Consider the following 72,089-nt stretch of genomic DNA (forward strand, 5'->3'; position numbering starts at 1 on the left):
CTTTCTCTCACTCACTCACTCACACACACACACACACACACACACACACACACACACACATATCTACTTATTCACACACACTCTTGTTTACTTATAAATACTAACATTAGTGTTTTTTAAACCCTAACCTAGTGCTTATACTTACCTTTTTATACCATCTCTCTCCTAGCTTATTAACCATTGTTTAATGGTTCAAAGAGATGAAGTTTTTACTATAATGAGAGATAGAAGCACAACACTCAAAGTGGATTGATATAATGAGTGAAGTACAAGTGAAGTGACATGATAAGGTCACTCACACACACTCATAAGAGTGCATACATCTGATGAGGGAAAAACCCTCTTAAATAGGAAAAAATTACCTAGTCCCATTATTAGCCTACATCCACACATCACTACCTACAAATACTCCCTATAGAGTGATGATGTGAGCATGTACAGGGATCCTATGGTGGTTGATCAATCCCGAAATGATAATTAGTCCAAAGCTTCACAAAAAGCTTCAAACTTCTCTCACATGAGAGAGCCTTTGTGAACATGAACATATTTGCCACATTGTCGTGTGTAGAGACATAAGCCAGGTTAATCTCTTGCAATATTCTCTCCCTGACATAATAATAATGCACCTCAATGTGCTTTGTGTGAGCATGAAACACTAGGTTCTTTGTAAACGGCTAATGTACTCTAGCTGTCAGTGAAGATAGAGGTGGGGGACTGCTATTCAACAACAACCCCAAGACCTCCCAAAAGGTGTCTTAGCCATACACACTCCATGATTGCTGTAAAATCTACCATGTACTTACCTACTACTACATAGCTCAAAGTGTCCATTGTTAGAGCTTCTTCTTGCTGAGCTATGATATACATGAATCACCAAGGTGAAAGCAAAATCCACTAGTGGACCCTCGCATGTCATAACACCCAACCCAATCAGAATCACTGAAAGCATATAGCTAAATATCACCCCCTTAGCATAGAATAAGCCAAGGGAACGAGTGCCTTGTAAGTATCTGAATACTCGCTTGGTAGCCTACCAATGCTTAACCTACTCAAATAGGAGACCCTAAACTAAATGTTTGGCCTCGTATTACATAGATAAATGAGACATCACCATTCAAGAAGGTGATCTTGATATCCAAGTGATTTACATTCCAACCATGATGTGCTGCCAATGCAATAATACCTAATCATAATCATACGAGATGTGGGTGCAAAGGTCTTGTCATAATCTATACCTAATCATAATCATAATCATACGAGATGTGGGTGCAAAGGTCTTGTCATAATCTATACCCTTCTCTTGAGAATAACCCTTTCCAACAAGCCTTGCCTTGTTGTAAATCAATGCTACCATTAGCGTTATGCTTAAGATTATAAACACTTCGTACTAATGGTCTTTTTTACCATAAGGCAAATCTACTAAATACCAAGTGTCATTTTTAAGGATTGAGTCTTGTATGGCTTGCATCCAATGATCATTTTCTGGTGCTTCCTCAAAGAAAACAGGTTTCTCTTCATTGCATATACTGGCAATGAAAGCATGATCCATAAAAGAATAAGATGCATGATGAGAATATGTATGTGTCCTGCTAGGTAAAGGAGTAGCTAATTTGCTATCTCATAATGTCTGCACCAGCAATTTTCGCTCAACAGCCTCATTAGGAAGCTCCCGTCCAATTTGGTATTCAGCAACGAGATCAATGAACCAAATCGCTTTCGAAACAAAGAGGCATTAACCTACTCACAAGGATCATCAACTGTAACTTTGTTATGCCAAGTCCTGGAAAACTGTTGAAGACCACTCAAGGCCTTCGAAAACCTGTAAACCACCCCCTCTGAATTTGGAACCACAAAGCTTGGAGAATTTGCAACATCCACCTCCTCCTATAAGTAATCAACTACCACCTGCCTGGCCTTCCAATAGGTCCCCGCGGAAAGAGCTTCCTCAACTATAGGAATTTCTTTGTCCCGAATGCTACGAGACATCAGAGCATAGGTTACTTGTAAAGTTTCCTCTGTGAGACTGATGAACACAAGAACTACCAACATCTGTACTGGAAAGTTCCTGTCAATTGCTGCCATCCTCTGGCAAGTTAACCACCATCTGGTCCGGGAAAGCCTGCACCTACAGCGTATCCACACTTAAGTGGCCATGATGAGACTGTCACTCTTCACTCACAAACTGAGGACCTGAGAGAGAGAGTGTTGAAAGTTTGTAAACTCCATTCTCCACTCCGCCTTCCCAAACTACATGGCCTGTTGCTTTGTCCCAGAGAGCAACAAAATGCTCATTAAACTCCACCCGTATGCTAGTCTTGCAAACATGATGCACTGACAATAGATGAAGACCAAGTGATGGAACATACAACACTTGGGAAGAGGAATGCTTCCCCTCTTTGCCCATCGGGAACTATCTCCAACCTACCCTCACTATAAACTAGGATAGTGGATGTATCCCCAATAAGGATGTGACCAGAATACCTGCAGAGATCCTGTAAAGCCGTACGAGAAGGAGTCATGTGCCTGGAAGCACCATTGTCTAGAATCCACTCCCGAGTATCCATAGCGGAGAGTCCTCCAACCTCCTCCCTACACGAAGAAGATGAAACACCGGTGTTCATAACCTCCAGGTGCACAAAAGCTGGAGTCTTCACGATTGTTGCTGAGGATCCTGCACCCTTCTCGGTGCTCCGCTTAGGACACTACCTCCAATAGTGGTCCTTCTCGCCACCACGATCATTACAAGTCCTCTCTACCTTTAGTTTCTCTCAATCTGAGTCGAGCTTCTTCTTAGAAGACTTCTCTGATGAAGCCTTCCCTTTGCCCTTGTTATTACGGCCTTTAGACCCTTGGCTAGTTAAGGCCTCATAACCTCCGCCCTGTGGAGGGTTTGTAAATCTTTCCTCCTGGTCCAAGACCATGGGCACAAGCTCTTCCCATATGATGGTGTTGAGCCTGCCCCACTGGTAATCAATGAAGAGTAAAATGCTGAGTACTGAGAGGGCAAATGTGACAGCAACGTTATGGCCATATCCTCCGATGATATCTTTTTCCCAGCCTGGAGAACTTCATGCTGAAGAGCCTGCAGCTTGTTGATATGCTCTCGCATCGTCTGGACGACTTTGCAGGATTCATCACCCGCATCTAAACTTCCAAGGAGATCCTCTTCATGGGCGATACCTTGTTGTAGAGAGAAGCCAAATGCTGCCAAATACCTCTGGCCATAGTGTCATATGATTTATGTGGTTGATCACCTGTAGTGTGCAATTGAGGAAAATGAAAGAACGGACTCTGGCATTGACACGATCCCATAATTGTGCATGTGCCCATGTTCCTTCCGAATAGAGGGTAACTCCCCTTCTTCCTCTAACTAGCCGTGGAACCCCAATAACAATGAAATCAGCAAGGTCGTAAGACTCCAAAATAGATTCCATCAATGCCTTGCATATGACATAGTTGTTCCTGTACAACTTACGGTCCACTGGGAACGTGGGGAGTGTCGGGATCTTCACGTGCTTCTCAGCCATCTCAAGTAAATCTGCCATTGCGGGGGTGTAACTGAAAAGGGAGGCTGGGTGGGAAAAATGAAGAACTAAACCTGCAAGTGGCTGTCCAGCAAATCAACCCGCCTTCCGCTTGCTTCTCCTCTTCCCATACGACCCAAAACAGTCCTCCAATCAGTAACACAAACAGCCCCCCTCTTGCTCACACAGTTCCCAAGATCTTCCAAGAGAGCCAAGAGCTCTAATACCATGTCAGAATATGCAATGGAGATGAAGATAAGATCTAAAACCACTAGAGCAAGTGCACAATAGAAAAATGCAGAGAAGAGAGAGAGAAGCGTATAACTCTGCTATATATACAAGAAATCTCGAATACAAAGATACAATGTGTGGGGGGGCAAGGGGCCATTTTATATGGCCCCCAATAGCCAGTCAGCCTGCTGAAAAGCAGCCGACAGCCATCAGAAAGCCCACGACCTACTCCTTCCTCTAGTCGGCCAGCACATAGGGAAAGTTGGGGCAGCCAGTGACCACTCGCCAGCATCTGGTACAGTCGACAGGTCCAATACAGTTTCCCACACTTGGAAAAATAGGGAAAAATATGGAGAGTGGGGAAAAATGAGAACACCTAAATCAGGCGGGCACACCCACAACAAAGGCCCTGGAATAAAAATACAGACAAGAGATGACTGCTAACAGACTCAAGTGAGGAAAATAAATCATGTTGAGAAATAATGTGCTTGCACCACTATCAAAGTACCAGACATGTTGAGTCAGCACTAACATGCATACATCATGGGCAAAAGGATCATAACTGCAGTGCACAATGAATGCCGAATCATCATTTGCATCGTTCATTGACTCCTTCTTTTTCAGCACTTGATAGTGTTGATGCATCAGCATAGCTATGCCCGACTCTTTCTTCTTCTCCTCCTTCTCTAGCCTATTTTTACATTCATTGATGTAATGGCCTGGCTTTTGACAATAATTGCATTTTCCTTTCTTCTTAGGCATGTCACCCCCCTTCCCGGCATCCTTGCCAGAAGATTGGTTTAATTCTGCCTTTACCTTATAGCCACCTTGAGAAAAGGCTTTGCCTTTACCTTTTTGATTTGGTAGTAAATGCCTGATCTCCCACATGCGTACTGGTTCGTTTTGCTAAGATTTCTCTTCTTGCAAGAGCATTGCAACCAAATCATCAAAAGTAAGGGCATTGCGGATACCCTTCATTATGAGCTGAAGTGCAGATGTAAAACCCCGGTATAAATTGTATGAATCCAGTAGAGCTGTAAAGAACAATAGACACTAAAGAAATGTCTAGATAGGCCTTATCAATACATGCGAGCTGCTCCTTGAGATATTTAATCCTTGTGTGAGGAACTCATCCATTAAATCTCCCTCAGTCATATTCTTGGACTCTAACTACTTGTCTAAGTAGGCCACTCATGCCTCATTACACATGTGGTAAAGTGTATCGCAAGCGTGCTTTGCATTTTTACATGAAGAATAATGCTCCTTTTCACTAAAAGTGCCACTAATACATGTGCCTATGCATCCACAATTACGCCAGAACTCGTATCACCCTCCAAAGAACTATGTGATTGTGCGAACGAGATAGGGCATGCCTTAATGCCAATAACAACATTCCAAATCCATTTGGTGACCAATACATGGCGCATCATATAGGACCATAATGGGTAGTTGGTTCTGTCTCAAGCTTATCCTCAGTGGATACCAGATATATCACTTGCCGTTCAACTTGTAAATAACAAATTTCTAACATAGAATACAAATATCCCAACTACCTGCAGATACTGTCAATGCCCATGGAATGCAACCTGCTTAGTAGATCACATGAGGAGGTTTATGTATCTCAGTCTCATGGTTTTGTAGCTTATGTGGCCTTAAGTAGGCTCCTAAAGCATGGTATGAAAAGGTAAATGCATACTTATTAGTTGTTTGCAAATGGTTTTTGCAACAGCCCAATTGAGAGTGCCCTCTATGTGAAGAGAAGTAAAGATGATTTTTTGGTCATTGTTTTATACGTCGATGACATGCTGCTCACAGGTCCTAATGAGGAGATGATTTTAGCCTTAGGTTGAATTACATGTGTCATTTGAGATGACAAAGTTGGGCATATTACATTATTATTTGGGCATATAGTTTATGTAGCATGATGATGGTATTGTGATGTTGTAGCAGTCAATGTACATATAGACGCTCCTTCCACGATTTTCTCTTGAAGACTGTAAGCATGTTTCTATACCAGTATAAATAGGTGCTAGGCTTAGTCTCCCGGATGCAGGTGAACCATTTGATGCATCACTTTATCAAATGATACAAGAAGCTTGTAAACTGTATGAGTGTGGAAATGATACTTAGCAGGAATGTAGAAATCGATGATAATGTTAATGATGGTATTGAAGATGAGCTTGAAGATGCGATCTTGAAGATGGTGATGGCCGTATCTTGACACTAAATGCTATTGCTGTTATGAAACCCAAAATCAAACAAAACTAATTCAAATTGAGAGTCTCTCGGGATGCCTACGAAAATCTTATAGCATGTGAATGATCCTCAAAACGTACTCCAAATGCTTCGAAACACGTAAAAACCTTGGTAACATAGTTAACAAACACTATATAGTATACCTTCTCTACCCAAGAGGATAGCTTAATCTAAGATAATAAAAAGAGCAACTCGAGGAGAAGATGAAAAGATGAAAAGGAGCCAAGAGAATTTGCTCTTATACCAATTGTTGGAGTGGAGATCAAAGTAGCAACACACACATAAATGCAACAACAAGCAAGGAGAGAGAGATAGAAGCACAGCACATTAATGAGAATGAGTGAAGTATAAGTGTAGTAAGATGTTATGGTCACTTACATAGAGTGCATGAAGAAAACCTCCTAAAGAGGGAAAAAGTACTTGGCCCCCATTATTAGCCTATGTCCACACAACACTACCATATAAATGGCTACAGGCACTATGTCAAGACTTTCCCTTTGAAGTTTAATTTTCATTCCACTCTTTGAGTTAGAATGCCCCTAATAATTGAAGACTTTCATTTTCCATATCTTATGCAATCTTTTTAAGGTTCATTAGCTTAGCGACTAGAGTCAATGATATGATTTCATTTTCCATATCTTATGCAATCTTTTTAAGGTTCATTAGCTTAGCGACTAGAGTCAATGATATGATTTTATAAACAACCCTCCTCATTTTGTAGTTTACATAGTTTTACCTTATCCTGGATTATTTTAAACTCTATATGCTAAGCTTTAGTGGCATTAATCATTGACACTCACCTTCATACATTTCTTTGTTTAGTGTCAGATGGTGGTAGGTATAGAAACTCTACTTTGGTGCATGATCGTTGGAGTTGCCTTCCGTGCACTTCTATCTTGTCTCAAATATTTTTTGCTAGATATAATATACACTTTTTAATCATGAACAATGTATCTCTAATTTGACTCAATAATCCTCTTCCTTATCTTTCTCTCATTATGTTTTCATAACTACTAGTGGGATGCTCTTCACCCTTGAAACTAGGCAAGCCTCTGATTTTGACATGCGTTGGTCTGTTTAGCTTCCTAAGAGAGAGACAGAGAGAGATGCAATAGAGCTCAAGTGAGAGTGAGATTGCACATGAACACAATGATTGTATTAGGTGATACGTCCATGCACAAAACCTATGTATGTGCATGTGTACGTGCATATATTTGAACATGTGTGTATGCATGGATGCATACATATCTATACACGTATGTACATGTGTGTACATACTTATGTAGATGTGTATACATATGTATATATGTATGCATATGCGTACATATGTATATGTGTACATGCATGTATACATATATACATATGTTAACACACATGTATATACATATGTATGTAAGAAAGTACATACATATATATGTATGTATGACAAACTACTACGTAGAAAAGCTAAAGAGGAATTTAATAATTCCCATCAATTGACTGGGAATTTAATAATTCCCAGTCAATTGATGGAGGAAAACAATTTTGTTCGATTCATGCTCATAGCTTGAAACTCTATCATATATACACTCTTATGTATAGGCTCTTTTAGGTTATAGCTAAAGTTGTCAATGTTAAAGCAACCCCATATTCAAGCTCATTATAAGGAGCACATTACTTATTTACAAGATGCAAGTTCCCATCCTTCATGATTACTTAGATTAGCATTTTTAATAAATCTTGCTCCTAAGACACTTATGTCAAGAACACATCTATAGTTCAAAATATGAACACCAGTTACCAAAGTTAACCAGATGTCGATGTCCTCAAGAATAATACAAAGCTCAAAATTCAAAACATTACAAAGCCAAAACATTATATCAAGCTCCAAATTCTACTCTAACAATTACATTCTTTGAATTAATTTCTTGAACATTATAAAAATATTATAAATTAACATGATGGTTTATATTGTCACACATTTAAAAGAGGCTATTCTAAACCTTCTAGATAAGAATCTATTCTAAACCTTCTAGATACTACATCCTCATCACATTCTAGAGATAATACTTGATCCTAAATCTTCCTCTAGATACTACGCTATCACATTCAAAAAATTATATTTAAGACGAAAATTTGCAAATTAATGCACAATGGAGAGAACTTCGTGGAAGATGTGTAAATTACCGCACCCAAGGACTAGGCTACTAGTTCACAATCAAGAGCTAGGGAGGATTAAAGATACATATCAAGTCTATGATTAATATTAATTACAATGAGCAAGTCTATGATTAATATTAATTACAATGAGCAAGATAATCTATGAAACCTATAATCATGATCTCATTGCAAATCGCACACCAAAGTAAGGTAGGAGTATAACTTTAATTAGCTCTAAGAGCATTAATGACTTACACTTTTTGCACTTGAATAAGTTGGCCATGTGGCACAGGTTGGGGTGCCAAAGAGCTTGGCTAGCAACAACCGTTACCAATATCAAGTAGCTAAAGATGGTCAATAAGGCACGTTGTTTTTGCTACATCGTGTCTCCTAAGTGGTCTACTTGTTAAAGGAGCACATTAGCTATTATGTGAATGGGCTAAAAGAATCCAAGGATTAGGTGAGCTTCTCGAAAACCAAGAGTTGCCACACTGCCAAAGGTGTGTCATGATACCACACCACGAATAACATGATGGATGTGGGCAGATTCAAACTCACCAGCTACTTTGGGAGATGAGGCCAAGAGCCATCTATTGTTGCTAGCACATCATTTGTTAAAGGACGTTTCACCTTGTACCTAAAATATTAAAGTGCATTGTTTTTTATGCTTGACTAGGCTCTTGAGAGGTAGCTCTTGAGAGCTACATCCAATCAGAGATCATCTTTAGCCTTAGAGATGTAGCTCTTCAAATTTACATCCAACAAGAGATCATCGTTAGACTTAGAGATGTAGCTTTTGAGAGCTACATCCACCAAGAGATCATCTTTAGCTTAGAGATGTAGCTCTTCAGAGCTACATTCATGAAGAGCTACATTCAACAGGAGATCCTCTTTAGCATTAGAGGTTTCTCCCACACTCTATGTGGTGGGTAATTTAGAGATCACTTAGCTAGTTCATTGTCCAACATCGAGTCACCTTTAGTTGCCTCCCCATAAGCCTAAGTGTGTAACTCAAAAGCTATTCCCATGCCATGTGTGATGGGTAACACCTCACATTTGATGGTTGTCACCTCCATTCGCCTCCTAAAAATCCAATTGCACATCTTGACGTGGGGATGGTAGAGTTAACATTAGGCTCTCATTTTAAAATGGGATGGTGTTACTCGCTCCAAGAGGTTTTTATGTTCTCTTACCAAGAGGAACTATCCATGTCCCCTCCCAATCTTGGGAGCTTATAAAAAACATGGATTGCAAGTGGGTTGTGAAGATCCTTCTCACATGATGATGCAGGTGGATCTTGTTGGTGGCTCGAGTGAATTGAGAATGACGAGGTGGTGGGCCACCTAGCTACTGGTCATTTTGATCTTGAGAACAAGCTCTTAGATTCTTAAACATTTCACTTTTTTTCCAATTGTAGTAATATTGGGAGGCGGTGTGTGGGAAGGATGGCCTGGTGCAATGCTTGAAAAAAACATATTTTTCAACCAATCAAAATAAGGACAACTCTTAAATCTATCCGGTTTTTGTTTTCGAAATCTCTACAATATGCAAGCTTAATAACTAAAATATATGAAAATCATTCCTGAAAATAAGGGCTACTTAAAATCTCAGCCTGATTTTCTTAGTTCTGGCCGGTGCACTTACTACAAATACACTAGAATGCCGTTTTTTTTTCGAGCACTGGCCTGGGGGGTAAGGCGATGACCTTGCCCCCCGGGACAAGGTCAACCCACCCCCTCGCCCTCACTCCACAAGATTAAAAAGTGTGTGTTTTGCTCTGCTAGATTATTTATTTATTTATTGTAATATCGAGATTGATCATTGGCTAAGAAATTTCTTCATTTGGGTTGACTTTGTTTTGCAGTTTAATCATCACGATTTGGACTCTTTGTCAACGACCTGGCAAATTTGGGTCGTATTCACATAATGGATGATTTTAATATTAGTTTTTATTTTTAGTGGAGTGAGTGACAAGTGTGAAAACTTCAAAGCTCCAGCAGGCTATAGTCCAGCTCGACTCTCATGAACTGCGTGACACGTGCCGGTACACCACATGACTGGCTGGCCAATTGGCATGGAGCAATGAGCATGCGGCCAAAATAATACCATTTATGATCTGACATAGCGTGTCAACCCACGCTCACACACGTGCGTACTGCCCGCTCTCATGGGTCAAAAATTTCAAAGGCTAGCCTCTCGTGACAAGCCAGGCTTTTTCGATTTTCAAAAAAAATAAAATAAAAAATTATAACCTTTACCTTACCTTTCAACATTAGTACACTTTAGGTCATGGTCAAGGCCAAAGGATTCCCAACTTCCACGGTCCACCCCATGGGCCATCCCCATCACTCCTAGAAACGAACCCTTTTTTTAAAAAAAACCAGTGAAAAAAAGGATGACCTTCATTCAAGATCAGCTGGTTTTTATTGCAAAAATGCATCGATTTACCCGGTCTTATAACCAAAGGATGACCTTCATTCAAGATCAGCTGGTTTTTATTGCAAAAATGCATCGATTTACCCGGTCTTATAACCAAGGTGTTATAACTTTGAATCTTTAAATTCAAGGCTAGGCAACCTTGCAGCCGGTTTTTCTCAATTTGAGCCGTGAAAATTATACTAAAGCACGGTTTTTTTTGGACACCTAGAGTCTCCTTTCACATGCTTGGAACTTTGAGCTTGTTCACACTATACTCTTCAAAACTTGGAGCCTTTTCTTGTGTGAACCTATCAAAGGGGTCTAATACAAATATCAAGTATACACATCCCAAGGTCAAGAGTACACTGTTAAGCCAATAATGACTGATTCCTTAGTATTTTAAAACACCATTAAAGTCTCATATGATGTGGGTGCCTATTATTGTTCAATTGAAGTTCCTAGTGGCATGACCCATCTCCCTAATTGGCAAGAGTATTCTTGCATGCATAAAAACAAAAGGCTCGTCCATTAGGGTGGCTGAGTAGAGTTATATACATTTTAAAATAATTTCACCAAAAATAAAAAAACTCTCTTTCAAACACACACATACACACACGGCACATACATTAAAAATACTTAAACATTTTTTTAAAAAAAAAAACTCTCTCAAAACACACACACACACACACACACACACACACACACACACACACACACACAAACACACATAGCCCGTGCACATTAAAAAACACTTTCACCAAAAATAAAAAAACTCTCTCTCAAACACACACACACGGCAACATGTATGTACTCTCTCTCTCTCTCTCTCTCTCTCTCTCTCTCTCTCTCACACACACACACACACACACACACACACACACACACACATACACACACGGCGTGCACACACATAAATTTATTTTAATAATAATTAGTAATCATTACTAAAACATTTTAAAATACTTTCACCAAAAATTAAAAAACTCTCTCTCAAACACACACACACACACACACACACACACACACACTGTGCACACATTAGAAATACTTAAACATTTAAAAAAATTTAAAAAACTATCTCTCAAACAAACACACACACACACACGGCCCATGCACATTAAAAAATACTTTCACTAAAAATAAAAAATATCTCTTTCAAACACACACACACACACGGCGCGCACATCAAAATACTTAAACATTTTAAAAAACTTAAAAAACTTTCTCTCAAACAAACAAACAAACACACACACACACACGGCCTGTGCACATTAAAAAATACTTAAACATTTTAAAAAGCTCTCTCTCAAACACACACACACACACACACACACACACACGATGTACATTAAAAATACTTAAACGTTTTAAAAAACTTAAAAAACTTTCACATTATATTAATATTAAAAAAAACTTTCAGCGTTGCAGGCTTACGATGAGGAAGTTGGGAGGACAATGATAAAGGTGGGACGATGCAGGTGACCACCCCAGGGAGGAGCGAACACCGACGGCGGCGGGCGACACCTGCATACAGAGAGAGAGAGAGAGAGAGAGAGAGAGAGAGAGAGAGAGAGAGAGAGAGAGAGAGAGAGAGAGAGAGAGAGAGAGAGAGAGAGAGAGAGAGAGAGAGAGAGAGAGAGAGAGAGAGAGAGCAAACCTCCACTTGCACAACCACACTTAGATGAGATGAGAGAGAGAGAGAGAGAGAGAGAGAGAGAGAGAGAGAGAGAGAGAGAGAGCAAACCTCCACTTGCACAACCACACTTAGATGAGATGAGAGAGAGAGAGAGAGAGAGAGAGAGAGAGAGAGAGAGAGAGAGAGAGAGAGAGAGCGAACCTTCCATAGGGCGAGGGGAGCAAACACAAATGACGACGTGGAAGAACGAACGCAGAGAGGGAGGGGAGCAAACAGCAATGGCGGAAGAGGCAAGGCCTTTTTCAGCGTCTCTAGTGAGAGAGGAATGGAGGGTGACGAGACAATAAAATGACCTCAAGGGCATTGACCAGCATGGTTAATGTGGGCGGGTGCATGGCGGCACATCTAGCACGAACACGCCGGGTGCCTGTTGTGCCAGTTGCATGGTTAATGTGGGTGGGTGCACGATGGTGTCAGGTGGCACATCTAGCATGAACACGCCGGTTGCATGGTTAATATGTGCGGCGCAGCGTTAGGCGGCACATCCTACATGGGGTTGACACACCTAAAGCCTCTAAAAAATGGCACCACATGGAGGGAGGGCGTTAGCCCGGTTAAATATAGTAAGACGTGTCCTCTTTTATATATAGTAAGAAGTGGCATGCCCCATCTCCGATGAAAAGTAGCCATCTAATGAAACATAAAATAAAAAATAGACTCCTAAGCTTCCACCAAATCTATTTAAATATAACCTCATAAGGATTCCCCCGAAGCAATGGAGCAAACAGAATGTATCAGTGATCTTGTAGAAAGGACCATGCTGCCATTATGAATAATCTGTGGCTCTCTCTCTCTCTCTCTCTCTCTCTCTCTCTCTCTCTCTCTCTCTCACACACACACACACACACACACACACACACACACACATACGAACATGCATAGTAGCAAAATTACATAGCTCTCCCTCCCTCTTTCTTTGTTTGATCTCTATTTGTCTTCTCCACATACATAGACAGACCAACACATTCTCTTTGCATTTTCTATGTAAAGAGAGAGTGAGGGACAGAGAGATAAAGCGTAAGGGGAGAGAGAGAGAGAGAGAGAGAGAGAGAGAGAGAGAGAGAGAGAGTTCATTTGTTTTGAAAGAGCTTCTCTCTCTCTCTCTCTCTCTCTCTCTCTCTGCATTTTCTATGTATGCTTATGTTTGACAAAGTAAGGACATATAGATTTTCATAAATATCTTTATAATATGAATAATATATGTGTTAAAAACATAATACTCTCTCTCACTTATATACTCATGTTGGAAAAAGTAATGACATGGAGATTTTTATAACTATCTTTGTAACATGAAAAATGTATATTTTAAAAAAATTACTTTGTATTAGTAAGCCTTAGTATTAGTTATTTTTTAAAAATTTTGGCATAAAAATTTTACTTTTACATGTTTGTCTAGATATTGATCTCTTTTATGGTAGGGTTTGGATAGGATTGATATGTTCTTTTGTAATTTACTAACTCTATATGTAATACGTGATTTTTTATAAACGTGAAGGAAGAGAAGGATAAGCAAAATCAAAACACCTAATAGTATAGATATTTAGCAGATGAGTGACAACGCCTACTTGGGCATGAGGGTGCAAATGCTGATGTGAACATGAGGTGCTTGTATGGTGTGATGATGTGTAGTCAATGAAGCTTTTAGATACCTTTGTGTATGGAAGGATGTAACCTATGCTGGTGTGCCATAGAGAAGACTTTATGGCTATGTTGGGTAATCATTCACCTTGTTTGTCCCATAGAGAAGATTGTTATGGATCTATCATTTGTTTTGTGTGAAGGCCAAGTCCTTAGCATGCCTAGCTTCTTGTAATAGTACAACATTCTAGGAGGTCCTTGAAATGCATATATTGTGTGTATGGTACAACATCCTAGGAGGTCCTTGAAATGCATGTATTGTATAATTATTTCTATGGGTTCACGTTTCATTTTTGATGCATGTTTAGCAAGGTTACTTCCTTACCCTTGCAGGTCAACTAAAGGGGACTTTGCTAGAGCTTAATGGGGGGAGGTCTGTCCATCTCTAGCTCTAGTACATCCCACAAATCTAAATTCACATCATTTTGAAATGGAAGTTATGTGTGTATGTGGATTTCAATAAGGATCTCTGCTTGCCTCTATCATAGCTTCAATCAACATGGTGTATGGAATGTACTAACACCTGTTTCTCTGTTGACCCCTCATTACATGTAGAGGGACATGCCTAATGTGCCCCTTTGAATGGACCATATCATTTAGGATCTTCTCTTTCCTTTAGGAGGCCTCTCATCTCAGGGGGCCATCTCCCCCAATGAAGGGAGGCCTCTGTCACGCGCTGAAATTCATAATGCAAAACAGCCCTCCTCTCACCCTTCTGCAGACACTCTCATAGTGGTTGTTTCCTCTGTACAGTCCTCAACTTGGGCTACTCAGATGTAATATCTTGCACCTCCAATGTGCTGCCTCTGTCTCCACCACTGCAGAAGCAATTTCCCCTCCTTCATGGGGCTTAGCCAAGCTGCAATTGGCTTTCTATTAGACCAGCCCACTTGAGAGCCAAGAAGAGAGGAGAAAAGATAGGTGTTCTCTAGCATAGTTCTTTCATGGGAGAGGAGAAAAGAATAGTTCACTTGGGCACCCAAATTCCCTCTCTCCTCCGCATGTGTTATACAGGGTTTTGATTTTAATTAGTAAATAAGGGAACTAGGAAAGGGCTCGCACTAACAAACACAATCAAGGACCCATGGGAAAAATGCCAAATAGCCATGAGAATAAAGTGAATTATTGATCCCAAAAAAAGTGGATTATACCTAGAACATCAAATCAAGCCTATGTAGTGGCCATTAACCCCATAGCCTTTGGTGTCATAGACTCAATGGTGTGGTAACATGGACCATAATATGAAATAGACAAACACAAGGAAAGGAGTCGTCAAAATAATTGCATTAGCAACACTCAAAATAATCAGTAAAACTTGCATTTAAGACACTAAAGTCTTAGAGCATGAAAATTCATTGAGTCAAGGATATCATACATCATAACTTGCAAGTGAGGCCACACAAGAACTAGGATAAGAAGGCAAGCTGACAAAATTAGACAACGCATGATAAAAATATATTCTACCAAATATCCAAAGGTAGAAAGGCACATTAATGTATCAAGGCATGTAAGTGCATGTAGGGGATAATCATTTTCTCCTCATCCCATTTTGCCACAAAACTTATTTTTTGTTAAAGGCTTCTTTCAATTACTTCATCTAATTATTTCACCACATCTCTACCCCTCATCCCCTATCCTTGATCCTTTGACCACTCTCCCTCGTGGTGGTGGTTAGTCTCTACCTCATCCAATTTTTTCTTCTCTTCCATTTATCTCTTTTCTTGTTCTTGTCCTTTCCTTTATCTCTTTTCTTGTTCTTTGTCCCTTCCTCTCTTTTCTTATGTCTATGTTCTTACCCACCTCAAGGATCAAATAGTTACCAAGAAACCAAGTCCTTTGGAAATAAATAATTACTTAATGAGGGAACTAGGAAAGCGTTAGCACTAAAAAAACACAATCAAGGACACATAGGAAAATGCCAAATAGCAATGAGAATAAAGTGAATTATACCTAGATCATTCAATCAAGCCTATGGAGCAGCCATAAACCCCATAGCCTTTGGTGTCATCATAGACTCAATGGTGTGGTGACATGGGCCATAATATGAAATAGACAAACACAAGGAAAGGAGTCATTAAAAGAATTGCATTAACACTCAAAATCATCACTACAACTTGCACTAAAGGCACTAAAGTCTTAACAAGAAATTTTAGAGCATGAAAATTCATTGAGTCAAGGAGATCATACATTATAGCTTACGAGTGAGGCCACACAAGAACTAGGATAAGAAGGCAAGATGACAAAATTAGATGACACATGATCAAAATATTTTCTACCTAATATCTAAAGATAGAAAGGAATAGCATACTAATACATTATAGCTTACAAGTGAGGCCACATAAGAACTAGGATAAGAAGGCAAGACAAAATTAGACAATACATGATCAAAATATATTCTACCTAATATCCAAAGATAGAAAGGCATGCTAATGTGTAGGGGATAGTCATTTTCTCATAAAACTTTAGCTCATCCCATTTTGCCATAAAACTTATTTTTTGTTAAAGGCTTCTTTCAATTACCTCATTTGATACAGCTCTACCCCTCATCCCTTATCCTCGACCATGTGACCACACTCCTCATGGATACCCTCAAGGTTAGCCTCTACCCCATCCAATTTTTTCTTCCCTTTCCTTTATCTCTTTTCTTATTCTTTCTCCCTTCCTCTCTTTTCTTAGGTCTATGTTCATATCCATCTTGAACATACCCTCTTACCTAGCCCCCCCAACAATGACACATACCTCTATTGAAGCAATCCTACATTCATGATGTTTATGTACATATACTCATCTTGAACATACCCTATTATGTTGAAATATTGAGCTCAACTAGTGTTGCGGACATTGATGACCCACGTGGGTGATAGTTTCCGTACTTATGCCACTAGCATGGTCAGTGAGGTTATGGTGGATATGCCGCCCATGGATGACATACTGTGTGATAGCCATGTTTAGATTACTAGAGTATGGCACAGTTATAGCACCAACTCATATAGTCGAGTTCACAATATGGACAGATCATTATATGTTACAGTAGGAGAGTACTTTCCCTTATAGTATATACTCTTATCTCTTTCTTTTTATAGTTGTAGAGAAGAGAATAGGATATAATAAATTTTAGCCATCCATCTCTCTCTTGTGTCTTACTCTCTATTGTGTGTGTGTGTGTTTTCTTTGCAAGAAACTTAAACTCTCCCTCTCCCCCGCATTCTTTATGGTATCAGAGCTCTGGTTTGTGTGAGAGATAAGGAGGCAAGCAAAGGCAAAGCAAGAAAGCAGTACATTCCATCTCTTTTTCTTTTTGATTTTGGAGTAACACCTTTGGTAGCTATGAGAGCTACAGACTAGACATGGAAGTCATTGTCTCAGATTGAGTCATCCTCTTGGGTGGAGGAAGAAGACTATATTATGTGTAGTTAACTACGATAATTACACTTTTGTGTGTTTTGACATGATTTAAGAGTGTTTCGAGCCTCGTTTAAGCTCTGCAAGTTTTTCAAGGCACTCTGTGAAGTGTTAATTTTGAATATGTATGCCCAATTTCTAGTTTGGTACAAAGCTATAGCAAAAATTTGATTACAAGATAGTATGTGCAGAGAATCTAAGTGTTACAGGTGTTGGTGGATGTATGCTTATGTGTTTGGTTAGTATAATAGGTTTGAAGTACCACTATTGTTTAAGAATAAATTCCAAGGTATTATGAGTGAGAAGATGGACAAGAATAACTTCCAAGTGTCGAAGTTTAGGATGACTAATTTCCTTATAGGAAAAGGATATTGGGAGTTCATTATAGGTAATGAAAAGGAGCCAGAGATTGGTAATTGAAATCCCACCCTTATGCAGGCATATAAAGCATGGCATGAAAGAGATAGAAAGGTGTATAACTGGTTTTCTATCAGTGTGATAGATTCTATGATTATGTATATATAGGATGTACAAACACTTAAGGAGGCTTGGGACACCCTGGTAAAGATGTGTAATATAAATACCCAAGCTCGGAAGATGTAGCTAAAGTAGGAGCTGTACAATGTGACCAAAGGAAAACTAAGTATAAATGAATACTCAGTGAAGGCTAAAGAGATTATACATGCCCTTGCTTCTATTGGACCACCAGAGTAGATGATGACAATATGGTGTCCGTGACCTTGAATGGTCTTAGAAAAGAATGTAGTTAGTTCTAGACCTCCATTGGAGTTTGAGAGAACTTTCTTGATTTTTAGAAATTGGTTGCTCTCCTAATTTGTGAAAGAGATGAATATTGGGGGAGATTCATCCTGTGAAAATATAAATGAATAGGCTTGCTACTCAGATATACGGGTAGAAGCAGAGGCATGTCATCACATCTAGAGGATGAGGCGATGGTCAATTTGGAAATAAAAACCAACAGACAACAATAAGAAAATCAATCTCATACAGGTGGAAGAGGCCACTCTAGAGGTAGGGGGGACCAAAGAGGCCAAGGTGGTTAGCAAAGAAATCAAAATGCAAATATAGAGTTCTACTACTATGGCAAACCAGGGGACATGGCAAAGGACCATATAAAAAACATAACGATACCAAAAGTGGAAAGTTGTAGCAAGGTAATTATGTGTCACCAAGTAAATAGGGTGATGATAGAAGTGAGTAGATGTTTATGATACAACACATGCTCAGTTCCATGATAGAAGATATGGTAGAATCAGGAGATATTTGGTATGTGGATTCTAGCACCTCTAACCACATGACTAGTCATGGTGAGTGCTTTAGAGCTATGCAAAAAATTAGAAAAACAGGTTATAGAAATAGGTGACGATAATGTGCATCTTATTATGTATGTTGTTTAAGTGCTATTGTCTCTGTGGGATGGCAAAATGAAGTACTTGGCAGATGTACTTCATGTTCTAAATAATACGATTCCGTTGGACAAATGGTTGAGCAGGGTCTACAAGTGAGGTTTAATCCTGAAGGATTTTTTATAGAATAATTCAAAAATCAGTGTCACTTAATTGCAAAGGGTAACAGAAATGGCAAGATGTTTAATTTGGATGTTAGCATGCTTGAGATAAAGAGAGCCATATTTGTGCATGGGATAGGTCATGTGAATATATAGTGGGCTGAAGTCTATGTAGGCCCAAAATATTATTGTAAGTTTGTTGAAGTTTAAGTTTAATGGTATGCATAAAGTATGTAAAGCATGCTAGCTTGGTAAAGTAAGACAAACATGATTTCCCATATAAAAAGCATGGTAGTGCAAGGCTGTTAGATGTTATTGTTAACCACATATTGGTTAACACATTCCTATGAACCCTATGTTCACACACTTCTGTCATGGTGGGCACCCATGCTATATTGTAAATTCCGTCATTTGATGAGGGAAACGCCCTAAAGAAGCTCCCAAGTATTGAGCTTAAAAATATAGACAAGAGGATCTTGGTCAGTTGGCCAAACCATACAGAAAAGCCTTGTAACTATGTTTTGGGTGCCCCGAGTCACTTACTCCCGAGCGACCTAGTGGGAAAAGGCTTGGAACTATAAAAGCTAATTCCTCTTGTTTGTAACTCATTCTCCCATTGGTGCAATAGAAGTGGAGTGTTCTCTCTCTCCCTCTCTCTTGCATGTGTGGTGTGTTTAGGCTTAGAGTTTGGGAGTGATTAGTGCTAATCACTTGCTTCCTCTCTCTCTCTCTCTCTCTCTCTCTCTCTTAAATGATTAGGCTAACCAACGCGATCCTCTTCCGCGAAGATCCCACATGATCTTCGCGACAGAGCTTACATCACCCGTTGGATTAGAGCAACTTCCTGAGTGTGACAATGAGTGTGGGAGGATCGTGATGACGAGCGGCTATGGTGGAGCTCTTGAGCCATGCTCAAGATCGGATAGGCAACTTCCCCCATGACGTGTTAGGGTAGGGTTTCCTTAACATCTTTGATGCCATTATCAGGGAGCGCCATTTGCTGCTTGTCTATGCCATCTTTGATTCAAATTCGACGGAGCTCCCATAGCCTGGTGCTAGGAGGTAGGCTCTTTGGCATGTGGTTTTTTGATAATTTGTTGTATTATGATGTTTGTTTAGTTGTTTTTGATGTTTTTGTTAAGATTCATGTATAGATTTGTGTTTAGAGTAGGATTACTACTTGTTTGAGTAAAAAGAACTTTTGATTTGGGTGATTAGAGAGCATAATCAAGAGGGTTTTTACTTAAACCTAAATGCTCGTCGCTTAACACCCTGAGTGAAGTTTAGCTCCACAACCTGAAACAACCACCCTTTGGGTCTAGATAGATTTCCCCTTTGGTAGAAACATGCAAAGAAAACATGCCTTGGTATCTCCCACAACTAGCCATAATCTTTTGCCCTGGGAAACATGGGTCTCTCTAGGAAACCCTCTCTTAAAACTGCCCATGCCAAAGTTCAATTCCCTAGTGGGGACAACGCATACAAATCCCTGGGTCTTTTACACAAACTGTACATAATGTAGCTAACCCATTGGCTTGTTAGTTTTATGTGGTTCCCACAGGTGAAACAAAAGAAGCAATCCTTAGAGGAAGTTGGGTCTAGAACACTACAAGTACAATCAACTTCGAAAATACACAGCTACTCTCCAGCTTCCTGAGGGCAAGGTAACAATGATCCTCTAGGACGGGGAGGGCATCGACTCTGATCCTCTGCCCCCAGCAACTGCTTCCACAAAGGGTACTATTTCACCCCCCACAATAACTGGTAAGTCTTCCACTGCCCTAGAACTACCACGAGAACTCAACCCACCAAGAATATGGATTGGACTACTTCAATGGTCTACAACGGTGAAAAGCCCACATATATCCTATGGTCCACACCAATCTCATATTCTTGGAGGCATGGAAAGCTCTTGGAAAACCCACACTAACAAAAGAAGATACTTACATTCAAATCTCACATGAAATGCGTCTAATGAGTGTCAGGTATTTCATTCCTAAAATATCTATTGAAAATAACCAGTTGTTGGAGTGTAGATTTCATGTTATAGATGCAGGAGCACTCCAAGGCCGGATTATCATTGGAAAAGAGTGGATTGATGCCACTCACTTGCCAAATCAATTGGCGCGTGAAGAAACAGACACCATGGAAATCAATGACAAAAAGGCCACTATTCTCTTGTGTTCCCAAGAGGAAATTATCTACACATCCTCACCCTTGACTGCCCTTCCACCTCACGCCCCCTCCTCATCACCAGTAGTCTCCCATATTCCCCCACCTCATGCCTCACCAAAGCCAGTCAATCGGTCATTGTCGACACCACACACTAATCACAAACAAGCCTCGTCTCGTCGACATTGCCCCTCAACTCTACATCCTTGACCACTCACACTGCAAGCACCCCGACCTTATATCTTTATCATGACAATCAATGGTGGGTGCCCAAGAATCTTCTAGCCACTCAAGGATTCTATGATGGCTACACAAAACTATGGACCCCCAAACGGCCATCTCTAAAACCCAAGTGCAGAAAGCTAACTAAGCCAACAACCACCAACCCTAAGACAAAGCTTCAACGTTGTCTAGTCCCTGACCACCTATTTTACGAGCGCAAGGTCACCTATGAAGGCAACACTTGCCTATGGCTACCCAAGCATGCCGCTTGTGCTCATTCCCCACAACTACTCCCCAAAAAGCCGCACAAAGGTCCCACGACCACGGGTTTGGCAACCCCAAGCACAACGAAGCAAGTGGATGAAAATCACCTTCAGGTTGAGGTACGCTCGGAAGAAAGGAAAAGCTCAACGGGTAGTAACCCACGCTTTCCTACTATGATCTCATCAATGAATGTAACATAGTACCTATAACCCGTATAATTGATGCAGTCTTGGTTGGCCCCCATACATTTGAATGTATAACTGTTAAGGAAATCCTACCCTAACATGTCATGGGAAGTTGCCTATCCGTCGAGCCTCGAGCATGGCTCAAGAGCTCCATCATAGCCGCTCGTCACCGCTATCCTCCCACACTCACCGAGGCAGTTGTTCTGATCTAATGGGTTATGTAAGGATCTCCGCATAAGAGGATTGCATTGGTTAGCCTAATCACGAGAGAGAGAGAGAGAGAGAGAGAGAGAGAGAGAGAGAGAGAGAGAGAGAGAGAGAGAGAGAGAGAGCAAGAAGAATGAATAATTGAAATCACTCTCAAACCCTAACCCTAAGCACACCACATGCTAGATTAGAGTTGCAAGAGAGAGGGAGAGAGAGAACACTCCACTTCTATTACACAAATGGGATATTGAGTTACAAACAAGAGAAATTGGCTTTTATATTTCTAAGCCTTTTCCCACTAGGGCACCCGGGAGTAAGTGACCCGGGGCACCCAAAACATAGTTATAAGGCTTTTCTCTATGGTTTGGCCAACTGACCAAGATCCTCTTGTATGTCCTTTAAAGCTAAATACTTGGTAGTGTGTTTAGGGTGTTTCCCTCATCAAATGACGAGATTTACAATATAGCGCAGGCGTCCATTAGGAATGTGTTAACCAATATGTGGTTAACATACTCCCCTTCCTGAAGTCAACCACGTCCTTTTGATAAGTGAGGAGTTGTCAAGGCACGCGGGGAAGTGTCACACTGGGTTGGTTCTCCTGTCTCTCCGGAAATGAGAGGGGGTGGGGGAGTTAGTGAGATGGAAAGAAGTTAGTGAATTACTGACGATTAAGTATCTAGCTAGTCTGATGGGCTCTTATTATGAGTTTGCCTTTTTGTATGAGCCCAATAGTACTCTTTTTTTTTTTGCACCTTTGCAGCAGGACATCCTCATTAGAGGAGCCAGAGTACTTGAATGAGTAGACGAGCATGGAATACTTAGTGACCACAGTATCCTAGTGGTAGGTGGTATGATTTTAAAGAGGATTTAGTAAAACAATGGGGTTAGTAAGCAAGTGGCGAGGGAGGAATTCCGGAGGGACAAGGAGGAAACACACATGGAGACTACTTGCACTCGTCGGAGATGCTGGATGTCGATGGTGATGTTCATGAAGCTCTAGCATCTTTGTCAAGATACCGTGATTGGTATCTTGGCTTCTGTGGATGTTGAGTCATCAGGTTGTGGTGTTCTCTCTTTTTCTTTTTATTCTTTGTCTTCTTTAGTCATTGGAGCTCTGGGATCCTATGTGGATAGGAGTGGTAGTTGATGTCAAGGATACATACATGTGGAGCCAAAGAAGAAGTCAAGGTTAGGATTGATAAGCATGAAGCATAGTTATTCGTTGAAGCAGGGGTGATTAAGAAGATCCAGGTGATGGGACCTACCATCCATGGACTAGGCTTGCGCCCACCTTGGTCCCCCCATCTAGAGATGGATCTGGATGGCTGTCAAGATGATAAAGCTTTATGCGGTGTGTGTGCGTTGGACAAAACCCAATGAGTTATGCAGGTGTTGTGCATGGGTGAGGGAAAAAGGTTTGCCCATGGTCCTAATCACCTAGAGACTCTTTTTTTTTTGGGTTATTTTTTTGACATGTGTTTATTGGGCTCATCACCCCTAAAAAGGGTTTTGTACTGAGTGGCCCATGTGACTAGAGTTGTGAGCTTACCTTTGAGTTTATCTTTGAGGGATTGGATAAGCTTAGCCATGTGTAGCATTGCCCCTTGGTTTGGTGATGAAGTCGAGGGGCAGGGTGGATCTTCATGGATGAGGCTTCATGGGTTGGGTGAATTGAGCTTTGGAGTGCCCATGGGTTGGGTGTGGGCAAGTCCGGAGGATTTTGTTTAGGAGGAGGGGTTTTGCCTGCCCGTTGGTCACCAAACCATCTTTGTCGATTAGACATGTATACTGGCATGGTGGGTGTGGTTTGGGAGAACTGCTGAGGGGGGGTATGCCTTGGGAGCCAAATTATGGAATTGCGATCATGGAATCCTTAGGCTTCTAAGAGACATTTGGGCACCAAACTCTGCCGAGTGATGAGATGAGGCTTCCGGATTTTTTATCGACAAGGCTTTGAGCTATGAAGTGGTTGTCGACGTGGAGGAGAGGCTTTTGATTGTGGCTTGACAAGCCACAAGTGTGTGTTGCCTTCATGGAAGCCTTGTGCTTGCAGCACAAGGCTTCCATGAAAGAGAGGCTTTTGATTGTGGCTTGACAAGCCACAAGTGTGTTGCCTTCATGGAAGCCTTGTGCTTGCAGCACATTGGTAGGCACCCAACGTTGTTATTTCATGAAGGAGAAAAGGAAGGCGTTTGATCAATTTTAGAGATGTAAAGCTTTAGTCGACAAAGAAAAAGATATGTAAATAAAATTCTTGAGATTATATGGTGGGGAGAGTATTTCTCCATTCAGTTCAGTGATTTCTTGATAAAATAAGCAATCAAGAGACAGTTCACATGTAGGTACACTCGTAATATAATGGTGTTGTAGAAAGGACAAATAGGCACATTGTAGAAGTGGCACATGTCTTGATTTTTGAAAAGAACATGCCAGATTATTTTTGGGTAGAAGCAGCAAAAATTGTTGTTTATACTATGAGAAGGACTGCCACTATAGTTGTTCATGGTATAACACCTGAACAAAAGTTTACACAGATAAAACCAAATGTGTCGCACTTAAAAGTGTTTGGGTGTATTGTTATGTGCATATCATGTGTATATACTAGGAGGCTAACCCACCCTAAGCATGCTCCCATGTTCCCATGCTCACATGCCCAGGGTGGGTTAGCCTCCTAGTATATACACATGATATGCACATAACGTGTATTACATATGTGCATGTTCTCGATGAAGTGAGAGCAAAGTTGGATCCAAAGGGAGTGAAATACATCATCATTCGTTATTCTTTGGAGCTAAAAGCTTATAGATATTATAACCTTACCACTTATGAGATGCCAATGATTGGAAATGTTGTCTTTAATGAGATGAGTAGATGGTATGCACCATTGAAGGCAACAGAAGATGTAGATATAAGAAGTAATGATGCTGCCCCACATGTAGAGCAATAATCACAACAACAATCACATGTGCTTAGTGAACCTAGTGAGTCCTCTAGTAATGGATCCAATGTTAGTCTATGGCTAGGCAGGTAGAGGACATATGTAGGTACCCATGTATCATACAAAGGGAAGGAAAAGGTAGATCAACCTTTTGTGCCTAATTTGTCAGTAGGTCACTCATGTATGGATGGTGACTCTAGTGGCTTTGAGTAGAGCCTTGATGAGAATCTTGGCATTCTACCAGTGGTTAGGTGCAAGGAGACCTAGGGCTATTTTGATGATGCTTGGTAGTGATCCAGGAGTACACCGGTCTATGAGGGTTAGATACCCTATTGATGACAGGTTGAGATATGATGGATTTATAGCCCATAATTATGCTTACATGGTTAAAGCAATACAAGAGTTGGGGTGCATGCACTTAGAAATAAAAAGTGGGAACATACCATTGATAGGAGATGACAACATTGGATGTAAATACAACATAGAAGTTAGTGCCTTTGCCTCAGGAAAAGAAGGCAATTAGAGGTAAGTGGGTGTATAAGGTCAAGCATAACTTAGATGGATCACTGAATAGTAAGGAAAGATTGATTGCCAAATGTAGGAAGCTTAGAAAAGTGGATTTAAAAGCTAAAGCATCCCGTTGGGTTGGTAGTGTTAGAAGGAGTTTGATGTCGGGGTTGGTTGCAGATTATAGGTGGGTTTGTTGGAGACTTTAGGTTGATGTTATGTTGGCTAGTTAGAGAGACTCATTAGAGACTATAGGTGGGATGGTCGGTAAGAAGAAGGTTGGTAGGGTTGGCATGAGGTTAATGTTAGGAAGAAGAGGGTGGGTCCTAAGATGGGGGTGGATATTTGGGGTTTGAAGGAGGTGGGGGAGGAGGAAAAGGAGGACCTTGCTTAGCTAGCACCATTGAGGAGGAGGGTTGGTCTTTGTGATATTTGACAACAACTTTGTGACCTTGCTTATATGGCACCATTGAGGAGGAGGGTTGGTCTTTGTGTCTTTGATAACATCTTTGTCTTTTCCTTGATCCTCTTTATTCACATCATCCCCATCCCCATTCTCATCTTTGACTTTATCTTTGTCTTTGTTTCTATCTTCTTTTTTATTATCTTTTCCGCCTTTAAAAGAGTTAAAGAGGTCTTTTTCTTCTTTGATTTCTTTGTTGGTCATGTAGATAAGATGTGCCACATGGATGCCATTAATGGTGGCATTCTCGATGTTCTTAATGTTCTTGATGTGCTTGTACATAATCTCAGGGTGCTTGAGGATGCCATAAGGGGATATCAAGTATTAGCACTATCCCAAAGATACATAATGGCACTATATATAATTCTCCTTACATGGGTTTTCATGACGGTTAATGTGTTGTGTCTAGAGAGTTTTATAGGGTACTATATATGGGACGGCAAGCTTATCTCTAAAAAGTGCTCCTCCTCAATGAATAATTTGGATTTCATGATTAAGTGGCACTATTTTAGTGGGTTCACTATGATAGTAGGGTGGGGTGCCACCATGTTGTAGAGAAATGAATGGTTGGTGAGGGGGAAAGCTAGGCTATAGAAGAAAAGGGTGGTAAGGGTGGGCTATATTGCTATATCATAGTGGGAGATAATCGAATGAAATGTGGCAGTATGGGTAGGATCAAGAGAAAATTGTAAACTTACAATAGAGCAAGTTTTTTTTAGATAAGATCTAGGGTATCTACTATGACCATCGCCAAGGATACAATAGTTAGAGAATCCAAGTTAGGAGCTACTTTTATCAAGGTATTCAACTTTTGCTACTCTAAATCTTCTAAGCCTTTGTGCTGTGGCCTCCTTGAGCTCTCTAATTTATTTGTGGGCTATCCTTTTGATTGACCAAGTTACTAGGATTCAAATTAGTAGCTACTTTCATCAAGGTATTCAAATTTTGTTGCTCTAATGCTTCTAAGCCTTGGGACTACAGCCTCCTTGAGCACTTTGATTTCTTTTTGGGCTATGCTTTGGATTAACCAAAGCTTTATAGGTAGCTTCTATGTTGTGCCACGTAGCCTTGTCTCATCATAGAGCTTTTTGTAGTCTTCAAGGGTAGTTAAGGCTTTGTTGAGAAGCTTGACCATATTCTCATTCTATGTACCCATCTCATTGGTTACTTGATTGGATTCATTTTCTTATTCCTTTGTATTCTATTCTTTGTCTTTGAGTGCTGCTACTAGTAACTCTTTTGCATGGGCCTTTTCCGTCTCATGTGCCCTTGATATTATTTACTTCTCCTTGTTGAAGGGCCATTTCATGTGGCCTTGCCATTTGTATTCTATGCTTTGTCTTTGAGTGCTGCGAATAACTCTTTTACATGGGCCTTTTTTGTCTCATGGGGCCTTGATATTTATACTTCTCCTGGGAGGGCCATCTCATGTGGCCTTGGTATTATTTACTTCTCCTTGGAGGGCCATCTCATGTGGCCTTGGTATTATTTACTTGGAGGGCTGTTTCATGTGGCCTTGGCATTTTTTTCTTCTCCTTGTTAACCACTTTGGTTAACATGGCCTCACCTCATCTTGATTTTGGAGTGTGATTTTTTTTGTGAGCTTTTGCATGTGAGCCTTTTTACAACTCTCAAGACCATCACACCAAGTTTATAGCATCAACAATATCAATACCATAATATCAATACCATAGCAACAATATATTTACCTATCACTCAAGATGTTTACACATAACCTACATTATTTGAGAGGCTACACTATTTAAGAGGCTACATTAATTGAGAGGCTACATTATTTGAGAGGCTACACTAATTAAGAGAAAAAGTGGACTCTAAGAGGCCTAAATACACACCTCATATTAAAAAGTTTTTTTTAAATGTAGAATTTAGCACTTTTGACATTTGAAATGAGCTTAGAAGGCCCAAGAATGGTAGAATCAATTATAAACATGCATATGTTCCAACCATCTTTCTCCAACCAATGTTTAGAAAAGGAGGATGTTCAAGCCCCTTTACCATTAATGTTGGAGTGTCAGAGCTAGAGAAAGATGGTTGCAACATAGGCATGTTTACAGTAGAATCTACCGTTTTTGGGCCTTCTGAGCTCATTTTGGATATCTAAAGAGGGCCAAATTCTACACCCAAAAAAGTTTTAAATATAATGAAGGAATTTTGGGACTCCTTTAGAAATCCTTTTTAAAATTGTGCTTCTTATTTATTTTAAAAATTCCCCGAATGATCTAGAGTTCAAAAAATCCTTATAAAATTTTTAAAAGCTCGCACATAGAAACTTTGCAAAAAATATTCTCCCTGATTTTGTAAGGAATTGTGCCATAAATTTTGTAACCAAGCTTACTTTCATAAACATGTTGCTAGAATATATAAAGTGGTCTTACTTTATGCTTAATGAGGAATTAGGGAAGTCTAAGGGACTGCTACATGTACATACTACATGTACTTACTTGTTTAAAGCTATAATGGTGAGCCATGGACTATTTTAAAGTCATGGCTGATCAAGTGTGAACATTCGCCTAGACTAGTGAGCCATGAACTATTTTTAAGAAATGGCTAGTCAAGTGTGAATATTAGCTTTATGTATATAAGACTTTTTTACTTGCATGCATTGTGTTGATTCATGCTTAAGCTTGATGTGGATACTTACATGTTTGGGGCTTTGCTTGGGCTTCCTCAATGTATGAGCTTCTTATCTCCACCTCTTGCTTGAGTGCTAAATATAGGAATCTCTCATTGCCTCCATCAAGGTATAGGTTGCTCTTCCTCCACAACCCATTGGAATTAGGGCTCTCTATTATGACCACATAGTGTGGTAGATTAGAAGTCTAGGTAGCACACTCACATTGAGAAGTTGCATTTATCTGCTTTGGCAAAGTCTACATAATATTTATCTCAACAAGATAAGAGTCTTGGTGAACATACATTGCATTGTTGCCAAGGACTAGCCTTAGGGATTAGCCTCATTTCTTTCTTCTTCTTTTTTTTTTTTGATTCCAGGCTATTGGGATTACCCAATATTATTTGGTGTTGGCTAGGATTTTAGACTCCAAAAAACCAAGTATTTGGATTATCCAATGTTACTTGGGTTGACTAGGATGTCACACTCCAAAAAACCAACCAATATTATAAGTGTATTGTGTTTGTATTTTCATCTTGGTTTCATTAGAATAGTTCATTGATATTCACAAGTTTTTGAAGAGTGAAAACCTTGGTTTTCCTTGCTTTTTGCATAATTTCCATGCTTCTTTGCTTGGATATCTTTGAATCAAGTTGGGGATTTGTAAAATCTATGTGATTAAGTGTGGAATCCATTCCAAACTCACAAATTATTAGCTCCAAACCATGTGTTAGATGGGATAATTTTTTTGTGTGTGTTTTTGTTGCACACACTACATTGGATTAGGAGTGAGAAAAACCTCAAGATTCACAAAAACAAAACCATTAAACATATTTTCTTTAAACAACTCTTTTAGTAGGATTAGGATAAGGAAGCTTAAACATTCCCTACTTTATCCTATAGAACAACAAACACTTGGCACAACTACCCTCAAGAAGTAGACATGAACATTCAGAGTTAGCTCACACTTTGAGCTAATGTTAGAACCCACCATGAGATAACTTAACTCACGTGTTCATTGCCCTACTAATGTTTCTCTTATGAATTAAATTTATGTTTACATTGTGTACAAAATTCACCAAACTTTGTCTAGAAAATAATTTCATGGCTAATTTCTATCCTAATCACATAATCGCCAATAAAAGGCTAATAAAAATCCATAAATCACATAATTTCCCAATTAATTTGTTTGAGAATCAATGTGAACCTTGCCACGCCATTGCCACTACGTTTTGACACCATTCAAGTTCTCTTAGAACTTAATGCTATGAGGTAACAACTTAAAATATGTATGGGCCCTAAGAAGTTAGAAACCATCGGTGAGATGAAACCTTTGAAACTCTGCTTCAAAAATAGAACTTTTCATCATGGTATAAGTTTACCACTTCAATTTGTTTACATATCACTGTGGTACATCTGGTACTCTAAGATATAGGCTTTACAAGTTGGACATGTATGAGACATTGGCACACATAATGCCTATTTTTAGTTTACTGCCACACGTGCTTTGAGTAACGTGGAGATCTCATGGAGCTAAGGCATGCTTGCTTTGAATTTTGAAAGCTTGTTGCACCTTAAAAGGCAAGAGATGGTGTCAGAGTTGCCACTTGAGGCACCTGTCAAACATTATGTGAGGGGTACATTTTGGGTAGGATGCAACCGACGTCATTCTCAAAATATGGATCAATAAGGGCTATCCAAAAATTATAGCTTATACATAGTGATGCATGTGGTCCTATTAGGACACCATTGATTGGGGAATATCTCTACTTTGTGACTTTTATTGATGACTACTTTAGGCTCACTTGGGTGTATCCTTTGAAGGTAAAGTCAGAGGTCATAGGTTTTTATATGTTTTGGACACTTTGTTTCTATGACTAAAAATGTGTCTACATGTAAAGTTGTCACCCTTTGTACAGATCAAGGGGGGGAGTATATGTCAAAGACGTTTCATGCATATATGGCTAAAAGAGGCATAAATATCAACACATGGTGCCTTACACACCCAAGCAAAATGGTGTAGTTGAGAGGAAGAACATATCTCTTATGGAGATGGCATGTTGCATGGTTAAAAGTCAGGATTTGCCTATGTTTTTTGGTTGGAGGTAGTTATGTGTGTCACTTATGTGCTAAATAGATGCTCCACTAAGGCTTTTAGAAAATTACCCCTTATGAAGCTTGGAAGTTATTTGTGTATCATTTGCATGTTTTCTATTCACATTGGCTTTTGTTATCTAGCTTATGCTTGTTAATAAGGCAGCAAGAATGGGATATAGCTTAGAAAGCAAAGGGTAAATATAGGCTCTACCATCATCTACTAGACCCCAAGGTAGATTTTTGGTGAGTAGAGGTGTTGTATTTATTGAGAAATTAGTTCAGCCCATGCTTTTATGCAAAAAATAACAAAATGTATGCTCATATGACATCTTTCATGCAGTCCTACCTTTGTATAATGTTGGGCAGTCATATGTGAAGAAAATGAATGCTCAACAAGGTGCTTCAAATTAGCCCATACTAACTGATTGAAATTAGCTTGAATTTCAGCCCAAGCCCACATATCAGCCTATTTATGAGGTAATTATGGATGATACAGTGGCTAAGGAAAGTGTAGCCATATAGGTGTCCCCAGAGTATGCCAAAATTGCTGGTGTAGACATTGTTTGTGAGAAAGCAAATTAGCTACTTCTTACCCTAGTAGGATACATGTAAGTTCTTATCTACATCTTATTATTTTATGGATCATTATCTCGTTTCCCTTATATGCAATGTAAAGAGAACCTATTTCCATTGAAAAAGCACAAGAAAATAATCATTGGATGTAGGCCATGCATGATGAGTATGACTCAATTCTCAAAAATGTATTTGAAAGATTTGTCTTATGGTAAAAAAGGGCATTGGTATGACTGGGTTTATAAGCTTAAGCATAAAGATGATGGTAGCATTAGACCGCCAAGGTAAGGCTTATTGCAAAGGGCTATACTCAAGAGAAGGGCATAGATTATGATGAGACCTTTGCCCCTACATCTCGTAATAACTACAATTAGGTGTATTATAGCATTGTGAGCATATCATAGATGGAATGTACATCAGTTGTGATTTGCAAGAGGAGATTTATGTATCTTAGCCTTCTGGTTTTGTTCAAAAGAGACACAATTCTAAAGTATGTAGGTTAAGAAAAGCTTTATATAGCCTTAAGTATGAGAAGATAAATGCATACCCAATTGCAAATGGTTTTTGCAATAGTCCACTAGGCTCACAATATCCAAGATACAAATGGACCATCACTTTATCTCAGTAAGCTATTGGGTGCCTCATCTATCTATATAATATGAGGCTAGGCATTCAGTTTGGGGTCTCCCTTGAGCTATGTAATAGTTTACCTAATGCAATAATAGCCAATTATGTTTCATATTTACTAAGCCACAAATTCTTCACATCCTCATGTTTTGGGCACTTCTCCCTTCCACTTACAATATCCCATAAATTGTTATCCACAAAACATTAAAGTAAAAAACAAAACATAAAAGTAAAAACCAAAACATATTTGATTTTCACTTATTACAAGCTGTGAAAACCTTCTCCATTAATCTTTTTTAATAGGAATAAACTAGCCATACTAATGCAATGAATGGGGGTCTTAGTACTTGATTATACTCAAAGCTAGTGTCTAATTAATGTAATGACCAATGAAATCAGGCCAAGTAATAGCACTCAAACTCAACAACCCCAAAATCTGTTAATTACAAGATTGTACCCCGAAATAGAGAGTGGATTGGAAATAACAAATCAAGGGGAAAGTGAGAAATGATGATGAATAGAGTAGAGAAACTCCCCAATTAATGGTTTGAGTCCTTAATTATCCTTAAAAACATCATTATCATTAGCACTAATGATTATGATTAGTAAAAAATCCAAAATTAAGTAAGCTACTAGAAATCACCATTACATAGGATATTTAAAACAATTAAAGTACCAAATACTTCACTCTTCGCAAAGTAGACACCATGTATACCTTCAAGCAGACACACCATGTATACCTTTTCAATCCACTCTTAGGTAGAAACCTTGTATACCTTCAAAAATAAACACTATGTATACCTTCAATGCACTCTTAGCAAGTAGGCACCATATATACCTTCAATTCACACCCGATTATTCATATTTAATGAAAAAAGCTTTCCAATGTAAGCTAAAAATTAGCACAAATTTTTGGCTTCATAAGAGCTTGTGGGTTACTTCAATCTTAATCTCTAGTGGCTTGGCACCTTCTATGCAACTCCAATTAGTAGTAAAATCCCTTCAATAATAAGATTTAGGCTGATTTATTGAGAGGTGGGTAAAGATGGGGTTAGTGAAGAGAATAGTGCTAATTATTAGTTGATAGTTTTAATTGATTAGAGCCATATATTGCTAGAGAATGGTGGTAGATCTAATACTAACTTGAAAATTAATTTGTGAGCTCACTAAGCTGGATATAAGTGGGTTAAGCTAATGATACTTGTATAATGAAAGTAGACAAAAGTGATTAAGCTAATGATACTTGTATAATGAAAGTAGACAAAAGTGATTAAGCTAATGACAAGATAATAACAAGGCAAGAGGTTAGATCCAATAATTTTTGCTTTAAGACTCATTTAATGGTGATTGTTGACCTTTATTCACCTACTAGCCCACTTATCCTAGGTGAAAGATCCCTGCCCCCTCCGCGCAATGAATTCTGGGGTGCTAGCAGTAGCGAAAGTAGCACTTCTTGCACAAGGCAGAGCCTCTCACTCGGGGCCTTGCCCACGGATATCCAAACAAGAGACTAATCCCTCAGTTCTTCCCAAACTGAACTCGAAAAAACTTCCCTTGCCCAGCACACATAGGCGATTCCTCCGGGATATTTTATTCTAACGTAGTCAAGGTCTTCACTAACCAAACTGATCCAACCAAACCCGTAAGTCTCATGGTTAGATCAAGGAAGAGACTTGCACTTGGATCATAGAGTCCAACGCTTTTTTCCTCATCAAGAGGCACAACCATTGATTCTTTTCCATAGAACAAGGGTTATCCGGGATTTACTTCAACTATTGTAATTTAATAGAATTGAGTCTCATTTTAGGGATCCATGAGAACCCCATCCAATCCCATGGGTTAACCAACCGCCCAACAACCACTATAGTGATAGGATCCATTTAGGAATTTAGTTATATTTTGCCCCGAGTACCAAGGAAAAGAGTTTCCAGGCCCCTATAGCTAGCGCTTCAAGAGCAAACTTCAAGATAGTCACACCACTTACACACCCAATATGAAATTGCATGTTTCACAGATTCAACTATCTTTAAAAAAATCTTTTAATGAAACCATAGTATCAGTGATCATAATCCCTTAAAATATCTAGCTTGAATTCCAATTTACAATCATTCCTTCATCGGTGTACCTATGGCATCATTGGCAATGAGAACGCTCACCACCTGTTCAATCAGGGGCCTTTTCAATAGTTCCTAGCTCATAGTGCCCAAAAATATAATCACATAAGAAAATCCAGATGGACTCTCCATTGAAGATCAGCAAGATCAACCAACAGATCCATATAAAAGATCCATGGACTCATCCGTTGAGGACTAGCAAGGCCAACCAACTAGATCCATGCCCGAGTTCAGAAAACAACTCTAACTCCTTATTTCATTTTCCTCCTTATTCCATTTTCTTCTCGGACGCTTGCATGGGTATCTTTGGCAACCCAAATCCTGAGCACCGTATGGTTAGCACCATCTAGGCTCCTTTGCAGGTCACCTAGCGCTTCACTCATAGGCTGCTTCCTTGGTCTCTCATCCATCGGAAGCTCACCATTTAAATCAAACCGAGGTTGGTCAAGACCTCGGTCGGCCGTGCTACGTGAGATGTCCTCCATTGACTCTCCATTCAGCTGTTGCAACTTTATCACTTAGGTCTCCACATGACCTTATTCAAAAGATGGTCAAAATGCTTTCCCAGCATTCTTGACATAAACCAGTCATTTAAAAACAAGTTTCATAAATACAGTTTCTAACAAACTCTCATCTTTCCACATTGTTCCACATCCTTTCTCGTTATTCCACATTCTTCTACATCAATTCACATTGCTTATTCCACATCCAGTCATGTGTATTCCCATCGTCTTCATCCATTCTCATCCAATCACATCATATTACATCTCATCACATCTATCCACATAAATTCTCATCACATCACGTCACAACAAATCCACATCACATCTCATCCATTCATATCACATCACATCCATCTACATTCATTCAGATCCACATCACATCCACATAATATCATCACATCACGTTCACATCTATTTACATCACTTCACATCCATTGACATCTACCCAAGTCCACATCACATCACATCTCATCTATCCACATCATATCTCATCCATTCATATCTAACCAGATCCACATCACATCACATCCATTCACATCTCATTTCATCACATTCACATCTCACCACATCTCTCCACATCCACTCACATCTCATTGCATCCATTCACATCCATCACACCCACAGTCATTCACATCTCATTGCATCCATTCACATCCCACATTCATTCACATCTCATCACATCCATCCTCATCTTATCTCATCTCGTTCATGGATATCCACATCACATCACATTCATTCCATCCACATTACATCACATCCACGTCTATCCATATCACATCGCACCCATTCATAGCTCATCACATTCATCCACATCCATTCATTCATTCATATGTACATTTATCACATTATATCACATTCTTATCCATTTTCATCACATCACATCCTTTCACATATCATCACATCTCATTCACATCTCATCACATTCACATCCACATCCATTTACATCACATCACATCTCATCCACATCTCCTCACATTCACATCCACATCCATTTACATCACATCACATCTCATCCACATCTCCTCACATTCACATCCATTTACATCACATCAAATCTCATCCACATCTCATCACATCCACTCACATCTCATCACATCCACTCACATCTCATCACATCACATTCACATCTTATCACATCACATTCACAACTCATCTAATCACATCACATCCATTTACATCCCATCACATTCATTTACATTCATTCAGATCCACATCACATCTTATCACATCCACTTTTAGTACTGTTTTCTACTTTCGATTTTTACTTTCGATTTACCGATAGGACTTTTCTAAGTTTTTGCCAATTCCTTGGCCTATTTAAAGGTACTTTTTCTCGATCCCATTGAATCTACGTATTAAAGTGTTATTGAAGGTTTAAAAAGAAAAAACAAACCTTATCAGAATTGAATAATAAAAATTCAGAAAGAGCATTTAAGTATTGTATTTTAATTCCTTAAGCTTCACTAATGAGAATTAATTTTAAACTTCCGTTTACTCATTGGATCCTCGATCCCCTCAGGGATTCCATATTCTCTTTTCTGCATAAGAATTATCCAAGTTTTCTCGATGGATATTTTCATATTCTTTCTCAAATTTCTCAAGTAAGATATATTCAATATTCTTCTTTTCGAGTAAAAGATTCATGGAATTTACAAAAATCAATTCTACCCATATTTTCCAATAAAATTAATAATACTCAAAATTTTACTTTTGATAAATACTCATAATTTGAATTATGCCAAAAATTCATCTTTTACTCTTTAATTAATTGGATCTCAAATATCATGGGAATTCCTCTTTTTGTATAAAAATAAATTTACCAAAAATTCCTCTTTTACCATAATCAATTAATTATGCATAACTACAAAAAATTATATCTCATGAATATGATGAAAATCATTCTTTTTGCATAGGATGTCCAATCTTAGAATATGGTAGGAAGTCCTCTTTTAGCATTATGCATGAAAATAAGATATGTATTATTTTTCTAAAAATTTTACCATAGCTTTACTACTATTACTGAATAAAAGCTTGTAATGAAAATATGATAGTAGTTTCTCTTTTATGCTTAAAATCAAACTATGAATTTAAATCATAATTTTTCATAAAATTAAACATAACTATGATTATCCCACTAGATTGATCTAATTTCAACATTCCTCTTTTCCCAATTTGTTAGGATAATCCATTTCTCATTTAGAATAAATTAGAGTAGTTTTTAACTACTCTAATAAATAATCTAAAAGAATTTACCATTATTTTAATAGCACAAAATCATGAAAGAATAAATTAGAGTAGTTTTTAACTACTCATAAATAATCTAAAAGAATTTACCATTATTTTAATAGCACAAAATCATGAAAATATCATTTTCTTAATCTCTAGCTTATCAAGCCTAGAGTTTAGCTTTGAATTACGAGACTATCGTTGAGAAGCATCCTTTTTCAAGGGATTTAGCAATAAAGATGGCTATTCTTTTTTTAGAGAGAGATTTTTACTTAAAGAAAGCATTACAAATAAGCATAAAGATTAACTTTCTCTTAATTAAACATTAATACTTTAAGAGAAAGCTTGATTTGAATTAAAACAATCATTTAGAAAGCTTCTCAAGCTTGAGAGAGGTTGAGAAGAAGAAAGTTATTGAGAAAATAAAAAAAAACTAAAAATTTGATTTTACCTCCAAGTTTGGCTTGATTGTCTAATTACAGTGAAGCCCTCGACCAATCAATTGGTCCACCAAGAGGAGAAGAGCAACTCCAAGAGTTGTTGTAGAGAGAGAGAGCTCCAAGCTCCCAAGAGAGAGGAAAATTGAAGGGATAATAGAAAATATGATTATTTTAATATAATACTGGCATCTGGATTCTTGGCCAACTGTATACTGCTCATGTTGTCACAATGAATGACAACTTTGCCATCAATAGGCTCACCCAAATCTGCCAAGAGATTCTTTAACCATACTGCCTCACAAGTAGCAATGGTTGCACCTCTGTATTCAGCCTCTGTACTAGATAAAGCAACTGTAGGTTGCTTCTTGCTACTCCAACTCACCACGGCACTTCCAAGTGTAAAAGCATATCCACTAGTAGACCTCCTGTCATATGAGCTACCTGCCCAATCAGCATCTGTGTAGCCATGTATATCCAAGCTTTTACCACTCTCATAAAGTAAACCATAATGTGCAGTGGTCTTAACATATCGCATAATGCGTCTCACTGCATCCAAATGAGGTTTCCTGGGGCTCTGCATAAACTGGCTTACTAGCCCCACAGCATAACTCGAATTCGGGCGTGTGATAGTCATGTAAATGAGACTACCCAACCATCTTTCTGTACATAGATGGATCATCCAATTCCTCACCAAAATCAGCCCGCAACTTCACATTCTGCTCCAAAGGTGTACTCATAGGCTTACACCCTGTCATGCCATATTTTGCCAACATATCCAATGCATATTGGCGCTGTACTAACCATGTACCTGCATGATCTTTGATCACTTCAATTCCAAGAAAGTATCTCAACTCACCATGGTCTTTCATGTCAAATTGCCCACTCAACGCTTTCTTGACATGCATCACATCTGCACCATGATCACCTGTGATAATCAAGTCATCCACATAGATGACAAGTAAAACAATTCCATGATCTGTCTTCTTCACATAGAGTGAAGAATCTACTGTAGAAATCTAAAAACCAAGAGAGATAAGATATCTGCTCATCTTATCACTCCAAGCACGAGGTGCTTGCTTCAAACCATATAATGCCTTTTTCAATCTGCATACATGAGTGAGATATCTTGGGTGTACATACCCTTCTGGCTGTGCCATATACACTTCTTCTTGTAGATCTCCATTTAGAAATGCATTTTTGACATCCATTTGATGCATTTCCCAGCCATTAGCTGCAGCCATAGAAATGACTGCTCTTACTATTCCCATCTTTGCCACTGGACTAAACGTTTCATCATAGTCCAAGCCTTGGGTTTGTGCATAATCCTTTGCTACCAATCTTGCTTTATGTCTCTCAATGGAACCATCAGATTTGCACTTCACTTTGTAAACCCATTTACAGCCAATAACATTCTTGTCCTTTGGTAATGCAACCAAATCCCATGTATCATTATGGACCAATGCGTCCATCTCAACATCCATTGCTTTCACCCATACATGCTTTCCAATAGCCTCTGTATAGCATATAGGTTCCACATGCTTCACCATAGATGTCATATATGCATAGTGCATAGTAAAATCTCGATATGTCAACCTGTCACAACGGGATATCTGACCCTTTGGGATCTCCGCAATGCATGTGGATCACTCTGAACACCTGTCACTCTAGCATGTGGTGGCACATATCTATCCTGCCTAGCACCGGGTGTGCGTAAAACAGGTATGCCAAGCTTCTCATCCAAACTCTCTGAATTGGACGACTCATAACCTGTAATTCCAATGCCTTCAACCTTCTTCTTTCCTTTATCCATAGCACTACTCCCAGTGCTCACACTCTCATGCCTCAAATGTCCTGACCATGGACGTACAGTACTACTCTCAGCCTCCTCTGCTAGTAGTAGAACTAGAACTTGCTTGTGGCAAGTTCACAGGCACATCAGCCTCAAGTGACTCAATGACACCCTCATCCTTTGCTTTGTACCAACTAGCAAGCTCATCAAACACCACATCTCGTGAGATGACCATTTGTCTAGTTTGTGGATTGTAACATTTGTATGCCTTACGATCCTGTGCATATCCAACAAATACACATTTTTCTGCCTTAGGATCCAACTTCCTTCTTCTTTCATCAAGCACATGTACATAAGCTATGCATCCAAAAACTTTGAGGTGTCCAATGTCTGGCCTATAACCTGTAAGCCTCATCTCTGGCGTACTTCCATGAATGGCTGCTGTAGGTGTTTTGTTCAGTATATACACTGCACTAGCACATGCTTCTGCCCAATAATAATCTGGCATGCTCTTTTCATTAAGCATTGCCCTGGCCACTTCACATATGACTCTATTCTTTCTCTCAGCCACACCATTCTACTGAGGTGTATATCTGCAAGTCAATTATCTTCTTATTCCATGCATCCTCAAGAAATGCTCAAAAGCTTTTGAGGTGTATTCACCACCTCCATCTGTTCTCAAACATTTAATCCAACAGCCATATAGTTTTTCTGCAAAAGCTTTGAAATCCATAAACTTTTCCAACACTTTACTTTTCTCTCTGAGAAAGTATATCCATGTTATCCTGCTGAAATCATCAATGAATGTCACATAGTATAAACTGCCTTTGATAGATGGGTTTTGTGCAGGACCCCATACATCAATGTGTACTATCTCAAGTGGCATGCGACTCATATTTCCTTCTCTAGGAAACTGCAACCTTGCCTGCTTTCCAAACTGATAGGCTTCACAAACATGCATATGCCCATCATACTTGAATCTAGGCAGCCCACTGACAATGCCTCTTGTCTGCATGTTCTTTAACCTTTGTATATTGACATGTCCAATCCTCTTATGCCACATATCAATGTCCTGTATCACATTTCTGCTTTTAGAGAATATGGCTAATTTTAACTCAGGAATTCCAGCATCCAGCTTAAACAACCCGCCTTCTTTCTTGCCTTTAGCAATGACTCTACATCCATGTTTGAAGTCCTCAACAAAGCAACCATGCTCGTTGAAACGAACCTGTAATCCCTGTTCCACCATTTAACCAACTGAGGCCAAGCTTTTTGTAATCGAAGGCACGTACAATACATCTGACATAGATTTTGTTTGACCATTGTGCATAACCAATGGTACACTTCCAACATGTGTAATGACATGCTGGGTATCATCACCTGTCTCCACATAGCCTTTCACATCCATAGGCTTCATATGCTCAAACCATTCACCATGACACGTCATATGGTTTGATGCTCCAGAATCCATATACCAAGTATCATCATTCTCAGCATTTGTCATCATAGATCCAACAACATGTTTCATGGCAAACAAGTGATTTGCAGTGCCATCATTACTGCTTGATGCATAATTTCCACCACCATGTTATGCATAATGTCCACCATAATGATCACCATGTTGTGCTCTACTCCCTCTCAAATCATTTTGTTTGTGGAAACAATCTCTTGCCATATGACCATATTTCCCACAATAATGGCATTCCACATCTTGCATAGATGTTTGTTGGCCTTGCCAACGTCCTCTACCACGGGGGTTACCTCTACCTCTCTGAGGTGTATATCCACGACCACCTCTAGCACCATATGTGGGCTGAAAATTTTGTTGTGGTGACCTGTCCTGCCATCCACGACCATTACCACCATGGCCACGTGATGTGAATCTCCCCCTGCCTCTTAAACCTCTTTGCGAGTAGAAAGCCTGATTTCTGCCATTATCATCATGGCTAGTAGATGCATCCAGAAAGGAATCACCGAGTTTGATTTCCTCACAACAAGTAAGAGTGAAACCAACTCATCAAAGTCTGGTAAACCTGCGCTCCGAACCGAGATGGATGTATCAAAAGATTTATATTCCTTGCCAAGACCACGCAAGGTAATATCCACCAAATCATCATCAAGCATGGGGGCATTTATTGTTGCCAATGCATCTGCAAACTTCTTTATTTCTTGCACATAATCATGGATGCTCCTTCTATTCCTTTTCACATTATGTATCTGCTATCGGCAACTGAGACTTGCGAGAGCACTCGTGTCTATATCAAACATCTTTACCAAACTATCCCATGCATCTTTGGGATTCTCAGCATCCTGTATGTGTATGAGCATAGCATCAGAAATACATATAGACAGATAATGCAACACTTTGAATGCTCTTTCTGACCATTGCTTATGAGCTATAACCTGCTCTACTGTGTGTAGGTTGTCGGGGTAGCTCAGGCTCTGGCTCAGCACCTATAATGAGATTCCAAAACCCTTTTCCTTTCAAGAAACTTTTGATCCTGTACTTCCATGCCTAGAAGTTCTTCCTATCTAGCTTTTCACCAACAATCTATACTGGATTATCCGACATGTTTGCTCAATGCAAAACACCTTGCGTACACTTCCAAAATCTGTAACCAAGCCTTCCTCAGCTCAACTACACTCCAATGAGTGTTCCAGATACTCCAAAGTAGCCAACAATCTTCAAATTTGATGTAGAAAATCAACCTGTATGCATCCAAAATGAACTGGCTCACGCAGTCCGAGATACCTTGTTTTGATGCACCTTCCAAGGCTCCAAATCACAATGTAGTGGTGCAATCAAGTATGGGTAACTTGCACTGACACCTAAACAACCTCAATGTAGAGTATCAACACCATCTGACATGTGTACATATCAATTTTTGAAAAACCCCTTTCTCTGTTTTCGGAAAAACCAGTAGTAATTTGGCTCTAATTTCTTCAATATTTATCCAAATTGAGCAACCAGGCATTCAATAGCTTAGAAATGATGTCCACTAACTCCATGTAAGAGGAATTTGTCCAATTGTTTAAGACCAGAGATTAATTGCTCAATTAAAATCACTCTGTTTCTCTGCAACCAGTGGACAGGCTTTTTAATCAGCTCATTCCCAGCTCAATTAAGCATAATTGATCAAACCAACCATGTAGCCCTCTTCTCCAGTATGTGTAGCAACCAATTGCTAAAGCAATTTTGAAATATATCAAGCACAGAAGTTGTAATCGATCTCCTCTTTGCAAAATATTCAAAAAACTACCCTGTTTCACTGTTGATTCTGTGCCGCCTGCTGTAGGAGGGTCTGGGAGTGTTTAAAGTGTTAATTGAAGAGGTATACAAGTGCCCAACACACTTGGGTATGTGTGCAACCAATCAATTCTTGGATTTTTGCCAAAAACATGCTCCAAATGCATCAAATTTTGACTCCTTTTTCTCTGTTTTGTGAGAGCTCAAAAACCAGAATTTTTCACTCATTCAAATGCATGTAAATTGCTCCAAAATCAGTGTAGGGCTTGCATAGGAGTTGCCAATACATTCCTCCTTGTCAGATACATGTGTCTTTTGCCAGATTTACATGTATTTCCACCATACATCAGTGCTTCCAAGCTTTAATGGAAAGCTTCCAAAAAACCAAAAATTTACTTTGCTTTGAGTCGCTCTAAATTGCTTTGTTTTTGCCTGTATCACTTGCAATCCGCTCAAGGATGTTTAGAAGACCTTACCCGGTAGGCCAAGCCCTCAGATCTGATAGAAATCGGTGTGCTCCAAGCTTCACAGCTTCAATGGCAAGCTTGGATGTTTAGAAGACCTTACCCGGTAGGCCAAGCCTTCAGATCTGATAGAAATCGGTGTGCTCCAAGCTTCACAGCTTCAATGGCAAGCTTCACAGCTTCTCTTCATAGCTTCTTCTCCCTCTTCTCTCACTCACTCATAAACCCTAATAGATAGCACAAGGCTCTGATACCATGTTGAAAGAACGGTAGAGGGGGAGGAGACACACACACAGGAGCAAACCCTACTGTATATTGCAAACCCTAACCATAGAGGGAAGCCATCTCCACTCTCACACAATGCATAAAGCCATAATCCATAATACACACTATGAGTTGTGTCCACACACTACTAACCCTAGCTAATGTCCACACACTATGACCAGCTGCACACGCGGTCATTTATGTCTCACACATGTTCCTACCTAACATGCCAGCACATAGCATAGCTGGCTCACATTGACATCGAGCTTGAATCTCAACACATTGCACTCTTGTAATGAAAAGAAGGAGAACTGCGCTGAACAATCTCAACCGACTCCCAAGTCGAATCCTCTATTTCCTTATCTTTCCACCTAAATTTAACCTCAGAGATTAGTCAACTACAAAGTTTGCTTTCCATGAATTCAAGTACCTTATCAGGTTCATGTGGAACATAGGATAAATCTTCAACTTCAACGAGTTCTTGAGGAGTAACTGTGTTATCCTCACCTCCCTCTTTCCCTTTCAATCTATCGATATGAAAGACTGGATGAACTCTAACAATTGAAGGTAGTTTTAGTTCTTACGCAACCGTGCCAATCCGACGCATAACTTGAAATGGACCACAATATCTAGGAGATAAATTCGAGCATTTTTCCATCGACAAAGTTTGAAAATCTTTAGGAACATTAAAATAAACCAACGCTCCTAGTTCAAAAGACCGAGATGAGCATCCCCTATCAGCATAAAACCGTGCCCTATCATGAGCACTCCTGATAGAATCCGGAGCTTCGGTCAGCATTTCCTGCATATCTCGCAAGAAATCCCTCGATGCATGAAGCTCGATGTCCTTAAGACCGACATCAATAGGTGGCTTGGGTTGATACCCATACATAAGTATACACGGACTAAAAAATAATAGCCGTAGATTTAAAACTGTTATAGGCAAATTCCATCATTGGAAGATATTTTTTCCAATATGATGATTTCCTAGAGACATATGCACGAAGCATATACTCTACAATCTGATTCATACACTCTGTTTGCCCATCAGACTACTGCGGATGATCAGAACAATTCACATTCAAAGTAACTTCCTCGTTGTAAACGAATAAAGTAGGAAAACATGGCATTATAACAGCAAAAACCAGGGATTCATCGGCGCCCCGACATATCCACATCTGCATATAGAATAATTGACGTCTCGAGTTACCCATATCAACATAGAGAATCATCAACGTCTCGATGAGTTACATATGTCCATCCGTAAACCTATCAGGTTAATTGTGTAAATCACCTAAAGTACGGAACTAGAGAAAGAAATGCCAACAGAGGAAGAATCCAAATTTCCTTATACGAACACAACAAGATAAACTTGTTTGAACTCTAAAGAAAGAGATTTCAACAAGTGAAAATGCCGATGAGATTTCCCTCATCAAAACATGCAGACTATAGATAAAAGAAGTTTATCTAAAGAATGCCTTCTAGTGAATTTAGAAAATAAGATTGTCTTTGAATGTTGAGGTCAACATGCTAAGTGATGTAAGCAAAACAACAATCTTGAGCCCAAATTATCCCATAAGATAATCTATGTGAGGGATCACTAGCGTCCCATACCGCCCATACCGCCATGATACCACCCATACATACCTTAACAATTTGAAACTCCCTAGTATGCCGTCTAGGAAAATATGAATAAAATCCTATATAAAAGGAATAAGATAGCCTTATCCAGACTTTCACATACTAAACCTGTCTCTATATACTTGAGACTACATCAAGGAATAACTCCATTTGAGTATATCATTAGAAAAGAAATTGAATTATTGGCGCCTTTCTAATGATAACTACCCAAAACACAATAAAGTTAGGGTAGAAAAATAACTCACCTAGATACATAAGCAACTAGGTATCCGAGTTGGAATATGTACAAGAGTATAAGAAATATACTCCAAAATTACATGCAAAAAACGAAGGCAAATGCTACCTTCAAAGCACATGTAATTATTCAAAAGATCAAAAGATCCTTATAAAACCATGGATAAAAGCATAGAAGCTCCTTAAATCCATAAAGACCATAGTTGATCATAAAAATCAATGCATACCATCTAATGGACATAAATCATGCCAAAAGAAGCATTAAAATTGGTGGCCAACTCATCAATCCGGAGTATATGAACGTTGTGTTGTTCAAATAAAACTCCAAAGTAAGAAAGTGAAACACATATGTGTAACACTCAATAAAAAACCCCTAGACACACAAGTCATCTAGGTAGAACCTGATGAGTCCACATAAAACTTGGAAAACATCCAATAAAAATCCACCAAAACAAACTGATCAACTAACCCATGATAGAATTTGTCTTAGACTTAAGAAATTAAGCACAATCCACACTTAAATAAGTGCAAAATAAATTATCATGAAAAAGTGTCAAAGGTGAAACACACTTTGAACGCAAATTATAGCCATCAAAATATGCGAATAACCCGCATCTATCTAATGTCAGCACGAGAAAACATACTTCAACATTAAATAACCCTCGAAAATATTAAATTCTCGAGAAAAAGAACTTATCATGATTTTTTTCTAAATTTTCCTAATTTTCTAGGGCCTGAAAATATAATAATTTTGAATTCCACCAAACCTATCTTATGGCATTCCAAACCTATATTTTTCCAGAAATTTTTTAGTAGTTGAATTTGCCAAAATACCATTGATATTTTAAAAAATACCAATTTTTAGGATTTCTAAAAATAATTTCAGAATATTCCTAATTTTTCCTGAGAATCCCATCGTTCACGAAATTTCCAATTCTGCCCGGACAATTTTCAAGTCCAATGAAAATTTACAATTTTAATGGATTTTTCTAATTTTTTGGGTCAAAAAATATATTTTTAAAGGAATTCGAATGGTCACGGGTGCCGGAATTGACACACCACATGCCAAACACTAACCCCACATTTTCCTGAAATTTAAAATAACCTTTGTCTAAGTTTCCACTAGTTTTCAGGAATTTTTTTGAAATTTTTAAATTACCCCGAACGCATTTAGAATACGAACGGTCAAAAAATTTTGGAATTCCAACAGTTTTCCCGGAATACGGAAAGCCAAAAGTTTTGGGAAAATGAAAGGACAAAAAAATCGGAATGTGAAAGGTCAAAGGTTTCTGGAATACGGAAGGTCAAAAGTTTTTCCGGAATTCGGAAAGCCAAAAGGTTTCGGGAAAACGGAAAGCCAAAGGTTTTTCCGAACATGAAAAGCCAAAAAATTTCAAGAAGAAATTTTTAGAGATTTTTTTCCTCAAATTCCATATTTTTCAGTATTTCCCAGCCTTTTTTCAAGCTTTTTTTTGAAATATTATCAAAAAGATTTTTTTAAATAAAAAACTCATTTTTAAAAAAATAAAAAAATAATAATAAGCTTTTATTAGCTTATATTGGAATTTGATTTTTTAAGGGGGGGCGTTTTTTTCTGCCGGCTGCTGTGCGCGACCCCCCCCCGGCGTCGCCTACACGTAGAGATGTGAGAGACAGAGGGACTCTCTCTTCTCCTCTCTCTCCTTCCTTTCCTCTCCATTACAATCCTTCTCCTCCAATCTCTTCTCTCTCTCTCTCTCTATTAATTAGAGAGATTAACTTAATCCAGGATTAAGTTTTTAATTAAACTTTTTTAAAATCATAATTATCATTAATTATGATTAATGCTTAAAAAAATCATTTTAAAGAGATTTTCCCACGAAAAAAAGAAGGAAAAATCAGATTTGAGAGGCGGAGAGAGTCCCACGCACACGGGAGAGCATCTCATGCATCAACACGCTGTCCCTTACTGAATTTCAGTAGAAATTGACAGAATTTTGATCGCATTCCCGCGGAAAAAACCCGCAAAAATGTATAAAAATACATTTTAAATAAAAAAAGCTCAAAAAATTCCTAAAAAATCAAGAAAAATTGCTAAAAATTCTAGAAATTCAGGGAATCCATTCTAACAAAAATATCCACCATAAACTATATGGTATTTTTGTAAAAAATTCCATTAATGCTTGATTTTAACCATAAAAAATAGGAAAAATAGCATTAACTCACGGAATTCCCTCGCAACGTCGATTCGTCCATTGAATTATAGTTACACACGTTCCAATCACCATATCGATGATCCACGTGCAATTCATCAACACAAATCAACAAAATAATATTTTTATCAGTAAATATTAAAATTTACAAAAAAAATCAACAACAATTAAATAGAGATTGCTCTGATACCATTGTTAAAACCCTAAGATCTCTCTAGATAATTGTTATGCATAAACATGCATAAATCAGGCATAAACTCAACCACCCAACCACCCCCGAGTCCAAGGGATGCACACATGAATTATAAATGAAATACATCATACCTCTACCTTGATGTCCCATACCATCAAGAGGTATAACTACAATCCAATAGCATGTAGCTATAGTGTGAAATGGTAGATGAGTAGATATGAACCTCTATACAAGAGAGCATAACATAGCCTTGGCCTCATAAGCCTAAGCCTCCAAGCCTCCAAGCCCCCCAAGCTCCCTTGTGAGTGTGCCCCATGCCCCTATTATATAGGAGGGCCCTCAAGTGACTCTTGACTTTCCATTCCTCATGTGTGACCCTTGGATGCCTGACCCTAACCTTAACCCTTAAGGTTAGTCCTAACCCATGCTCCACTCCTAGAGCTTGTTCCCATGCTCCCATGCTCACAAGCCTAATGTGGGTTAGCCTCCTAGTATATGCACACATAATGTGTATATAACATAGCACACATAATGTGTATATAACATAGCACACATAATGTACATATAACAGATAGGCTATACTGAGATCCAAGAAAGTTCCTACTGCTTCAAAGAATGCAGTCCAAAATTTCGATGTGAACTTGGGATATCTGTCATTTACTATCCTCCTAGGTAAGCCATGCAATCTGAAGTCTTTCTTTAAGGAAAACTCTAGCAACATCCACTACAGTAGTGTATGCTTCTTTCACTAGAATCAGATGGGCAACTTGGTTAGTCTGTCAACTACCACAAAAATAGAGTTGTAACATGATTGCACTGAATGTAATCCAGTGACAAAGTCCATACTGATACATTTCCACTTCATTTGTGGAATTTCTAGAGGCTGCAGTTTCCCTGGCATCTTGACTCTCTCTGCCTTGATTCTCTGACACATTAAGCATTGCTGCACATGATCAAGTATATCCTTTTTGAGTCATGGCTAGAAGAAGCTTTTCTTCACAGACATATAGGTTTTTATAAACCCTGGATGTCCAGCTATCAGGCTATCATGGGCTTCTCTTAGAATCCTTCCCTTTATTCCTTCATCATTGGGAATGCATAGCCGATTATTATAATACATGCATCCTTCATCCAATTTGTACCCAAGAACTCAACTCATTTCCTGAGGAGGCTTGCTTTCCTGCATCAAAAGGGTAGCAATAGGGACAAAGAATTTATCTTGCATGATTCTCTCCCTTGCTTCACTGATTAATGGATTTGATACCACTGTAATTGCAAGCAAGGAGGCTTTTCTGTTGAGCGCATTTGCCACCACATTTTCTTTCCCTGGCCCGATACTTAATTTCAAAATCGAATTCCTGGAAGGGTCTGCATCCATCTCCTTTGACGCATGTTGAGATCCCTTTGGTTGAAGATCCACTTCAAACTTTGATGATCTATCATCAAGGTGAACCTCTGTCCCAAAAGATAATGTCTCCACAACTTCAGAGCATAAACTATTGAGAGTAACTCTAAATCATGGACGGCATAATTTCTCTCATGTGTTCAGAGCTTTCTAGATTCATAGGCCACTGCATGACCTTCCTGCATAAGAGCACCGCCTAAGGAAAACCCAATGGCATTAGTAACTACTTCAAAAGTTTGGTAAAATCTGGCAGTTTAAGGACATGGTTGGTTACTAAGGCTGTCTTCAGCTTATCAAAGGCACTCTGACACATTGCAGTCCACTAAAATAGGGTACTCTTCTTGAGAAGATTAGTTAAAGGGGATTCTATCTGAGCATACCTGGGTATAAAGATCTTATACCATCCGTTAATCCTAGGAATCCTCTGACTTCCTTTACCGTCTTGGGTTCCGGCCAATCTATGACTACTTAGATCTTTTCGGGGTGAGGAGAAATCCCATCTTTAGACACTATGAATCCTAAGTATTCCACCTTGTCAGCAAAGAAAGAACACTTGCTCTTTTTTGTAAAAAGTTGGTGCTTCCTTAGGATTTCCAGGACCTTGCGCACATGATCGTCATGATCTACAACATTCTTTGAGTATACCAAGATATCATCAAAGAAGACAAGAACAAAATCATCCAAGTATTCTTTGAGAATATCCTCCATACGAAGATTACACATCGCCGGGGCATTAGTCAATCCAAATGGCATGATTGTGAGCTCATAATGCCCATAGCGAGTATTGAATTATGTCTTCAGGATGTCCTATTCCTTGAATCTCATTTGGTAGTACTCGGATTTGAGATCTATCTTTGTGAACATTTGGGTCCCACTTAACCAATCCAGAAGTTCATCAATCCTTGGGATAGGATACTTATTTTTAATTGTTAATTGATTCAATCTTCTGTTATCAATACAAAGTCTTAACATTCCATCTTTCTTCTTTTAAAAGAGAACAAGCACACCCCAAGGTGAGACATTGGGTCTGATGAATCCCTGCTCTAATGGTTGTCTTAACTGCTCCTTAAGTTCTATGGCTTCAGGGACGTATTTTGTATGCACGATGGGCTACTGGCTGAGCTCCGGGGATTAACTCGATATCATGATCTACTTCGTGAGACGGAGGCATCTCAGTCAGCTCTTCTAGGAACACATCTACATACTCAACCACTCTGGTTCTTTAGCCTTGCATTTTATATCTACCGAATTCATCTTAACAACATAAATAGCTTGCCTCTTTTTGAGCCCTTTTAACAATTTAGAAGCCTTGACTAATTGGAGCACTGGGGATTCGAAAAGTTCAGCTCCTTGAACTTTATTCCCATGAAGGTCAAGGAAAGAGATGGTTCCATTGTGACAATGAATCTCAGCTTGATTCTTATGGAGCCAATCCATTCCAAGGATTCCATCATAGATTCCCAAAGGTAAGACTCTGAACTGGCACTCTGTTACGTTCTCATCTAGATTAAACTGAATAAGGTTGGTCTCAAGGTGTGTGAAAAGAATCTTTCCATTGGCCAATTCCACTTGCATAGGTTTCCTTGATTTTTTATTTAGGACTAACTTACGTAGACATCTTGGGGAAATAAAAGAATGAGTATTGCCTGAATCAATCAAAAGCTTGAATTTCTTACCCTAGTACTCTACTGGAGTTTGGAGGACTAAAAATTGACGATTATTCCCCTGATGCTCAATTGTGGCATAGATCTGTCCCTTTTCTTCCTCCACTTCCTTAGCTATAGTGACAGCTCTAACTGCTCTACAATTTGAGGTGGAACTCTTTCTCTTTGGTTTTCCCAATTCTGGGAGGGAGTTTGGAGACTGCTTTGCATGGAGGCTGCAAGAAGCTGAGCTGGAACTCTACTGGGGTTGCCCTGAGATTTTGGCGCAGGGGACCTTGATTGGGACTGATACGAAGGAATCTGTCTCTAAACTCTGGGACCCTGGCTTCTTTGGCCCACAGAAGGAGATGGGAAATCCTTGAGCTAGTGCGGCCCAAACCCGTGACATCTGAAGCACCTATTCTCACTTGGAAGATCTTCCCTCTACATTCTAGAAAGAGCCGGAGTTCTTGAGAAAGAGCTTCGAGGAAAAGGTCTTCCTTCATTCCTAAAATTTTCTGACTCCAAATTCTAGTTGGGATCTTGGTGTCTCTTTGGAGGCAGAAGGGTGGAAGAACTTCCCGGTGTCTGGAATCTCTTGAAGGATGAGGGAGCTAGCTTTGGTAGGACTTTAATGATGAAGGCTTTGGCGAAGTCCTTCGCTGTTCTTATAGCTTCAGCCATGGAAATTGGCTTGGCATTCTTGACCAAGGTGTCTAAAGGTTCGTTCATTCCCCGAATGAACCTGGCCATAAGTTGCTCTTCGTCTAGTGGTGGTGAGTACTTGAGGAGAAGAGCAAATGCCTGGTGATATTCTTTGAACAATAGTTTTGCTCCCCTGGTTTAGCTCTAAGAATTCATTCATCTTGGTTTCTAAAGATTCGGGGGACAAAATCTCTTCCTTAGATAGGCTTTGACATCATTCCAGGACTAGGTATCCCTATCTAGATAGTTGGTGTCGCAATGGTTTCTCCATGCCACCCTGGCTGTTTCCATAATCTTCAGCCTAGCGAGAGCCATTTTGCTCCTCTCATTGTATCCGGTGACATCAAAATATTCCTTCATGGTTTTAACCCACTTCTCCTCAGCCTCGCCCAAGTTCTCCCCTTCACCTTTGAAGGGTCATAGCTGAATTCTGTGAAGAGCCTTGCGAACGTCGGGGTCAAGCTCTTCCTCATCAGTGAGAGGATCTAGCTGTCGGCCTCATAATTCTGCCAAAAATGATACATTATTAAATTTTTATTTTGATTTTGTCTCAACGAGATCCTAAGACTTAAGAGGTTCGACAAATATTTTCTTAAACAAGATAAAAGCTCTTATTGGAGATCTATGACATATGTCCGAGTAGCAAAGTTTGCTTCATCAATTTGTCATATAATAAACAATCACTTATACAACAGGGAATTTTTCCACAAAACATTTCTTTATTTATATAAAGGTTTCAATATGTACATAGAGCATCTTGGCCAGGGATTTCACTGACGTAAACGAGAACATGTGAACATGTTAATAACATATGTTAATAACACAAAAAATCTTGTGATCACATGTTATATTCACAAAGCTTTCACAAGGGCCTAAAAAAATTATCTTTGTCGGGCATAAAAAATCTTCTTAGGTGGCCACTGACCTGCTATTATGTGAAGATGGTAACATGAGAACATGTGAATAGCTTATTCCCATGTGTAGCCAAGGTTTTAAGGGGTTCCCAAATGGCAAGTGACCTGTTATTTTGTGAACGGTAACATGAGAACATGTGAATAACTTGTTCACATGTGTTATTATCACAAAAAATCTTGTAATCACGTGAATATTAAATCCCTGATCTTGGCGCTCCAGAAAGTCAAAACCTCCTTGGGAAATGCATAAGACGACGATACTAGGCTACAGACATGCCCCGAACAAACGTTCCCTTACTACCAAGGGAGCTACTATCTTCTCCTTTGGAATAAAGCGGCTAAGAAGTGTGTAGATATGGTAGGAAACTCTGAAATCTTGAGGCATAGGGTGATATGAAATGACACCATGAATCACTTTTAGCCTCATCAAAATCATGGCCAATGAGATATTTTCCCTCAGCATCATGTGCTGGTCGCTAGAGGCATGGACATACTGCCCTACAATTAAACTTGTGCTGTCATCTCTCTGCTGGGTCTGAGAAATATAAATACTCAAAATGGCGAGTCTGACTCGGCTCGTTTGAGTTGTATAGTGGAAGAGATGAGATGCTCAAAGGCGAAAGCAATCATATCTTGTGACTAGGTGAGATCGAGAATACCGGATAAGAGTGGAACTTCCATCTATAAAACCAAATTCTTTGATTAAAAATCTTCATTAATGAAGCTTAAGGAATGAAAATACAATACATAAATGCTCTTTCTGAGTTTTTATTATAAATTTCTGATAAGAATTCATTTTTCCTTATTAGCTTTCAACAAAGCTCCAATACCAGTTGTGAGACCCCCGTCCCCTCCGCGATACCCCCTCCGAAGGTGCTGGCGGTGGAAGCAGCATCAGTCTCTCGCTGCTGCGCGTGGGGTAGGGATCCACACTCGGGGCCTCGCCCACCACAGATATCCGGACAAGAGACTAGCCCTGGAGGTTCCTTCGAAACCGAACTCGAAAAAACTTTCCTCGCCCCAGAAGGCACGAGAGATTCCACCAGGAAAATCATCTAACGAGAGAATTGATCTAACGAGTCAAAGTCTTAACTAACCAAATTGATCCGACCGAACCCAAAAGTTACATGGTCAGATCAAGGAAGAGACTTACACTTGGTCCATAGAATCACCGCTTTTTTCCTCCTTTAGTGAGGCACAGCCCGCTGATTCCCTCCCACAGAACAAGGGTCTTCCTAGGAATTATTCTAACTAACGTAACTGTATCGCAGAAATCCCTCGATCCAGCCTACCGGCCCATGGGTTAGCCAACCGACTACTGTATTAGGGGGATTCCTTTATAAAAATTTGGTTCTGTTTTTCTTGGGTACTGAGGAAAAGAGTTCCCAGGCCCCCTAGCCGGCGTTTCAAGCAAAATTCAAGGTAGTCATACCACTTACACACCCAATATGAAATTTCCATTTTAACAGATTGGGCTTTCTTTAAAACAATCTTTCAATGAAATCATAGTATTACTGATCATAATCCTCCAAAATATTGAGTCCATTGTTTTACAAAATATATCATCCAGACTCTCCGTTGAAGACTAGCTGGTCAACCAACGAGATCCAATATCAAAAATCCATTCAAAAAAGTCATTCTTTCGGTTCAACCGTATCTTCCTTGACGTATGCATGGGTGTCCAGCAACCGCCGCTGTGAGCCCATGCATCACCTAGTGAGAACCCTCTAGGATCTTACTTAGGTGTCCTAGCACTTCACTCAGGGACCACTTTGTTGGTCCTTGCCCATTGTACCGTAAGTGCACCATTTTAACCATATCAAGGCTAGTCAAGTCCTTGGCAGGCTTTGCCTGCGAGCGACGTCCTCCTCGATGACTCCCCACCACCAGTTGCTTTGTAATGACTCTCTCCTTAGTTAATCACATACCAAATGCTTCCTCTAGCATTCTGCCATAAAACAGTCCTTTAAAAGAAAATAGAGGTTCTATGTAAGTAGAATTCCCGGTTTGAGATTGGTTCTACAAAACCCTTTTTCCTTAATCCAGATTTTCTTAATGAGAATCATTGATCTCTCATCAGGGTAATCTACCCATCATTTGTCCAATCCTAGAATATGGTAGGAAGTCCTCTTTTAGCATTATGCATAAAACAAGATATGTAATATTTTTTAAAATTTTTGCCATAGCTTTGGTGCTATTACTAATAATTTTTAAATTTTTCTTAAAAGAATAAAACATTGTAATGCAAATATGATAGAAGATCTATTCTTAAGCTTAAATCTAAACTATGAATTTAAAACATAATTTTAATCATAAACTTAATTATGATTATTCTACTAGATTAAGCTATTTCCATCTTTCCTCTTTTTCCAAATTGATAGGATTATCTCTTTCTCATTTAGAATCAATTAAAGTAGTTTTTAACTACTTATAAGTAATCTAAAAGAATTAACCATTTTTTTGTTAACATAAAAGCATAAAAATACCATTTTCTTATTCTCTAGTTTAACAAGCTTAGAGTTTGGTTTTGAATTAAGAATTTATCAATGAGAAGCATTCTTTTGCTAAAGAATTAGCCATAGGAATGACTATTCTTTTTGAGAGAGAGAGATATATATAAGAAAGCATTCTAATTAAGTATAAAGATTAACTTTTTCTTGATTACACATTAAAATTCTTAGGGAAAGCTTGATTTGAATTTTAAATAGTCAATTAGAAAACTTCTCAAGCTTAAGAGGGGTTGAGAAGAGAAGTCATTTGAGAAAATTTAACAAAAAACCATAAAATTCATTCTTACCTTAAAGATTAGCTTACTTCTTTTTCTAGAAGTGAAGCCCCCAACCAATCAATTGGTTTAGCAAGTGGAGAAGAGAGATCCAAGAGTTGTTGAAGAAAGAGAGAAGCTCCAAGCTTCCCAAAAGTAGAGGATTTTTAAGGGATAATAGAAAATATGATTATTTTAATGTAATACTGGCATGGTATAGCTCACAGATGAGAATACAAAAGAATGAGGGTCTATTTATAGATGAGGGAGGCCACTAACTGAGTCCAATTGGTTTCTAGAATTTTCTTGCTTCACTTTGACTCAATTTGGACAAGATTTGGACCAGTTTGGCTCCCCTTTTGATCCAGTACTTTTGATCGAGTTTGATCCAAAAGAGGATCCAGTTTGATCCAGTTTGATCCAAAAGAGAAGAGAGATAAAAATATCACATTTTTTGAATTAAAAAACCTTCCACAAATGTGAAGGAGGTGCCTACCTCAAAGGTCCCCCCCTCCTTACCAAGGTGTCAAAAATTCATCATTTCTCCAAAATATCTCATTTTTTTAGTAATATCTCTTAATTTTTAACTAATAAACCTTGTACTCGGTCAACTCTTCATCTTATGTGAGCATTTACTCATTTTTGGGTATTTTCTTTTATTCTATGGATTTATCTCATCCCAACACTTGGATTAATCCTATTGGCCCATGGGGACCATAATCCATAAATTTTTGAGAGTCTAGACCCTTAGGCTAAGGTCCATTCTGTTATGTTTAATTGATTCCTAATGCACATTGGAGAATTTGTTTTGAACTTCTATTTTAGGGAAATATATTTTAGATATTAGGAGAATTTTTATATCTAAAAATATATTAATATTGAATTACCTCTCTCTATAATTTTTCTTCTCTCTAGGAAAAAACAAGGAAAAATAATATTTTCTTGCATCCTGAAATAGGGAATGATTACAGGGGGATTGAGGTAAAAGCTTTTTCATTATTCAGGCTGAGGAGGAATCTTACAGCTGTCCCCGTTGCCTATCTTTATGGCCCTCTTATTTCATGAGTGCCTTGTTGTGCATGCTTGTTCTGGGACATTCTTTTGGGATAGAACTTTTGCGTGTCTAGGATATCCTTGATTTTGTGAGGTCGATGCCTCAACTATAGTAGCATGAGCTATGTCCCTTCTTCTACTTTGCATTTTGGTAACTGCATTAAGAGGGACCGTATGGATGAAGCCACCTTTTACAATTAGAAAATTTATGCTTGTGCTAGGATTAACTTCATGTGTTTTCCCCATTGTGCTAGTTCTTAGTGGAGAGTCCTTGTAAAATATGGTCTATTCCACATCATGTGCATAAGGGAGTTAAGGTGGAGGTACTGACAAGAGTATTAGCCATCCCTTTTTTGACTGGGACACTCAACTACTTAGTGAGGACCTACATAGTGACAACATTGCATGGGTGGTCATTTTGTGATGTTATTCAAGTCCTATCCCCCCTACTGAATTTGAGGTTGCAAGGTACACAGGGTACATATGGCCTCCCTCCATCACAAAGTGACTTAGGATCTGGGAGGTGGACTGTTTGATTCAAAGGGATTGCAGGTGGTCCCTTTTTTGGCTTCCCCCTCATCATCATCTTGGAAGATTTTAGTCAAGGTAGTGGGGACTGTGGTGGTAGTACAGGGGGTGGTAAGGGCACTTCACGTACCCTAAGAATTCCTCTCTGAACCACTTCATGGCTTGGTTGAGATGCATTATGCAGTGCGCTGGCAAGGCCAATGCCTATCTAGGATTTGTTGGCAAGGCTTGGGGCTTGGGCTTGAGTAGCTCTTTGATGGTTGGTAACAATTTGTGGTTTCATGATTGCCCCATCTTTGGCAATAAGCACGATAAAGAGTGGGACAAGGGCTTGAGCAGCTCCTTGATGGTAACAATTTGTGGTTTCATGATTTCCCCATCTTTGGCAATAAGCACAATAGAGAGTGGGACTGTTGAGATGTCAAGCTCAACATGTGGTGACACTCACAATATCGAGGCGCCTGCATGATCGTTCGATCATCCAGAGTCAGGTAGGAAATTTATTATGAATTGTGAACCACCTGAGACACGGGATACATGTCTACCTTTAGGAAATATGGGTTTGAATGAAAGACCTCGTGAAACCACCCTAGAGATGTTTCTCGTAAAATAGCTTTTTAAGAGATGAAAAACAAACTCAATGGAAAAATCCTACTCGCATAGAAACTCTGTTTTTTTTTGTAAAGAACTGTCTTATGCCAAAATGCTGGAAGAAGCATTTGGTTTATTGTTTAAATGAGGTCGTGGACCTAAGGAGAGTTTATGTTGCAAACAGCCGAGACGGGGAGTCAGTGAAGGATGCCTCTCGTGGGTAAAGCTTGCCAAGGTCTTGACCAGCCTCGGTACGATTAAAAATGGTACACTCTCAAGCAATGGGATCAACGAAGCGACCTCTATGAAAGCTAGGACACCTAAGGAGGATCCTAGAGGGTCTAACCAGACGGTGCCAGGTTTGCGATTACCCAAGACACCCAGGTGTATTCGAGGGTGATTTCAAGGAGTTGGAGCGGTGTACTATGTATATATTTAAGTACATTGGAAACTATGAAACTGAATCTCGTTGTCTTCAATGGAGAGTCCGGATGACACTTGATTGGAGAACAATGGAACTAGATTACTTTTGAGTTGTGATATTTTGTAATCAATATATTGGTGTGATATTTGGTTACTCTTCCATGTTTTGAAAGAGGAGTGTGTGCGTGCATGATTGTATTCGAAAGCTAAAGTTAAGAACGGCTTTTCAATTATGGGTGTGTGAGTAACTGAATATTCCACCAAGTACAATGGTTGGGCAGTTGGCTAACCCATGGGATTGGATGGGGTTAGGTCGGAATGGTGGAAGTTTTATAAATTAAATAATAAAGGGTAATCTCAATAGGAGTTCGTTTAGGATGTGATTAGTAGCTTAGAAACCTGGACAATTTGCTTAAGAGATCAGATCAATGGCCGTGCCTCACTTGAGGGGGGGAAAAAGCGTTGGTTTCTATAAATCAATAAAGATTGTTCCTCCTTCAAATTGGTCATCCGAGTGAAGGATAGCCTAGGCTCTTGACCCCGTTAGATAAATTTTTGTTAGAAGATTTTCCTTGGTGGAGGAATCGCCTATGCTTTCCGGGCGAGGAAAGTTTTTTTCGGGTTCGGTTTTGGAAGAGCCGCTGAACTAGTCCCTTGCCCAGAAATTCGTGGGTGAGGCTTGAGTGGGAAGCTCTACCCTGTGCATGAGGTTGCTACTTCCGCCTCCTAGCACTCCAGAGTTCGATGCGCAGAGAGGGCAGGGGTCTCACAGTTGGTATCAGAGCTTTGTTGAAAGCTTAAGAACTAAAGATGAATTTTTGTTAGGAATTTATATTTTAGAAAGGTGCATTTATATGTTGTATTTTCATTCAGATTAAGCTTCATTATTGAAGACTTATAGTTGATAAATTGGATTATAAAGATGGATGCCACGTACTTATCTGGTATCCCCAACCTTACCCAAGGTCAGGATATGACCGCCTTTGCTTTTGAGCATATCCTCTCCTCCAAGGACTCGATCGAGCAAGACGAGTCTCGCTAATCATGTCCAGGAGCTGTATTTTTCGGACCCAGTTGAGGGGGATGATAGCATATGTGGTTCTCAAGGCGACATAAGCTCTTTTCTTGACCGGTCTTGCTCCATCAACCATAGAAATGGTGTGCTTGACCACTTTGGGAGGTACACCCTTTATATCTGTGGACTTCTAGGCAAAGCAGTCTTGGAATTCAGTGAGGAGATTGATGAATTTTGTTTCTTCCTTGATTGAGAGGTCATCCTCAATGTAAATAGGCCTCGGCGGGTCTTCACCAGATCCCTCCAAGTTAACTTCCTTCACCTTGGCTGGGGACCATCATATACGAGGTCCCTGGCTCTCCATTGTGAGTCCTTTGGGCCAAGTCATATTGTACAAATCGATTAGCCATCTTAAAGGTTCTAAAGTGTTTAGGGACTTGTTTAGTCTCCTCCACTTTAGCGCTATTTTCTTCTATCAAATTTTTGGCCTCTTTATCTGCAAGAGCTAACTTCTTGTTGCATTCTTTATGCACAGAGCAGTAAAGCTTTTGCACTTTGGGTTGGGGGTCAACTGATTCTATTGGTTTGGGGGTGGTCATGTAAACTAGGAGGTAGTTATTGGTGAATTCCTTTTGCCAGACTTGGTTAAAGTATTCATGGGCTTCAACTAGTATTCAAGCCAGTGGGTGTGTGAGTCAGTAGTAGGGAAAACATAGTGTTCTTGTGCACGGAATCTATCAGGTCTGCGAGTTCTATGTGGGTGTGTTCCCTATAATGGTTCCACATTACTGGCCTTTTTAGGCTCATGATGATGAGTGGTGACTTTAGGTAAGTAAGAGATGTAATCGCAAACCGGTTCCTGTGCGCCTTGGAAGTATGCCCAAGGTAGCAAGGATATGCATCCAATTCTTAGAGTCTTCCAACTCTGGGAGGGGTGCACATTCCTCTCTATCCTTTTCCTCATTAATGGTTTTGTGGCAGTTTGGCATAGGTGGACTGCAAACAATGGACCGAGTGGTCATTACCTCTCTATCCTTTTCCTCATTAATTGTTTTGTGGCAGTTTGGCATAGGTGGACTGCAATGGACCGAGTGGTCATTACCGAGTCCTTTACAAAGGGTCGACCGCTCATGGGATGGACCTTACCAAAAGTGCGTAGGTTTATCTTGACTGTTTGGTCCTTTCTCCAAATATAGATGTGGTTAGTATCCCAGTCATGGATCACTTTTGTCTCCCTCATAAAGGGTCATCCAAGGATGAAATCATATGAAACTGGCTGTTGTCCAAAGTTCATCACCACAAAGGTGTGGGTGAAAGGTGGTCCCAACAAGGATCTTAATTTTTAAATCCTTCAAAAGATAGATGGGCACCTAGTAGTGGCTCCATCAACAACGAGTTTCACCAAAAAGTTTGTGTCATTCATGGTTGGTGCCCCCCATTTCTCCTGGCATTGTTTGGTGACAATGCTTACTCTTTCCCCTCCATCCAAGATGGCAACAACCTAAAGGTCATCAAAGGTTATGGGTAATGCCGCATTGAGTTCATCATCTCTTCGAAATATTGTTTGAGTTTGTTGACTCAAACCATGGGGGTGCCAGTGATCCCATGGGGTTCAATGAGTTCACCATACTCAGTCTCATTAGACCTATGTAGCTCCATGTATTCCTGCATCCCTACTTTGAGGTGCCTCTCCATCCAATCTTTTAGATACTTCCATAAGCTTGGGCTACCTCGAAGCAAGGTTCTAATGGGGATCTGGATCTGAGAAGAGAGCAAGGAAGAGAGGCATGCAATGTCTCTGGGAGAAGATGCGATTCCTTGAGGAAGGTCACCTTAACTTGTAATCAAGCTCTTATTTGTGTAGGGTATTGGGATTTGGACTTTTGTGTTTGTCCTTTTGAGGCGGTCATCCCCCAGGTTTTTGAGATATTCAGCTATCGAGTTTCCTTGGGTGGGGGTATCTACCAGATGGTGCTGTTGCTTGCGTTGTCCTATTTGGGGGGGTGTTTGTTCTTGTAGCTCTCTATTATATACCTAAGATTCCTCAATAGATTGTATGTTGGAAATCAAGGGGAATGGCTCTAGGTAAGTAGTTGGAGGCTCATCCTCAAGTTGAGATTGGCAGTCCCAGGCCAACTCTTGGGCTATTGTTAGCCTCTCCTTTTCCTCAATGGGATTAGGGTATTTGCCTAGCTTTTTGGGAAGCAGTTGTTCCTCTTTAGATGAAGAGGTTGATGTATGGGTGGTTCCATATTCCGAACCTCTTTTAATGACTACTTAGCTATCCCCTTTTCCAATTTTTGTGGTCTTCTTTCGTGAGTGTCTAGTCGCACGCATTCGTTTCCGGGACATTCTTTTGAGATAAAAATTTTTCATGTCCCTGGTTTGTGAGGTCGATGCCTTTGCAACATGAGTTGTGGCCGTTTGTTTGTTCTATAATCTGGTCAGTTCGAGGAACCGTGTGGATGAAGCCATCTCTTACATTCAGCAAGTTAATGATGCTGGTGCTGGGGATAGCTTCATGAGCTTTTACTGCTGTGCCTACTCTCAGAGCGGACAATCCTTATACATGTGGTCAATTCCGTACCCGGTCCATATAAAGGGGTTAGTTTGGAAGCACCTATGAAATTACTTGCCATCCCTTTTTTGATTGGACACTCAGCTACTCGATGAGGTCCTACGTAATTGTAGCATTGCATGGGTGGTTTTTTAGCCATAGTGTTCATGTCCTATCCCCATGGAGCTGGGGTGGCTAAGTATACAGGGTACATCACATAGTGTTCATGTCTCGTCTCCCCGTGGAGTTGGCTAAGTATATAGGGTACATATGGTCGCCCTCCATCACATAGTGGCTTAAAATCTAGGAGGGTGGATTGTTTGGTTCAAGAGGCTCAAAAGTGGGTCCTTCAGCAAATTCCCCCTCATCCCCTTCTTCAAACATTTCCATCAAGGTTAGGTGATGAAACAGGGGTGACCTGAGGTAATGGGTTGAGGTGGAAGAAGAGGGAGTGGTAAGGGCAGCTCTGGTACCCTAAGGATTCCTCTTTGGGACACTTATTGGCTTGGTTGAGGTGCATTATGAAGTGCAAGTGCTGGTAAGGTCAGCGGTTTCTAGGGTTTGCTAGCAGCGCTCAGGCTTGAGCAGCCCTTTTCTAATAGAAATTTGTAATTTCATGACTGCCCATCTTTGGCAATATGTGAAGTAGAGGGTGGGAAAGGGTCGCAGATGTGGACACTCCATGCTAGTATGGTTAGCTTGACAAATCGGGCAGCACAACACTAGATCCCTCTTGGGGCAGAGATGGGATTGACCGACTTTCTGGTTCTCTAGTGTTGGGTCATTTGCTGCATTAATGTAGAGGCTAGCTGTTCAACTTGTTGTCTTGAGGTGGATTCCTTGCTTTTTCCCTCAGATTTGGTGTTGGTTGTTTTGAAGGAGGCCTTTGATGTGCCCTCATGAAGTTCTTGGTAATGGGTTCCCTTAAAGTTATCCTCTCGAAGTCCATAGCACTCCTGCAATGGGTTTTGAAGGAGGCCTTTGATGTGCCCTCATGAAGTTCTTGGTAATGGGTTCCCTTAAAGTTATCCTCTCGAAGTCCATAGCACTCCTGCAACATTGCTCAAAGGAGGCATGGGCCGCCAGGGCATACAAAGAATTATGTAAGGGTATGTTATTTAGGCCTTCAAGAAATCTCCCAATGAGCCTTTCATTAGAGAACTTGTCTCTGGCACTACAACGGGAATGGAGATAAGTCACCCTATTAATGTAGTCCCAAATGGTTTTAGCATCCTTTTGTTTAACGTTGTGTAATTGCTCAATCGGACTCCATTGGGTTTCTTGATGGGAGTACCCAACTTTGAAGGCCTATTTTAAGGCTTCAAAGGTGGCCTTATGTTTTGTCTTCAAGGATCTAAATCATTGGCTAGCTCTGCCATCTAGGGTGAGGCCAAAGGCACGCACCTTGACTTGATCTTCCACATGGCCAAATGCTTCATAGATCTAATTAAACATCTCTAAGTGTGGTATGGGGTCTCCAGTTCCATCAAACTTTCTGTCTATTTTCTTTTGGTGGGAAGGTATGGTCGTACGCTTTCAAGAAGGTACGGGCGTACACTCAAGTGAGGATATGGGCCATACGCTTCTTGACAAGGGAATGAAATGGGTAGAATTTCTATTATTTAATTATACATAAACCTTAAAAATTAGTTTTCCCTTGAATGTGATGAAAATCATTCTTTTAGTCTAGGATATTCAATCCTAAAATATGGTAGGAAGTCCTCTTTTCATGTTATGCATAAGAATGAATTATGTATCAATTTCTCAAAAAAATTTGCCATAGCTCCGCTTGCTGCTATTACTGATCATAAATTTTAATATTTTTGAAAAGAATAAGACTTTGTAATGTAATTATGATAGTATAACTATCTTTTAACCTTAATCCCAATTTATGGATTTATCTCATAATATTACCATAATTTACAAGCATATAAGTATAAAAAACCATTTTATTAACCTCTAGCTTCACAAGCCTAGAGTTTGATTTGTGAATTAAGAATTTCTCCATGAGAAGCATCATTTGAATAGAGAATTGTTCATAGGAATGAACATTCTTTGGGTGAGAGAGAGATATACATAAAAAACATCCTAAATTAAGCATAAATGTAAACTTTATGTGATTAATCATTAAAATTCATTAGAGAGCTTCATTTGCATTGAAAAACCATTCAATTGAATACTTCTCAAGCTTGAGAGGGGTTGAGAAGTGAAAAACATTTAGAAGATTAAGAAAAAACCATAAAGTCACACCTTACCTCTTGTTTTGCTTGATTCTCTATTCTTAGGAGAGGCCCCCAACCAATCAATTGGTTAGTATGTTACGGAAAGCTCCAAGGAAGGTTGAAGAGAGAGAGAGAAGCTCCAATCTCTCAAAAAATGTAGAGGATTTTTAGAGGATAATGTAAAATATACTTATTTCAAGGTAATACTGGCATGGTCTAGTTCTCACAGATGAGGATACAAAAGAATGAGGGTCTATTTATAGGTGAGGGAGGCCACTAACTGAGTCCAACTAAGTCCTAGAATTTTCCAGCTTCAGTTTGGCTGAATTTGGACAAGATTTGGACCAATTTGGCAGTCTCCCTTTTTTATTTGGTTTGATCCAGGAGAGAGGAGAGATAATAATATCTTAATATTTTTGAGTTTAAAACTCATTCACATGTGTAAAATAGGTGCCTTCTTCAAGGCTCCCCATTTCCTTACCAAGGTGTCAAAATTGTATGATTACTCCAAAACATCTCATTTTTTTTATAATATTTCATAATTTTTAACTAATAAATCTTGTTCTCGATCAACTCTTCATCTTATGTGAGAATTTACTCACTTTTGGGTATTTTCTTTTATTCATTGGATTTATCTCATCCCAACACTTGGATTAATCTTATTGGTCCATAGAAACCTTAATTGGACCATAATCCAAAAATTTCAAAAAATCTTGACCCTTAGGCTAAGGTCTTTTAAATCATTTTTAATTGATTCCTAATGCACCTTGGAAAATTTATTTTGATTTTCTGTTTCAAGGAAACATATTTTTGATATTTGTATATTTTATATATCCAAAAATATCTCAATATTGAATTACCACTCTCTAGAAATTTTTATCTCACTAGGCAAAAACAAGAAAAAATAATATTTTCTTATATTCAGAAATAGGGAATGATTATAGGGGATTGAAGTAAAGCTTATTCATTAATCAAGATGAGGAGGAATCTTACATCCTCTCCCATTTGAAAAACGCAAGATGTCGTCATCTCATAGGTGGAGTATGCTCTCTTTCATCTTCTTATTCTTCTTCAATTGCTTCTAGCGTTACTGCCTTGGAAGTGGACGACCAATTTGGGAATATCTCTCTTCGACTTCCCCTATTCTGAGGGGGAGGTCTTGCATTACTTTGGATTGAAACTGTGGGTTGGTTAGAGGGTCTACCTCTGGGATTTCCTTGATTTTGGCGGAAGGAACCTGATTACTCTGGAAGGAAGGAGCTGGAGTCTGGAATCTTGGTCCCTGATTTCCCTACCCCAAAAACCTTGATCCAAAAGGAGTTGGGCAATCCATACTGCGATATCCGAATCCTTGACAGTTATAGCATTTCACTTCCTTGTTCAAGGGTGGAACTTCTAAAGTTGAATTCCAGGGCATTGAGTTCCGGGAAAGGGACCTTTCTTCCATTATGGAACTTTCCATATTCTAAGCTTGACCTTGTTGTCTCTTAGGCGATGGAAGGTTGGAATCACCTTCTAGAGCTAGAAATCTTTTGAAAGATGATGGTGCTGGCTTCAGTGGGACATTGACATCAAAGGCCTTAGCGAAATCCTTTACCATCCGCATTGCTTTGGCCATGGAAACTAGCTTGGCATTCTTCACTAGGATATTCAAAGGTTCGTTCAATCCCCAAATGAATCTGGCCATCAGCTGTTCTTCATCTAGTGGTGGGTGAGCATTTGAGGAGGAGAGCGAACGCTTGGTGATACACTTCAATAGTTCTGCTCCCTTGGGTTAACTCTAAGAACTCGTTCATCTTGGTTTCCAAAAAGCTGAGATGACAAAATCTCTTCCTTAGGTAAATTTTGAGATCATTCTATGTCTGACTGTTCCGATCTAGACGGTTTGTCTCGCAGTGGTTTCTCCACACCACTATGGCTATTTCTACTATCTTCAGCCTTGCAAGATCCATTTCTCTCTTCTCATTGTACCCAGTGACATCAAAGTACTCTTCCATTGCTTCGATCCACTTCTCCAGAGCCTCGCCCATGTTTTCCCCTTCACCCTTAAAAGGTCTCGGCTGCGATCTATGAAGAGTTTTACGAACATCCAAGTCAAGCTCTTCCTCATCGAGTTGGGGGTTATCATTCCTACCGCAACAACCTCGATCCATGACCCTATCAATACGAAAATTCTTGTTAAGTCCCTTTATTTATAATTCAAATCTGACTTTATATCCAATTGATTCTGGGGTTCTTTAGATTGGTCAGTCCCCCATAGAATCCTAGGATAAAGATCCCTTCTAACAAAAGAACATACATAACTCTTTATCATAGAATAATTCATTCATATTCTTAACATCAGACCAAAAAATTTATCTGAACATTCCTCCCCACTGGAATTTCAATTATGCAGGTTTTCAATTTGTCATCCCTAACTAGAGTCATTGGGTCAAGGTTAACAGTAGCAATCTGTCAGCACAATCCACTAATCTCATAGTGATTTGCTAAAGTCACAATTGTCATTCCAATTATTATCATCATCACTGGGATTTGTCCCATTCATCCTCATTGTGGCTTTGTTCCCCTTATCTTCTTTCAACTAGAATTCAAGAATCAATATCTTTCAATCAGAATCCAAATCAACTCACCAATTCTATACCAGAATTCTAAAATCATATCAATCAGTATTCAAATTCATCATCTGGATAGCATTTTTGCTTGTAATTTCAAGGTCTTAGATTTACTCGTATATATACTGCCAGTAAAGAGCTACAGTTATACCCTCGATATATACGAGTAGTCATGGTCCTTGGAATTATAAGGTAAATACCATCATGTTTGGGCCTCAAGTAAGTCAAGGATTCCATATGAAGACCCAATTACAAATTTATGAATCTAATTCTGAATATCAATTTGTTTGATTTTTATCACACAATTACAATCTTTTACTGGTACTTCATAAATTTTTATCATACAATTACAATCTTTTACTGGTACTTCATAAATTTTTGACATTTTTGGCTTCTCGGTTGTTCCACTTCTTTAGCCAATTTGCTCTCATACCAGCTGAAAGATCCCTACCCCCTCTGCGCAACGAATTCGGGGGTGCTAGCGAAACTTCTTGCGCGGGACAGAGCCTCTCACTCGTCGGGGCCTCGCCCATGGATATCTGGACAAGAGACTAATCCCTCAGTTGTTCCAAAACCTAACCCGAAAAAAGTTCCCTCATCCAGAAAGCATGGGCGATTCCTCCATGGGATATTTTTATTCTAACGTAGTCAAGGTCATCACTAACCAAACTGATCTGACGGAACCCATAAGTCACATGGTCAGATCAAGGAAAAGACTTGCACTTGGATCATAGAGACCAACGCTTTTTTCCTCATCCAGAGGCATAGCCGTTGATTCTTTTCCATAGAACAAGGACTGTCTAGGATTTACTTTATCTATCGTATTGAGTCTCTTTTTGGGGATCCATCAGTCCAGCAGCCTAACCCCATCCTGTCCCATGGGTTAGCCAACCGCCAACCACTGTGATAGAATCCATTTAGGAATTTGGTTATGTTTTGTCCTGGGTAGTACGAGGGAAAAGAGTTCCCACGCCCCCTAGCCGGTGCTTCATGCAAACTTTAAGATAGTCACACCACTTACACACCCAATATGAAAGTGCTTGTTTTGAGAGACTCAGCTAACTTTAAAACAATCTTTTAATGAAATCATAGTATCACTGATCATAATCCTCCAAAATATCCGGTAGATTTCTAGTTTTCTATCATTCCTTCATCGTGTACCTATGGCATCATTGCCAATCAGAACACTCACCACCTGTCCACTCAGGGGCCTTTTCACTAGTTCCTAGCTCATAGTACCCGAAAATATATTCACTTATAAAAATCAAGATGGACTCTCTGCCGTTGAAGATCAGCAAGGTCAACCAATAGATCCATATGAAAGAGCCATGGACTCCTCCGTTGAGGACTAGCAAGTTCAATCAACCAAATCCATGCCCGAATTTAGAAAACAACTCTTACTCCTTGTTCCAATATCTTCCTCGATGCACTCGTGGGTATCTTCGATGACCCAGAGCCTGAGCACCGTATGGTAAGCACCCTTCGTCGTCGCAGGTCACCTAGCGCTTCACTCATAGGCTGCTTCCTTGGTCCCTCATCCACCATACCGGAAGCTTACCATTTAAATCAAGCTGAGGCTGGTCAAGACCTCGGTCCACCGTTGACTCTCAGTCAGCTATTGCAACTTTATCACTTATGTCTCCATGACCTCATTCACAAGACGGTCAAAATGCTTCCCCAGCATTCTTGACATAAAAGAGTCATTTAAAAACATGTCATAAATACAGTTTCTAATGAACTCACATCTTTTCACACCGGTCCACATCATTTCCCGTTATTCCACATTCTTCTAAATCAATTTACTTTACTCAATCCACATCCAGTCATATGTATTCTCATTGCCCTTCATCTATTCTCATCCAATCCCGTTATTCCACATTCTTCTAAATCAATTTACTTTACTCAATCCACGTCCAATCATATGTATTCTCATTGCCCTTCATCTATTCTCATCCAATCCCATCATTTTACATCTCATCATATCTATCCTCATCACATCTTATCCATTCTCGTCTACCCATATCCACATCACATCACATTACATCCATTCATATCTCATCTCATTCGTTCACATCTACCCGATCTACATCCCATCCATTCACATCACATCACATCACATCCATTCACATCACATCACATCCATTCACATCACATCTCATCCATTCACATCAATCCTGATTCACATCACATCCACTCACATCACATCTCATCCACTCACATCACATCCACGCACATCACATCTCATCCATTCTGTAAGGTCCCTCCCAAGCCATGTATGTATGTGTATCTTTTAATATAGATTTCAATAAGGAAAGAGAGTGCACTTAGAGAAGAGTGAGACAATAAGTCTAGAAACATTAGGAAAGTGTTAGAATAAAAATATTAGATCCAAAAATCCTAAAAGAAATAAGAAGACAAGAATAGTTCTATTAAAAGAGATAAGTATCTCCAAAAATAGAAATTTGAATTTAGGTGATAGGAGGTCGTATTTAGAGTACTTTTACATATTTAGAGTCCATGCATACTAAAAATGTGGAAAAGTAATGCGTCTCTAAAGATGGCACATTTGCGGCTATATACAGACTTTTTTTGCCTATTCTACCTACGCTAGCTTGTAGACTAGATGGCTTCCTGTTCTTTTAACTGGTTATATGACCATATTCTGAGTTCTTGTCAAAGAGTTATGGCCGAAACAATTTGCTACTTTTGTCAGGGTCTCTACACAGGGAAAACTGTAAGAAGGTAGCAAGTAGCCTCAAGGTAATCCTAGAGCTTGAGATGTATATATCCCTTCATTCTTATCTAATATCTTAGAAGAGAAGGTTAGATTGCTATGGTCTTTCGGAAGAAGAGACCAAAACTCCATAGCTTTTCTTTTAAAGAAAGGATAGTATGCCGTAGCCCTGCAAGAGAAGGCTATTTTGCCATAGACCTTCGAAAGAGAGAAAAGTCGAGTATGAGTAAGAGGAGAAAAATCTTGGGGATGATCGGATGATTTGAATTCGTGAGAGAAGGTATTAGAAGACTCTCTATTCTCATATATCAAGTTCTGAAACTCTTATTAACCAGAAAAGACAATGATAAATGACAAATTTCTATAAGGTATATATATATTTTTTGTTTTTCAATTATATATCATTCTTAGGGGTTGAGGTATGTCCTCGGCTTCTCTATTAATTTTTAATAGTGATCTATTTGATTGATTTACTAGTTAAAGTTTTTATTCTTTTAAACAACTGCATTCATTTTGTATGTGAGCAAGGTCTAGTTGTATGTATAAGCAACTTAATAAGCAAGATATTATTCTTGTATTTTGTGAGTCTCTCCTCTCTACACACTTGATCTATCATGAGCACCACGTTTTCACAACATGGTATCTAGAGCCTAGGTGATTTGAACCACTTGTGGTGTAGATTAGGTCAAAAATATCCACTTTTCTCTTATCTTTCTTGTGTGGAGCTCAACCCTTTCATGGTGGAGGAGCTACAGCAGCAGCTGGTAGAGACAAGATCTCATGGAGATTTCAACTAAGGAAATGAAGAGGAGCCCCGGGTGGATGATTTCGTACAGTCAATTGCTTTGATTAATCCAGCGTTGCTGTGGCATTTGCGTCTGAGTGCGCCGTCTGCTGTTTACTGCTTCGCTCACTGGTCGTACAGCCATAGCCCGCCCATAAGCCACCATTAGGCAAGGGGCCTTAGGTCTATGGTAGCCCATGGAGTGGACACCCTACAACTCTGACTAGAGCTCCAAACGTCCATGATAGCGCCGACAATTAGCAAAAGTTCAGGCGCCATTCTTCCTTTCACTCAAGCTTTCCATTAAAGCTTGCTTTTTTGGGTTTTCTTGCGCTAATCAACTACCCCCTTGCTTTAATCACTCAAATGGTGTCGTGAATGCTTGTAGCTGAGATTTCTCTTGGTTTTGAAGAGATTCCATTCACTTGAGATATCCATAAATCTCAATCCCGTCAAGCTTCAACATCAACATCAAGTTTTTAAGCTTTCAAAGTGATTCAAAGTGTGCTTTTAAGCACTAATTGTGTTGTTTAACACTAATTAATCTGTTAATCCAACAAAGGGAGGTTATTTTAAAGTGTTCTTAAATACTAATAGTGTTATTAAACACTAATGTGAGTTAATCACCAAAATAAGTGTTATTTTACACGAAAAATATGTTTTTTAGCACTAATTATGTTTTATACACACTAATGATGATATTAATCATCAACCAAAGTGTTGCTTAACACTAAGGTGGTTTTAACCATCAAAGGAGGAGGTCATCTACATTAAGGAGGCTCTTCTTCAACATGGAGGCCGGGCACACACCATAAGTGCCACATTCAAGTCTTCATCGTCAAACCGTTTCCTCCAAAGAGAAATGGTGCAACCATGAACCAATTGTCTTCACCTCATGAGTCAAAGAGGTTGAAGAATTCTGGTTTTTTCATCATCAAACTCAGATTTTTGAGTGTTTTTAAACTTGAACACATGCACACTAAGTGTTCATCTTCAATGTTGTTGTGTATTACCCTTGAGGCCCTTGTTTGTAAGAGGCATAGGCATGCCATAAGCCATATGTTCTCGTTTCCCAAGCCCAAAGCATTTCATTCCGCTGCATATTCTGCATTTTCATTGTATAAGATGAGTTATAAGGTTGAGCATAGAATTCCTAAATGCTCTATCTTGTTGTTTGTCATGATTGTAAGCATCTTTTAGCATTGTTTTTGTAAGAGGCATTGGCAACATTATGAGCCATGTCCTCTCCTTCTTGAGCCAAAGATGATAAACCTTATTTGTTTGAGTATTTACCTCAACCACTTACTCACTCTCATTAACCTTGTAACTTCAAACCCTAATGGGTATCATATAACTAACATGCACAAAAGTTGTTGTAATTGTGGAGTAGACACTGCCCTTGACCAATGCATAAGGCAAGTGGTAAGACCCTCCCTTTCCCTTTCCCATTTAAATCTACCTCATTACCCATGGAGGAGATATGGTATTCAAGGGAGCATCAAGCATGTTGGAGGACCATCTAAAAGCAAACCACTTAAGCAAGGGTGGCAGCCTTGTCATGATCATTGTGTGAGAATGGTCAAGGTGGAAAGCGTATGGTGGAAGCAATGGCATGTACGTCTAAACCATGTCATCTACAAGAAGTCAAGCAAACACAAAGAGTGGGGTGCACCATCATCAAGGTGTACATCTTCATTGACAACAACAAATAAAGACTTAGATGGCAACAATGAATTAGCCTCTAAGGCTCTAGGAACACATTTGTAAATCCTAGATAATCACACCTATATTCCAAGCCTTGTACGCCTAATGTTATAAAGGCATCTTATGTCCAATACCACCTATTCCATCCTTCCATAGTTGGTCTTGAGGGGGGGTATTAAGAGACTAAGGTTATGTAGAAGGGTGAGAGAAGGGTGTGAGTGTGAATGGACTTGAGGTCCACTTGTTCACCTATTTAAAGGTGAGGCCATGAGGCATTTTGTATGTGAGCAAGGCCTAGTTGTATGTATAAGCAACTTAATAAGCAAGATATTATTCTTGTATTTTGTGAGTCTCTCCTCTCCACACACTTGATCTATCATGAGCACCACGTTTTCTCAACAGGTCCCATAGGGTTTTGCCCACCATGTAGAGGCTGGAAGGCCGAATTCTAGATCATCGGTAGCAGGGATTTAATATTCACGTGATCACAAGATTTTTGTGATAATAACACATGTGAACAAGTTATTCACATGTTCTCATGTTACCGTTCACAAAATAACAGGTCACTTGCCATTTGGGAACCCCTTAAAAGCTTGGCTACACATGGGAATAAGCTATTCACATGTTCTCATGTTACCATCTTCACATAATAGCAGGTCAGTGGCCACCTAAGAAGATTTTTTATGCCCGACAAAGATATTTTTTTAGGCCCTTGTGAAAGCTTTGTGAATATAACATATGATCACAAGATTTTTTGTGTTATTAACATATGTTATTAACATATTCACATGTTTTTGTTTACGTCAATGAAATCCCTGATCGACAGTATAAAGAAAAAGAATAAGAGAGCCGGTTTGGCTTGTATGGAATTGATTCATGTATAAACTTTTTTTATAAATCTTGTCTTTGGCATTATTGTACTATAGAAAAAGGTTGTTTTAACAAACCTTGTGAAAAGGGCCTTAATTAAGGAACATGTTTATTTATGTCAAACAGTGTGGTAGGATTAATTAGAAAACAAATTGACGCATGAGTAGGGTGGAAAGTGGGAGGATGGAATGCCCCAACAGCACCATCCTACGGACGGGTGGACCCGATTAGTCAGGTAGCTTTCCAACGGATTAAGTTAAAGCCCTACACTAGATAAATAGGTTCTCAGGCAATTCTATTCTAGAAGACTAGGCTAGCGGCTATGCCTTGCATGGATGAGGAAAAAAGCGTTGTCTCTAGGAATCAAGACTAGTAGTTGCCCAAATTATGATCAATTACCCTATGGGTGATTTGATGTTTAGAAGATCACACTCCCCCTGCGGGATAGAACTAGGTCTTACCTATGAATCGTATCCTTGAATCTCTGCATGGTCAAGGTGTCGATGAGAGTAGGAAAGTTTCTCCAAGATAAGACTTAG

Source organism: Cibotium barometz, chromosome 54 (assembly GCF_041138505.1).
Source record: "Cibotium barometz isolate CiBa-2024 chromosome 54, ASM4113850v1, whole genome shotgun sequence".
In the NCBI taxonomy this organism is placed as follows: Eukaryota; Viridiplantae; Streptophyta; class Polypodiopsida; order Cyatheales; family Cibotiaceae; genus Cibotium; species Cibotium barometz.